The sequence below is a fragment of the Phyllobates terribilis genome, unplaced genomic scaffold (assembly GCF_046119375.1).
Source record: "Phyllobates terribilis strain yellow unplaced genomic scaffold, ASM4611937v1 Scaffold_100__1_contigs__length_5926523, whole genome shotgun sequence".
NCBI lineage: Eukaryota > Metazoa > Chordata > Amphibia > Anura > Dendrobatidae > Phyllobates > Phyllobates terribilis.
Genome location: NW_027362860.1, coordinates 1,802,167 through 1,874,255, shown reverse-complemented (window position 1 = coordinate 1,874,255; position 72,089 = coordinate 1,802,167).

The following is a 72,089-nucleotide window of genomic DNA, read 5'->3' as shown; positions in this document are numbered from 1 at the left end:
GCCAGGACCTCCAAGGCATACAGAGCGAGTTCATTCCAAGTGTCCAGCTTGGATACCCAATAATTAAAAGGCACAGAGGAATCACGGAGGACGCTGGTACGGTTGGCAAGGTACTCCCTCACCATCTTTTGAAACTTTCCACTCCTTGTGAGAGTACCCCGCGCCTCACGGTGTGTCCGAAGGGATGGTCTGAGAAAACTGTCCCAGAAGGTTAACAGTGTTCCCCTGCCTCTGTTGGATTGGAGTTGCGTCTCTCTTGCATGTACGCCTTGGTTGGGCAACGAACTGTGACCTCTGCTGCTAGCGTGTTCAGATGGGAAGTTTTTTAACAGTTCTGCAGCAAGGGCCTTCTGGTACTGCCCCATTTTTGTAGACCTCTCCACCTCAGGAATAAGAAAGTGAAAGTTCTACTTGTAGCGGGGGTCTAAAAGTGTCACCAACCAGTAATGACTGACCATGCTCTCCTCCTCCCCCTCCTCCTCCTCCTCCCCCTCCTCCCCCCTGTCCTCAGGCCACCCAAGCTGAACCGACGGTATGCCAGTCCTACAGGTACTACCGTCTACAGCGCTTGATACAAGCTCCTGTTCTTCCTCCTCCTCCTCCTCCTCTCCCTCATTGTCCCCCAATGTACGTTGGGATGAGATGAGGCCGGGCTGTGTGTAATCGACCGCTACGGCTTCTTGATCCATCTCATCATACTCTGGCTGCAATTCCTCCTCTTTAATTCTCTGTAGAGAGCGTTGCAAAAGACAGACAAGTGGAATGCTGATGCTAATGATGGCGTCATCGTCACTCACCATCTTGGTGGACTCCTCAAAGTTTGTCAAGATGGTGCATATGTCAGACATCCAGGTCCACTCCAGAGGTCTTATGTGTGGAGTCTGACCTGAGTATCGATGGCCTTGTTGCAGCTGGTACTCCACAACTGCTCTCTTCTGCTCACAAATCCTTTCCAACATGTGGGGGGTAGAGTTCCAACGTGTGGGGACGTCACACACCAGTCGGTGTGACGGAAGCTTCAAACGTGGCTGCAACACAGCAAGGGCGGTGGAAGCTGTAGCCGACTTGCGAAAATGAGCTGACAGGCGGCGTACTTTGACGAGCAGATCTGGCAACTCGGGGTACGATTTAAGAAATCGCTGAACTACGAGGTTAAGCACATGAGCCAGGCATGGTACGTGTGTGATCTCGCCTCGCCTCAATGCCGCCACCAGGTTATGGCCATTGTTACACACGACCATGCCTGGATGGAGGTTCAGCGGTCTCAGCCACAGATCTGCCTGCTCTTTCACAGCTGTTCACAACTCACAAGCAGTGTGAGGTTTCTCACCTAAGCTTATGAGTTTCAGCACAGCCTGTTGCCGCTTGGCGGAGGCAGTACTGCAGTGCTTCCAGCTGGTAGCTGATGTGGTGATATCTGAGATGGAGGCTGAACATGAGGAGGAGGAGGATGATGATGCGCAAGAGCTGTACAATATGGGGGCAACTCTGACTGACATAAGGCCCGCAATCCTCGGTGTGGGGATGATGTGTTCCGTCCCATGGTCCGACTGGGTCCCGGCTTCCACTATGTTTACCCAATGTGCCGTCAGGGAGATGTACCGTCCCTGGCCACAAGCACTTGTCCACGTGTCCATTGTCAGGTGGACTCTCCCAGTAACTGCGCTGTTGAGGGCACGGCAGATGCTTTGGGACACGTGCTTGTGTACTGCGGGGATGGCACACCGGGCAAAATAGTGTCGGCTGGGGACCGAGTACCGAGGGACGGCCACCGCCATAAGATTGCGGAAGGATTCCGTCTCCACCAGCCTAAAAGGCAGCATTTCCAACGCAAGCAGTCGTGAAATGTGCAAATTTAGGACTGTGGCCTGTGGGGCGTTAGCTGCGAATTTCCGCTTTCGTTCAAAGGTCTGGGATATGGACAATTGAACGCTGCGGTGGGACGTGGACGTGGACGTTGATGCTGTTTCTTGAGAAACTGCCATAACAAGTGAAGACTGAGAGGAGGGGGAATCTTTACATGCAGTAAGGACAGGGGATTGCCTTGTACATACAACAGGGGGTTCTATTGCACGCACAACAGTGGAAGAAGCAGTGGTGACACCCGCTGACACTGGTCGTGGACCCTGGGTTTCGCCCCACAAAGTCGGGTGCTTTGTTGCCATGTGCCTGATCATGCTGGTGGTGGTCAGGCTGGTAGTTTTGTCTCCATTGCTGATGCTGGCATGGCAGGTGGAACATATGGCCTTTTTGGGGTTATGAGCAGAGTCTTTTAAAAATTCCAGACTCTGGAAGACCTACCGCTTGTACTGGCAACGTCCCTCGTGTTGGTGTTACGGGGAGCGGATGCCTGCCTTCTGTCTGCAGCCACCACACTGCTTCTTCCTGCCTGTTGGGGTACTCTGCCTCCCTCCACCTGTGTGCTGCTGGCCTCACTCTGCATGTCCTCCTTCCACGTTGGGTCAGTTACTAGATCATCCACCACCTCCTCCTCTTCCACTTGCGCAACACGATCCTCCTCCTCACTTCTTGGCAATTGTGTCTCGTCATCGTCCACCTCTTGTGACAGATTGCCAACGTCGACTTCCTGTGGCCGTGGCTGTTCAAATATTTGGGCATCGCAACATGGGATCTCCTCTTCCACCACTTCAAGCGTATCAGGCGAGGGGCCCAAATATGGAAATGGACCAGTGAACAGCTCTTCAGAGTGTCCAAGTGTGGGATCACTTGCTGACGACACTCGGCATGGTGGGAGGAAGGAGCATCAGGGTGAGGAGGAGTATGCGGTCGAGACTCATGGCTACTAAGAGTTAACCGTGTGGAAGACAGACCGGAGGTGGTGGTGCCCAGGTAACTGGAAGTATTATCTGCTATCCAATTAATAACCTGTTCACACTGATCAGTTCTCAATACTGGTGTTGTTCTGTGCTTCCCTAGTAATTCGGTCAAGAAGTGGGAGCGAGAAGATGTGGCTGTTGGTTGTGGCACATTTTCACCTTGGCCACGGCCCTGTCCTCTGCACGAACCATCACCAGAACGTCCACTTCCACGTCCCTTGCCACGCGCCTTGCCCATTGTAAATGAAGTAAAATAGCTTACACTTGCACTATCAATGGAAAAAGGGTAATAAAGAGTAGATTAGAACCGTGGAAGAGGAAAACCACAGTTATTGCTTACTGGGGTATACCACACTTTTTTAAATAGAGATATTTGCGGCTGAACAGTGAGCGACTCACTCAAACTGCTTTTTTTTTAGATACCAAAGGCCCAAAACTGGATAGTACAGCGATTTGACCCGTGGAACTGCAAAACCACACTGGGATGTCGGGCCTACACAAGACTATTTTCAACAGATATATTTTTGTGTCACAACAGTCAGGAGACACTACTGTTTTTCTTTACAGAAAAAACTACCAAAAGCTGAATAATAGAGATTTTTTACCGTGGGATGGCAAAACCACAGTTATTGTTTACTGGGGTATACCACACTTTTTAAAATAGAGATATTTGCGGCTGAACAGTGAGCGACACACTCAAACTGCTTTTTTTTTAGATAACAAAGGCCCAAAACTGGATAGTACAGCGATTTGACCCGTGGAACTGCGAAACCACACTGAGATGTCGGGCCTACACAAGACTATTTTCAACAGATATATTTTTGTGTCACAACAGTCAGGAGACACTACTCTTTTTCTTTACGGAAAAAGCTACCAAAAGCTGAATAATAGAGATTTTTTACCGTGGGATGGCTAAACCACAGTTATTGTTTACTGGGGTATACCACACTTTTTTAAATAGAGATATTTGCGGCTGAACAGTGAGCGACACACTCAAACTGTTTTTTTTTTTTTTTTATACAAATGGCCCAAAATGGATAATACAGAGGTTTGAACCGTGGAAGTGCAAAACAACACTTCTGTTTCTCTAGCCTACACCAGACTATTTTCAACAGTTATATTTGTGTCTGAAAAATCAGAGACACGCTTTTTTTTGGGGGGGGGGGGACACACCAAAAGGTTAATAAGACGGGTATTTGTACAGTGTGAAGGAGGAAAAAAAAGGAGGATTTAGATGAAAAAGAAAGGATTTTTCCTGGCCCCCGACACCTCGTGCTAAGTCCAGCAATTTCAGCAACAGGAGCACACAGGACTGTAATGCAGCGTTTGCTGGTATAACCTCTGTGTCTCCTATACAGCCTGCCTGCCTGGTATCTGGGATGGATATTAGTCCTGAAAAGGACTGTTTGTTTGTTCTGGCAGCCTTTACAGACCCTACACTAACTATTTCGCAGTTTATATCTCTCCCTAAATCAGCAGCGCTGTCCCTACACTGTCTAATCCGGAGTGACTGTGTCCAAGATGGCGGCGCCACTTTTTAAATACTCGAGGTGACGCTGTGCGGCCAGCCAATCACTGTAATGCCCACAACCAACATGGCTGCAGCATTACAGTGACTGGCTGGCAATCCCTGCATGTTCATTGGCTCTGTAAAGAGCGCCAAACATGCAGGGCGGAAACCCGAGCTCCCGCCCGAGTAACCCGGAAATGCTCCGTGCTCGCCGAACATCCCGAGTAGCGTGATGCTCGGGCGAGTACCGAGCAGTGTCGAGCATGTTCGCTCAACACTAGTGATTATGAAAGGTGATGAAAATGTTCTGACGCACCCCCTGGGCCTTGGGACACCCGGAGCCGGACCCTTTTTGGTGGATGCTGGTGGTTGTAGTCTCCGTGGCGGCGACCCGGTTCCGTGGCTCAGGGCGGTCAAGCCAGTGGCGGAACTATTTATGTGGTTTTGATGTTTAAATGTCCGACTACGCCACCCGTAGATTGCGGTCAGAGTGAACCGCCGCTGCAGGGCAGACCGCTGAGACTGGTGTTGTGGGTGCAGCAGAGCGTAGTATAACTCCCCACGGGAGGAGTATAGCCTCAGGGCAGTGTATGCGGAGGATGGGGGTGATGGTGCAGGGCAGAAGCAGTAATGACACGGAGTCAGTAGCTTACCAAACGGTTTTAATGCCCCTCGGAAGAGAGATGGAGGTCCCAGCAGCTTAACAAGACGGATTTAATGCCCCTTGGAAAAGTGGTGGAGGTCACAGTAGCTTAACAAGACTATTTTAATGCCCCTTGTAAAAGTGGTGGAGGTCACAGTAGCTTAACAAGACGGTTTTAATGCCCATCGGAGGAGACGTGGAGATCCCAGTAGCTTAACAAGATGGTTTTAATGCCCCTCGAAAGAGAAGTGGAGGTCACAGTAGCTTAACAAGACGGTTTTAATGCCCCTTGGAAGAGTCGTGGAGGTCATAGTAGCTTAACAAGACGGTTTTAATGCCCCTTGGAAAAGTGGTGGAGGACGCAGTAGCTTAATAAGATGGTTTTAATTCCCCTTGGAAAAGTGGTGGAGGTCACAGTAGCTTAGCAAGACGGTTTTAATTCCCCTCGGTAGAGATGCGGAGGTCACAGTAGCTTAACAAGACGGATTGAATGCCCCTCAGAAGAGACGTGGAGGTCCCAGGAGCTTAACAAGACAGTTTTTGTGCCCCTCGGAAGAGACGTGGAGGTCACAGTAGCTTAACAAGACGGTTTTAATGCCCCTCGGAAGAGATGTGGAAGTCCCAGTAGCTTAAGAATACGGTTTTAATGCCCCTCGGAAGAGACATGGAGGTCCCAGTAGCTTAACAAGACAGTTTTAATGCCCCTCGGAAGAGAGTTGGAGGTCCCAGCAGCTTAACAAGACGGATTTAATGCCCCTTGGAAAAGCGGTTGAGGTCACAGTAGCTTAAGAAGACGATTTTAATGCCACTTGTAAAAGTGGTGGAGGTCACAGTAGCTTAACAAGATGGTTTTAATGCCCCTCGGAGAAGACGTGGAGATCCCAGTAGCTTAACAAGATGGTTTTAATACCCCTCGAAAGAGATGTGGATGTCACAGTAGCTTAACAAGACGGTTTAAATGCCCCTTGGAAAAGTGATGGAGGTCACAGTAGCTCAACAAGACGGTTTTAATTCCCCTTGGAAGAGACGTGGAGGTCACAGTAGCTTAACAAGACGGTTTTAATGCCCCTTGGAAAAGTGGTGGAGGTCGCAGAAGCTTAACAAGACGGTTCTGTTGCCCCTTGGAAAAGTGTTGGAGGTCACAGTAGCTTAACAAGACGGTTTTAATGCCCCTCGGAAGAGACGTGGAGGTCACAGTAGCTTACCAAGACGGTTTTAATGCTCCTTGGAAAAGTGGTGGAGGTCACAGTAGCTTAAGAAGACGGTTTTCATACCCTTTGGAAGAGACGTGGAGGTCACAGTAGCTTAACAAGACTGTTTGACTGCCCCTCGGAAGAGACATGGAGGTCCCAGTAGCTTACCAAACGGTTTTAATGCACCTCGGAAGAGAGTTGGAGGTCGCAGCAGCTTAACAAGATGGATTTAATGCCCCTTGGAAAAGTGGTGGAGGTCACAGTAGCTTAACAAGACGATTTTAATGCCCGTTGTAAAAGTGGTGGTTGTCACAGTAGCTTAACAAGACGGTTTTAATGCCCCTTGGAGGAGACGTGGAGATCCCAGTAGCTTAACAAGATGGTTTTAGTGCCCCTCGAAAGAGACGTGGAGGTCACAGTAGCTTAACAAGACTGTTTTAATGCCCCTTGGAAAGGTGGTGGAGGTCACAGTATCTTAACAAGACGGTTTTAATGCCCCTTGGAAAAGTGGTGGAGGTCGCAGTAGCTTAACAAGACGGTTTTAATTCCCCTTGGAAAAGTCGTGGAGGTCACAGTAGCTTAACAAGACGGTTTTAATGCCCCTCGGAAGAGACGTGGAGGTCACAGTAGCTTACCAAGATGGTTTTAATGCTCCTTGGAAAAGTGGTGGTTGTCACAGTAGCTTAACAAGACGGTTTTAATGCCCCTTGGAGGAGACGTGGAGATCCCAGTAGCTTAACAAGATGGTTTTAGTGCCCCTCGAAAGAGACGTGGAGGTCACAGTAGCTTAACAAGACTGTTTTAATGCCCCTTGGAAAGGTGGTGGAGGTCACAGTATCTTAACAAGACGGTTTTAATGCCCCTTGGAAAAGTGGTGGAGGTCGCAGTAGCTTAACAAGACGGTTTTAATTCCCCTTGGAAAAGTCGTGGAGGTCACAGTAGCTTAACAAGACGGTTTTAATGCCCCTCGGAAGAGACGTGGAGGTCACAGTAGCTTACCAAGACGGTTTTAATGCCCCTTGGAAAAATGGTGGAGGTCGCAGTAGCTTAACAAGACAGTTTTAATTCCCTTTGGTAAAGTGGTGGAGGTCACAGTAGCTTAACATCACAGTTTTAATGCCCCTCGGAAGAAACATGGAGGTCACAGTAGCTTAACAAGACGGTTTTAATACACCTTGGAAAAGTGGTGGAGGTCGCAGTAGCTTAACAAGATGGTTTGACTGCCCCTCGGAAGAGACATGGAGGACCCAGTAGCTTAGCAAACGGTTTTAATGCACCTCGGAAGAGTGGTGGAGGTCCCAGCAGGTTAACAAGATGGATTTAATGCCCCTTGGAAAAGTGGTGGAGGTCACAGTAGCTTAACAAGACGATTTTAATGCCCCTTGTAAAAGTGGTGGTGGTCACAGTAGCTTAACAAGACGGTTTTAATGCCCCTCGGAGGAGACGTGGAGATCCCAGTAGCTTAACAAGACGGTTTTAACCCCCCTCGAAAGAGACGTGGAGGTCACAGTAGCTTAACAAGACGGTTTTAATGCCCCTTGGAAAGGTGGTGGAGGTCACAGTAGCTTAACAAGGCGGTTTTAATTCCCCTTGGAAGAGTCGTGGAGGTCACAGTATCTTAACAAGACGGTTTTAATGCCCCTTGGAAAAGTGGTGGAGGTCACAGTAGCTTAACAAGACGGTTTTAATTCCCCTTGGAAAAGTGGTGGAGGTGACAGTAGCTTAACAAGACGGTTTTAATGCCCCTCGGAAGAGACGTGGAGGTCCCAGTAGCTTAACTAGAACGTTTTAATGCCCCTCGGAAGAGACGTGGAGGTCGCAGAAGCTTAACAAGACGGTTTTAATGCCCCTTGGAAAAGTGGTGGAGTTCGCAGTAGCTTAACAAGACGGTTTTAATGCCCGTTGGAAAAGTGGTGGAGGTCACAGTAGCTTAAGAAGATGATTTTAATTCCCCTCGGAAGAGACGTGGAGGTCACAGGAGCTTAACAAGACGGTTTTAATGTCCCTCGGAAGAGACGTGGAGGTCACAGTAGCTTAACAAGACGGTTTTAATGCACCTCGGAAGAGACGTGGAGTTCACAGTAGCTTAACAAGACGGTATTAATGCCTCTCGGAAGAGATGTGGAGGTCCCAGTAGCTTAACAAGATGGTTTTAATGCCCCTCGGAAGAGACGTGGAGGTCCTATTAGCTTAAGAAGACGGTCTTAATGCCCCTTGGAAGAGAAGTGGAGGTTCCAGTAGATTAACAAGACGGTTTTAATGCCCCTCGGAAGAGACGTGGAGGTCGCAGTAGCTTAACAAGATGGCTTTAATTCCACTTGGAATTGTGGTGGAGGACACAGTAGCTTAACAAGACGATTTTAATTCCCCTCGAAAGAGACGTGGAGGTCACAGTAGCTTAACAAGACGTTTTTAATGCCCCTCGGAAGAGCCGTGGAGTTCACAGTAGCTTAACAAGACGGTTTTAATGCCCCTCGGAAGAGACGTGGAGGTCACAGTAGCTTAAGAAGACAGTTTTAATGCCCCTTGGAATAGTGGTGGAGGTTGCAGAAGCTTAACAAGACTGTTTTAATGCTCCTTGGAAAAGTGGTGGAGTTCACAGTAGCTTAACAAGACGGTTTTATTGCCCCTCGGAAGAGACGTGGAGGTCCCAGTAGCTTAACAAGACGGTATTAATGCCCCTCAGAAAATACGTGGAGGTCACAGTAGCTTAACAAGACAGTTTTAATGCCCTTTGGAAAGGTGGTGGAGGTCACAATAGCTTAACAAGGCGGTTTTAATTCCCCTTGGAAGAGTCGTGGAGGTCACAGTATCTTAACAAGACGGCTTTAATGCCCCTTGGAAAAGTGGTGGAGGTCGCAGTAGCTTAACAAGACGGTTTTAATTCCCCTTGGAAAAGTGGTGGAGGTCGCAGTAGCTTAACAAGACGGTTTTAATGCCCCTCGGAAGAGATGTGGAGGTCACAGTAGCTTACCAAGATGGTTTTAATGCTCCTTGGAAAAGTGGTGGAGGTCACAGTAGCTTAACACGACGGTTTTAATTCCCCCTGGAAGAGACGTGGAGGTCACAGTAGCTTAACAAGACGGTTTTAATGCCCCTTGGAAAATTGGTGGAGGTCGCAGTAGCTTAACAAGACAGTTTTAATTCCCTTTGTTAAAGTGGTGGAGGTCACAGTAGCTTAACATGACAGTTTTAATGCCCCTCGGAAGAAACATGGAGGTCACAGTAGCGGTCTCAGCCACAGATCTACCTGATCTTTCACAGCTGTCCAAATCTCACAAGCAGTGTGAGGTTCCTCACCTAAGCTTATGAGTTTCAGCACAGCCTGTTGCCGCTTGGCGGAGGCAGTACTGCAGTGCTTCCAGCTTGTAGCTGATGTGGTGATATCTGAGATGGAGGCTGAACATGAGGAGGAGGATGATGCGCAGGAGCTGTACACTATGAGGGCATCTCTGGCCCGTTACCAGTCTGGCACGCATGGCTGACTTCATGTTACGCTGCCTTAACCGTGACCCTCGCGTTGTCAAAATGTCGGGTGACAATCATTACTGGTTGGTGACATTTTTAGACCCCCGCTACAAGGAGAACTTTCACTCTCTTATTCCTGAGGTGGAGAGGTCTACAAAAATGGGACAGTACCAGAAGGCCCTTGCTGCAGAACTGTTAAAAAAATTCCCATCGATGCTACTCCACTGACTAACACACACTGCAAGAGGCCACAAATGATTTGCTTAGCTAGATTTAGCCAAATGCTGTGAAAAACAGTAGCACAGCACTGACACAGACCTGCCTGGCAAAAAGTCCCAGGAAAAGCTGTAAAATAGTCCTCAAAAGTACTGCAATTACAATTAGTCCCTACTCCCAACCTATCTATTTAATAGCACAGACCTGCCTGCTAAAAGTCGTAGGGAATGCTGTAACCTAGTCCTCAAAAGGACTGCAATCACAACTATTCCCTACTCCCAAGCTATCTGTATATTTCAGAGAAAATTGGCTTGAAATTAACACTGAAAGTATAGCACACACAGCAACAGCGGTGCCGTCTAACATGCAGCTGCAGCAGTGAGAAAATGGTGGCGACTGGGAAAATGGCTGGGTCTTATAGGGCAAGGACATGTGACATACACAGCCAATGACACATGCCCTTGCTTGTGTGAAAAAAAGCAGTTCGCTCCATGTGTGCGCTGCTGATAGGCTGACAGATTGCACCTCTCCACTGTAAATGCGGGAAAGAGAAAAAAAAATGGAGATCTTCATTATTTCTGCAGAGATCCATCCCCTGCCCCTCCCCCTGCCGCGCTGTAAACTCAAACTGCGTATTAACATTGATTATCAGCATTACTGTGAAAAATTCCAGTTATGAATTTGGTGCACGAACAGTTATCGAACATAACCTCGAACAGCCAGATTTTTTTCCAATCGTTCGTGTTCGCCAAACTGCTTGAACACCGCTCAAAACAGCTCGAATTTGAGATTGGCGAACAGTTCGAGTCGAACACCGGTCATCTCTAGTTTTTATGCCCCTTGGAAAAGAGGTAGAGGTCACAGTAGCTTAACAAGACGGTTTTAATGCCCCTTGGAAAAGTGGTGAAGGTCGCAGTAGCTTAACAAGACAGTTTTAATGCACCTCGGAAGAGACGTGGAAGTCACAGTAGCTTAACAAGACGGTTTTAATGCCCCTTGGAAAAGTGGTGGAGGTCACAGTAGCTTATCAAGACTGTTTTAATGCCCCTCGGAAGAGACGTGGAGGTCACAGTAGCACCATGTACAGCGTGTGCTCGAGTGACATGCTCGAGTCCCTGCTCCGCATGTTTCACGGTTATTAGACACCCAAAAAAAAACATGCGGGGATCGCTCGTGCATGGCAGGCAATCCCTGTAAAGTTTTTTTGGCCGCGAAGCCTATGGGGCAGAGACTCGAGCATGTCACTCAAATACCCACGATACTCAATGCATACCAGAGCACCCGATGCAAACTCAAGTAGCGAGCACTTGCGCTCAACACTAGTCGCCATATCGTCATCTTTTTTTCTTCTGAAAAAAATCCCAACCCCATCACAACCCTAACCCCAACCCTAACCCCAACCCCAGCCCTAACCGTAGCACAACCCTAACCCTAGCACAACCCTAACCCTAGCACAACCCTAACCCCAAACCCAGCCCTAACCCTAGCCCAATCCTCACCCAAGAGTTTATTTTTGCCGCCGTTTCTCGTGTGGTATAAGTGATTAGACGACTTTATTCTTCGGGTCGGTGTGATTACAGCAATACCAGAATCATATGGGGTTTTTATGACTGACAGCTGTCACACACTAAAAGACGCATTTTTTTGTAAAATCTAGTTTTTGCATCGCCATATTTTGAGAGCTATAATTTTTCCAGATTTTGGCACAGTCATGTGACAGCTTGTTTTTTGCGGGATGAGTTGACGTTATTATTGGTGCCATTTTCAGGCACGTGACATTTTTTGATCGCTTTCTATTCCGATTTTTGGGAGGCAGAATAAACAAAACCAACAATTCAGGAATTGTGCTTTTTTTTTTTTTTTTTATTCTGTTCCACGTGTGGTAAAATTGATAAGGTAGCTTTATTCTTCGGGTCAGTACATTTACAGCGGTACCACATTTATATCGGTTTTCTATGTTTTGCACTTTTACATAATAAAAGCAATTTTATAGAAAAAATTATTTTTTCGCATAGCTTTATTCTGAGAGCTATAACTTTTTTATTTTTCGGCTGATGGAGCTGTTTGTTGGCTTGTTTTTTGCAGGACGAGATGTTGTTTTCAGCGGTATCATTTTTATTTATATTTGTCTTTTTGATCGCGTGTTATTCCATTTTTTGTTTGGCGGTATGGTGATAAAGCATTGTTTTTTGCTTCGTTTTTTTTTTTTTTTTTTTACCGTGTTCACTGAAGGGGTTAACTAGTGGGAAAGTTTTATAGGTCAGGTTGTTCCGGACGCGGCGATACCAAATATGTGTACTTTTATTGTTTTTTTTGTTTTTTTTTATAATAATATTTATTGATGGGTACATTATATTTTTATTTTTGGTGGATTATTATTTTTTTTTTTTTGCAATTTTTTTTTTTTTCTCTTTCTGGGTGTTTTTACACTTTTTTACTCTGTCCCACTCTGGGACTTTCACTTTTTTTTCTCTGATCGCCTGCATGGCACAGGAATGCAGCACCATCCCTGTGTCATGCAGGCTGTCAGCGCTGGACGGGGAGAAGATTGTTTGGAGATGCACTGCGCATGTCCAAACAATCTTCCTGCTGCCTGGTGACCCGGATGTTGTCATGACGACATCGGGTCGTCATGGCAACACCCGGGAAGCCTTTGCAGACAGCGCTGGAAGCCGGAAGAGGAGGTGAGTATCTGCGATCACCTCCCCTTGCCCCCGCAATGCTGCGATCGACTTCGATCGCAGCATCAGCTGACAATCAGCTGACACCCGGCGGCGATCGCGCCCGCACAGCCTGTGTGCGCGCGTGATCGCCATGACGTACTAATACGGGTCTGGCTCTTAAGTCCCAGGGCACAGACGCGTATTAGTACGTCCGATGTTGTTAAGGGGTTGATGCCCCTCGGAAGAGACATGGAGGTCACAGTAGCTTAGCAAGATGGTTTTAATGCCCCTTGGAAAAGAGGTGGAGGTCGCAGTAGCTCAACAAGACGGTTTTAATTCCCCATGGAAAAGTGGTGGAGTTCACAGTAGCATAACAAGACGGTTTTAATGCCTCATGGAAAAGTGGTGGAGTTCACAGTAGCATAACAAGACGGTTTTAATGCCCCTCGGAAAAGACGTGGAGGTCCCAGTAGCTTAACAAGACGGTTTAAATGGCCCTTGGAAAAGTGGTGGAGGTCACAGTAGCTTATCAAAACGGTTTTGATGCCCCTCGGAAGAGACGTGGAAGTCACAGTAGCTTAACAAGACAGTTTTAATGCCCCTCAGAAGAGACGTGGAGGTCACAGTAGCTTAACAAGACGGTTTTAATGCTCCTTGGAAAAGTGGTGGAGGTCACAGCAGCTTAACAAGACGGTTTTAATGCCCTTCAGTAGAGACGTAGAGGTCACAGTAGCTTAACAAGATGGTTTGAATGCCCCTCGGAAGAGACGTGGAGGTCCCAGTAGCTTAACAAGACGGTTTTAATGCCCCTCTAAAGAGACGTGGAGGTCACAGTAACTTAACAAGACGGTTTTAATATCCCTCAGAAGAGACGTGGAACTCACAGTAGCTTAACAAGACGGTTTTAATACCCCTCAGGAGAGATCTGGAGGTCCCAGTAGCTTAACAAGACGGTTTTAATGCCCCTCGGTAGAGACGTGGAGGTCACAGTAGCTTAACAAGACGGTTTTAATGCTCCTTGGAAAAGTGGTGGAGGTCACAGTAGCTTAACAAGACGGTTTTAATGCCCCTCAGTAAAGACGTTGAGGTCACAGTAGCTTAACAAGGTGGTTTGAATGGCCCTCAGAAGAGACGTGGAGGTCCCAGTAGCTTAACAAGACGGTTTTAATGCCCCTCGGAAAAGACGTGGAGGTCACAGTAGCTTAACAAGACGGTGTTAATGCCCCTCGGAAGAGACGTGGAAGTCACAGTAGCTTAACAAGACGGTTTTAATGCCCTTCGGAAGAGACGTGGAGGTCCCAGTAGCTTAACAAGACGGTTTTAATGCCCCTTGGAAGAGACGTGGAGGTTCCAGCAGCTTAACAAGACAGTTTTAATGCCCCTTGGAAAAGTGGTGGAGATCACAGTAGCTTAGCAAGACAGTTTTAATGCCCCTCAGAAAAGACGTGGAGGTCCCAATAGCTTAATAAGACGGTTTTAATGCCCCTCGAAAGAGACGTGGAGGTCAAAGTAGCTTAACAAGATGGTTTTAATGCCCCTTGGAAGAGACGTGGAGGTCCCAGTAGCTTAACAAGACGGTTTTAATGCCCCTCGGAATAGACATGGAGGTCACAGTAGCTTAACAAGATAGTTTTATTGCCCCTTGCAAAAGTGGTGGAGGTCGCAGTAGCTTAACAAGACGGTTTTAATGCACCTCGGAAAAGTGGTGGAGGTCGCAGTATCTTAACAAGATGGTTTTAATGCCCCTTGGAAAAGTGTTCGAGGTCGCAGTAGCTTAAGAAGACGATTTTAATGCCCCTTGCAAGAGCCATACAGTACAGCATCTTAAAAATATTATTCCTATTATTGGTGAGTGGGTCTCCCAATCTTTGCTTATGCCTTCCAAGCAAAAGCTGGCAAAAATAAGGACAGAGGAACTTTCAATAATGGCAACACGGACCACAGTCACCCTGGTGGTATAGTTGTGGTGGAGGCTGAGGATAAGGAGAAGAACATAAAACAGCCGAAATGAGGAAGAGTATACCCTTGTGTAGGTGTGAAGCGGCGCATGTGAATACTCCTCCCGAAATAACACAGTAGATTTGACTTTATGTTACTCTGCTGTCATTTGGTGGTGATGAGAATTCTGGCCCAATCCAGCCCTTGTTCATTTTGATAAGCGTCAGCTTGTCAGCATTGTCAGTTGACAGGCGAATGCGCTTATCAGTTATAATTCCCCCAGCGGCAATAAAAACACGCTCCGATAACACGCTAGCGGCAGGGTAGGCCAGGACCTCCAAGGCATACAGAGCGAGTTCATTCCAAGTGTCCAGCTTGGATACCCAATAATTAAAAGGCACAGAGGAATCACGGAGGACGCTGGTACGGTTGGCAAGGTACTCCCTCACCATCTTTTCAAACTTTCCACTTCTTGTGAGAGTACCCCGCGCCTCACGGTCTGTCCGAAGGGATGGTCTGAGAAAACTGTCCCAGAAGGTTAACAGTGTTCCCCTGCCTCTGTTGGATTGGAGTTTCGTCTCTCTTGCATGTACGCCTTGGTTGGGCAACGAACTGTGAACTCTGCCGCTAGCGTGTTAAGATGGGATTTTTTTTAACAGTTCTGCAGCAAGGGCCTTCTGATACTGCCCCATTTTTGTAGACCTCTCCACCTCAGGAATAAGAAAGTGAAAGTTCTCCTTGTAGCGGGGGTCTAAAAGTGTCACCAACCAGTAATGACTGTCACCCAACATTTTGACAACGCAAGGGTCACGGTTAAGGTAGCGTAACATAAAGTCAGCCATGCGTGCCAGACTGGTAACGGGCAAGACTTCCGTGGACTCACCAAGATGATGACTGACCATGCTCTCCTCCTCCCCCTCCTCCTCCTCCTCCCCCTTCTCCCCCCTGTCCTCAGGCCACCCAAGCTGAACCGACGGTATGCCAGTCCTACAGGTACTACCGTCTACAGCGCTTGATACAAGCTCCTGTTCTTCCTCCTCCTCCTCCTGCTCCTCTCCCTCATTGTCCCCCAATGTACGTTGGGATGAGATGAGGCTGGGCTGTGTGTAATCGACCGCTACGGCTTCTTGATCCATCTCATCATACTCTGGCTGCAATGCCTCCTCTTTAATTCTCTGTAGAGAGTGTTGCAAAAGACAGACAAGTGGAATGCTGATGCTAATGATGGCGTCATCGTCACTCACCATCTTGGTGGACTCCTCAAAGTTTGTCATGATGGTGCATATGTCAGACATCCAGGTCCACTCCAGAGGTCTTATGTGTGGAGTCTGACCTGAGTATCGATGGCCTTGTTGCAGCTGGTACTCCACAACTGCTCTCTTCTGCTCACAAATCCTTTGCAACATGTGGGGGGTAGAGTTCCAACGTGTGGGGACGTCACACACCAGTCGGTGTGACGAAAGCTGCAAACGTGGCTGCAACACAGCAAGCGCGGTGGAAGCTGTAGCCGATTTGCGAAAATGAGCTGACAGGCGGCGTACTTTGACGAGCAGATCTGGCAACTCGGGGTACGATTTAAGAAACCGCTGAACTACGAGGTTAAGCACATGAGCCAAGCATGGTACGTGTGTGATCTCGCCTCGCCTCAGTGCCGCCACCAGGTTACGGCCATTGTCACACACGACCATGCCTGGAAGGAGGTTCAGCGGTCTCAGCCACAGATCTGCCTGCTCTTTCACAGCTGTTCACAACTCACAAGCAGTGTGAGGTTTCTCACCTAAGCTTATGAGTTTCAGCACAGCCTGTTGCCGCTTGGAGGAGGCAGTACTGCAGTGCTTCCAGCTTGTAGCTGATGTGGTGATATCTGAGATGGAGGCTGAACATGAGGAGGAGGAGGAGGATGATGATGCGCAGGAGCTGTACAATGTGGGGGCAACTCTGACTGAAATAGGGCCCGCAATCCTCGGTGTGGGGATGATGTGTTCCGTCTCATGGTCCGACTGGGTCCCGGCTTCCACTATGTTTACCCAATGTGCCATCAGGGAGATGTACCGTCCCTGGCCACAAGCACTTGTCCACGTGTCCGTTGTCAGGTGCACTCTCCCAGTAACTGCGTTGTTGAGGGTATGGCAGATGTTTTGGGACATGTGCTTGTGTACTGCGGGGATGGCACACTGGGCAAAATAGTGTCGGCCGGGGACCGAGTACCGAGGGACGGCCACCGCAATAAGGTTGCGGAAGGATTCCGTCTCCACCAGCCTAAAAGGCAGCATTTCCAATGCAAGCAGTCGTAAATTTGCGAATTTAGGACTGTGGCCTGTGGGGCGTTAGCTGCGAATTTCTGCTTTCGTTCAAAGGTCTGGGATATGGACAATTGAACGCTGCGGTGGGACGTGGACGTGGACGTTGATGCTGTTTCTTGAGAAACTACCATAACAAGTGAAGACTGAGAGGAGGGGGCATCTTTGCATGCAGTATGGACAGGGGATTGCTTTGCACACACAACAGGGGGTTCTATTGCACACACAACAGCAGAAGAAGAAGTGGTGACACCTGCTGACACTGGTCGTGGACCCTGGGGTTCGCCCCACAAAGTCAGGTGCTTTGCTGCCATGTGCCTGATCATGCTGGTGGTGGTCAGGCTGGTAGTTTTGTCACCCCTGATGATGCTGGCATGGCAGGTGGTACAAATGGCCTTTTAGGGGTTATCAGCAGAGTCTTTAAAAAATTCCGGACTCTGGAAGACCTACAGGTTGTACTGGCAACGTCCCTCCTGTTGGTGTTACGGGGAACTGTTGCCTGCCTTCTGTGTGCGGCCCCCACACTGCTTCTTCCTGCCTGTTTGGGTACTCTGCCTCCCTCACCCTGTGTGCTGCTGGCCTCGCTCTGCATGTCCTCCTGCCACGTTGGGTCAGTTACTAGATCATCCACCCCATTCTCCTCTTCCACTTGCGCACCACTATCCGCCTCACTTCCTGGCAATTGTGTCTCGTCATCGTCCACCTCTTGTGACAAATTACCAGCGTCAACTTCCTGTGGCCGTGGCTGTACAAATATTTGGGCATCTCTATATGGGATCTCCTCTTCCACCACTTCAAGCGGAGCAGGCGAGGGGCACAAATATGGAAATGGACCAGTGAACAGCTCTTCAGAGTGTCCAAGTGTGGGATCAGTTGCTGTCTGACGACACTCGGCATGGTGGGAGGAAGGAGCATCAGGGTGAGGAGGAGTATGCGGTCGAGACTGACGTCTACTAAGATTTGACCGTGTGGAAGACAGACCGGAGGTGGTGGTGCCCAGGAAACTGGAAGTATTATCTGCTATCCAATTAATAACCTGTTCACACTGATCAGTTCGCAATACTGGTGTTGTTCTGTGCTTCCCTAGTAATTCAGTCAAGAAGTGGGAGCGAGAAGATGTGGCTGTTGGTTGTGACACATTTTCACCTAGGCCACGGCCCCATCTTCTGCATGCACCGTCACCAGAATGTCCAGTTCCACGTCCCTTGCCACGCTCCTTGCCCATTGTAAAAGAAGTAAAATAGCTTACACTCGCACTATCAATGGAAAAAGCGTAATAAAAAGTAGATTAGAACCGTGGAAGAGGAAAACCACAGTTCTATTTCTCTGGCCTACACCCAACTCTTTTAAACAATCTGAACAATCAGGGAGAAACTATTACAGTTTTTCTTTATGGAAAAAATAACAAAAGCTGGATAATAAAGATTTCGTACCGTGGAACTGCAAAACCACAGTTATAATTTACTGCTGTATACCAGACTTTTTTAAATATGTATATTTGCAGCTAAACAGTGAGCGACACACTCAAACTGTTTTTTTTTAGATACAAATGGCCCAAACGTGGATAACACAGAGGTTTGAACCGTGGAACTGCAAAACCACACTTCTGTTTCTCTGGCCTACACCAGACTATTTTCAACAGATATATTTGTGTTTGAAAAATCAGGGAGACACTATTAGTTTTTTTTTTACGGCAAAAAATGCCAAAAGCAGGATAATAGAGATTTTTTACCGTGGAACAGCAAAACCACAGTTATAATTTACTAGTGTATACCAGACTTTTTTAAATATATATATTTGCGACTAAACAGTGAGCAACACACTCAAACTGTTCTCTTTTTAGATACAAATGGCCCAAAAGTGGATAATACAGAGGTTTGAACCGTGGAACTGCAAAACCACACTTCTGTTTCTCTGGCCTACACCAGACTATTTTCAACAGATATATTTGTGTCTGAACTGTCACTTTTTTTCTTTTTTTTTGGGGGGGGGGGGAACACCAAAAGGTTAATAATACGGGCATTTGTACAGGGTGAAGGAGGAAAAAAAATAGAGGATTTAGATGGAAAAAAAAGGATTTTTCCTGGCCCCTGAGACCTGGAGCTAAGTCCAGCAATTTCAGCAACAGGAGCACACAGGACTGTAATGCAGCATTTGCTGGTATAACCACTGCGTCTCCTATACAGCCTACCTGCCTGATATCTGGGATGGATATTAGTCCTGAGAAGGACTGTTTATTTGATCTGGCAGCCTTTACAGACCCTACACTAACTATTTCGCAGTATATATCTCTCCCTAAATCAGCAGCGCTTTCCCTACACTGTCTGATCCCAGCCGTCTGTGTCGAAAATGGCGGCACCCGGTTTTAAATACTCGAGGTGACGCTGTGCGGCCAGTCAATCAATGTAATGCCCACAAACAACATGGCTGCCGCATTATAATGACAGGCTGGCAATCCCTGCATGTTCATTGGCTCTGTAAAGAGCGCCAAACACGCAGGGCGGAGACCCGAGCTCCCGCCCAAGTAACCTGGAAATGCTCGGTGCTCGCCGAACATCCCGAGTAGCGTGATGCTCGGGCGAGTACCGAGCATGTTCGCTCAACACTAATCATGTTACATTTGGAGAGCCACTGATGTGCCTAAACAGTGGAAACCCCTCACAAAGGACCTCATTTTCAAGAAATTTATCCAGATATGTGGTGAGTACCTTGAACTCTTAGGTGCTTCACAGAATTTTATAACGCTGAACCAAGAAAATAAAAAATGATATTTTTCCCACAAAAATTTTGTTTTAGCCCAAGATATTGCATTTTCACAAGGATAAGAAGAGAAAATTCCCCATACAGTTTGTTGTACAATTTCTCCTGAGTACGCTGATACCCCATATGTAGTGGAAAACTACTGTTTGGGCGCACAGCAGGGCTTGTAAGGGAAGGAAGGAGCACCATTCGACTAGGAACACAAAATTGGTTGGAATCGGATATCAGACATCATAACGCGTTTGAAGAGCCCCTGATGTACCTAAACAGTGGAAACCCCCACAAGTGACTCCATTTTGCAAACTACACCTAGCAAAGATTTTATCCAGGGGTATAGTGAGCATTTTGAACACACAGATACTGCGCAAAATTTGTTAACATTAGATCGTCATATAGTAATATATACATTTTTCACAATAATTTTTTTTTAGCCCCAATATGTTCACTTTTGCAAGCGGTAACTTGAAAAAACTGACTACTCAGTTTGCTACCTTCTTTCTTCTTAGTGTGGCGATGCCTCACATGTCATTAGAAACCTCTGTTTGGACAAACAGCAGGGCATGGAATAGAAGACGCATTATTTGAATTTTGAAGCACAAATTTGGCTGAAATAGAGTTCTTGACATGCCAAAACAACGGAAACTCCACAACTAACCCATTTTCTAAACTGCACCCCCTAAAGAATTAATTTATTGGTTTAATGAGTCTTTTGAGCCCACATTTTATTAAAGGATTTAATTCAAAATTAGTGTGAAAAAATAAACTTTAATTTTTTTATCACACAAGTGTCATTTTTAGGACAAATTTTTCATACATAGTAGAGAGAGGTAAGGAAATGGACCCCAAAATTTATAGTGCAATTCCTCCTGTGCTCAAACATAACCCCATTAGTATAGTTTGACTGAACAGTCAGGCCCAAAAGGGATGGGCACTCTGGGGCTTTTTAGGTCATAAATCCATATATATACAGTTATATGAAAAAGTTTGGGCACCCCTATTAATCTTAAGCTTAATGTTTTATAAAAATTGGTGTTTTTGCAACAGCTATTTCAGTTTGATATATGTAATAACTGTTGGACACAGTAATGTTTCTGCCTTGAAATGAGGTTTATTGTACTAACAGAAAATGTGCACTCTGCATTCAAACAAAATTTGACAGGTGCATAAGTATGGGCACCCTTATCATTTTCTTGTTTTAAATACTCCTACCTACTTTTTACTGACTTACTAAAGCACTTTTTTGGTTTTGTAATCTCATTGAGCTTTGAACTTCATAGCCAGGTGTATGCAATCATGAGAAAAGCTACTTAAAGTGGCCACTTGCAAGTTGTTCTCCTGTTTGAATCTCCTCTGAAGAGTGGCATCATGGGCTCCTCAAAACAACTGTCAAATGATCTGAGAACAAAGATTATTCAACATAGTTGTTCAGGGGAAGGATACAAAAAGGTGTCTCAGAGATTCAACCTGTCAGTTTCCACTGTGAGGAACATAGTAAGGAAATGGAAGAACACAGGGACAGTTCTTGTTAAGGCCAGAAGTGGCAGGCCAAGAAAAACATCAGAAAGGCAGAGAAGAAGAATGGTGAGATCAGTCAAGGACAATCCTCAGACCACCTCCAGAGAACTGCAGCATCAACTTGCTGCAGATGGTGTCACTGTGCATCGGTCAACTATACAACGCATTTTGCACAAGGAGAAGCTGTATGGGAGAGTGATGCGAAAGAATCCGTTTCTGCAAGCACGCCACAAACAGAGTCGGCTGAGGTATGCAAAAGCACATTTGGAGAAGCCAATTTCTTTTTGGAAGAAGGTCCTGTGGACTGATGAAACCAAGATTGAGTTGTTTGGTCATACAAAAAGGCATTATGCATGGTGGCAAAAAAACACAGCATTCCAAGAAAAACACTTGCTACCCACAGTAAAATTTGGTGGAGGTTCCATCATGCTTTGGGGCTGTGTGGCCAATGCCGGCACCGGGAATCTTGTTAAAGTTGAGGGATGCATGGATTCCACTCAGTATCAGCAGATTCTTGACAATAATGTTCAAGAATCAGTGATAAAGTTGAAGTTACGCAGGGGATGGATCTTTCAGCAAGACAATGATCCAAAACACCGCTCCAAATCTACTCAGGCATTCTTGCAGAGGAACAATTACAATGTTCTGGAATGGCCATCCCAGTCCCCAGACCTGAATATCATTGAACATCTGTGGGATCATTTGAAGAGGGCTGTCCATGCTCGGCGACCATCAAACTTAACTGAACTGGAATTGTTTGTAAAGAGGAATGGTCAAAAATACCTTCATCCAGGATTCTGGAACTCATTAAAAGCTACAGGAAGCGAATAGAGGCTGTTATTTTTGCAAAAGGAGGATCTACTAAATATTAATGTCACTTTTCTGGTGAGGTGCCCATACTTATGCACCTGTCAAATTTTGTTTGAATGCAGATTGCACATTTTCTGTTAGTACAATAAACCTCATTTCAAGGCAGAAACATTACTGTGTCCAACAGTTATTACATATATCAAACTGAAATAGCTGTTGCAAAAACACCAATTTTTATAAAACATTAAGCTTAAGATTAATAGGGGTGCCCAAACTTTTTCATATAACTGTATATATATATATATATATATATATATATATATATATATATATGGGGTACAATGTCCCCAGCATCCCATTTGCCAGTAAATATGACTATGCTGTGCTGACAAAGCCGCATACCACTGTTATTTCATAGGAGCTGAAAAAATTGCATTGAAATGAAAGGCAACATGTTTCAAACTGGAGGAGTGTAACAATGTTGCAAAGGTGAGCAAGTTCACATGATAAAAGAACATCCAGGGCTGCTGCCACTCTTTCTTTTTATTCATTCTCCTTCTTTTTAAAAGGGACTAGTTGTACAACGTCTCTGTAGCCCAATTAATCCCTCTATGAGGGACTGATGTGCCATGTAACGCTGGCGCACTATAACAGGTCCCTGCCCGGTAAGGTAGGAACCACCATGTGCGCAGAACAACCCATTCTTTTACAGAGTATATAAAGAGGCAGTATGCCATGGTACATGTGGATAGTTTTAGCAGGTATAACGGGATTTGCAATACCCAAATAAAATAATAAGAAAGCCCATTCTTTATATACCAGGAACAGCTCGTGTACTAGGTGTCCTCCGTGAAAAACAGCCATATCTATGTCACCAAATAGTACAAACATTCAGAATGCTTTAGATGGCACGGCATAGTCATAAACTGGCGGAAAAAAGGATGCCATTTCAGAAAATTCCCCTCACAGTATGTAAGGGTATAGTGAGCATTAACTTTTTCAGCTTGTTTTTTTTGTATACCAGTATATAAATGGGCAATGAATAAATAAAAAGTGAATCAAGAGAAAATGGCAGAAGGTGACAAGGGTAAAAACAAAAAAAATCAACACTGTTATCCTCGGGATATGTGGTAGCGACAGAAACATTCCCTAATGAAGTGGCCAGGTTTATTAGGACGAGTGTCACACTGGTAGCTGATTTCCCTTCTAACTCCATCTTTGTAACACACCCTGTAGCTCTTTTGGGGTCTGTCTTTTTTGATTGTAGGTGGAACTTGTGAGGGAAAATGCTGATTGGGGACAATTCTGCTAGACTTACTAGATAATTCTCACCTCAGCCTCCCTTGGTCACCAAATATGAAATGTTCTATCACTTTTTCTTGGAACTCAAGGTAAGATCCTCGTTTCCCAGTTTTTTGGTACAGCACAAATGCGTTATACATGGCCATCAGATCGTAAGATTTTTGTACCGTATGCAAGACTTGTAAACAGCAATGTATAGCTGTAGCATCTGGTCCGCAAGATCCACACTAGTGTTGAGCCACCCCCGTAGTGTTCGAGTTCGGTTTGGTTCGTCGAACACCCTTGTGTTCGCCGAACTGTTCGTCGAACTGTTCGTCGAACACCTTTGAACACCGTTAAAACCAATGGCAGGCAAACAAAAACACATAGAAACACATAGAAAACACCTTCAAAGGAGTCCAAAAGCTGACAAACTGCTCAGAAGACATAACTAACACATGGAAAAGTGACAAGTACATATAGTCATGCGAAAAGAAAAGAGGTGAAGGAGTAAAAGGAGGGGGAGACACAGATATAGGGATGTCATGCCCTTCTAAAATCCAAAAAGTGAGAAGCCGACACGGCCAGTCCGTTCCTGCCCGTGCCACCTCCGTGTCGCCGGGTTTGTGCCAGAGCCGCGGTGGACCCTGACGGCCAGCCCCTCTCTCCCAATACTGGTGCCTGTCCGCTGGTGGGTCGAGTGAACCCCCCTGTGGTGGAGGCAGCTCTAAGCTTTTTAATTTAAATTGTCTCTCTAATTTGAATGAGTACACTTTAAATTCTTTTACAAGGATCTATTGGAGGGCAAGTCTCATGCCAGCAGCCGCGTAATTCCAGCTCCAGTAGCGTCCACTAAAGCTGCTGCAGTTAAAAAGCTTTTATAAGGATCGAGCTCAGCGGTCCACCGCAAGGCGTCCTACCGCCAGTCCCAGCCCCTATGCCTTGGGGTGCCTCCTGATGCTCTTCACTGAGTGTCCCGGGGTCCCGAAGCATTTCCTTTGAAAAAATTAAGTGTCCAAACTACAGGTGGTGTAGATTGCTTAACAGCTGGGGTAATCCGCTGACTAGCAGACACTGCTACTAGGCACAAAGTGTTTCCTGGGCTAGATGCAGTTAAAAATTTGTAATTAGATACTCTCGTTGGATGCTGAAAAAGCATTCCATAGAGTCTCCTGGCACGCCATATATTATTCTCTTAAAAAGCTTGGGGTAGGGGTCTAGGGGACCCTTTTATAGCCAAAATCACGGCCCTGTATCGCAATACGTCACCTAGGCTGAAGATAAATGGAACTGTAGCACCCCGAGGGCTCGGTTGCTACAGAGGTATTGCACCTCACCCAGAGGTGTGATATCTCACTCTCAGGTAAGGATGGAGTGTGGATCAGGACCCCGACACCTGCATGCATTACACCACATTGCCGTGGGGCAGGGCGACCAATATGCCCCTGAGATGGGCACGACAGTCCCTGTCCCTGGCTGGAGTGGGGGGAGGGAACACCGAGGAAGGGGAACCCTGTAGTGCAGGAGCAGGGAGGAAGCAGTTCCTGGGTGCATTGAGAAGGGAGTATAAAAGGTGGGCACCATCTTAGTTCAGTGCAGAGAAGTTTGAGCAGAAGTGACAGGGAGCAGGGGCTCTGCATGAGCTCTGCTCCGGAGGTGGGCCTAGTAACAGAGGCCCAGGCCTGGAAGAGGGAGAAGGAAGGAAGAGGAGCGGAGAAGGCTCCAGGAGCGAGGAACAAAGGGATCCCAGGGGTGTGGACGGGCGAGTCGCCACCGCACGCCCGAATCCACCTGCGTGGAGGGGTCAGACCAAAGGGGGAGACCGGTCCCCGAAACTAGTGGAGGCGGGAAACGACCCTCAGCTAGAAACCGGAGGCTGTGACATTTTATGTGGCGCAGCCCCTCGCTACACCCGCTAGGAAGGCACCACATAGGGTCAGGGAAACTGGCGCCAAGTTTACCAAGAGGAGGCCCGAGGCAGCCGGACAGAAGCGTTGGTAAGAATGGCCAGACAAAGGACACACAAAGGGGGTCCTGTGAAGCGCTCCAAAGTTATCTGGGAGTTGTCTGAGCCCCTCACCTGGTGAGCACAGTATGACGTGGGCAGCGGTTACCTGCAGAAGTGGTCTGGATAATAAGAACTGTGAGTAAAGGCCCTGGACTGCATCACTGACTCCGTGTCGTTACTGCTGCTGCCCTGCACCATCACCCCCATCCTCCGCATAAACTGCCCTGAGGCTATACTCCTCCCGTGGGGAGTTATACTACGCTCTGCTGCACCCACAACACCAGCCTCAGCGGTCTGCCCTGCAGCGGCGGTTCACTCTGACCGCAATCTACGGGTGGCGTAGTCGGACATTTGAACATCAAAACCACATAAATAGTTCCGCCACTGGTTTGACCGCCCTGAGTCACGGAACCGGGTCGCCGCCACGGAGACTACAACCACCAGCATCCACCAAAAAGGGTCCGGCTCCGGGTGTCCCAAGGCCCAGGGGGTGCGTCAGAACATTTTCATCACCTTTCATAATCACTAGTGTTGAGCGAACATGCTCGACACTGATCGGTACTCGCCCGAGCATCACGCTACTTGGGATGTTCGGCGAGCACGGAGCATTTCCGGGTTACTCGGGTGGGAGCTCGGGTTTCCGCCCTGCATGTTTGGCGCTCTTTACAGAGCCAATGAACATGCAGGGATTGCCAGCCAGTCACTGTAATGCTGCAGCCATGTTGGTTGTGGGCATTACAGTGATTGGCTGGCCGCACAGCGTCACCTCGAGTATTTAAAACGGGGCGCCGCCATCTTGGACACAGTCGCTCCGGATTAGACAGTGTAGGGACAGCGCTGCTGATTTAGGGAGAGATATAAACTGCGAAATAGTTAGTGTAGGGTCTGTAAAGGCTGCCAGAACAAACAAACAGTCCTTTTCAGGACTAATATCCATCCCAGATACCAGGCAGGCAGGCTGTATAAGAGACACAGTGGTTATACCAGCAAACGCTGGATTACAGTCCTGTGTGCTCCTGTTGCTGAAATTGCTGGACTTAGCACCAGGTGTCGGGGGCCAGGAAAAATCCTTTTTTTTCCATCTAAATCCTCCTTTTTTTTCCTCCTTCACACTGTACAAATACCCGTCTTATTAACCTTTAGGTGTGTCCCCCCACCCCCAAAAAAAAGCGTGTCTCTGATTTTTCAGACACAAATATAACTGTTGAAAATAGTCTGGTGTAGGCTAGAGAAACAGAAGTGTTGTTTTGCACTTCCACGGTTCAAACCTCTGTATTATCCATTTTGGGCCATTTGTATAAAAAAAAAAAACAGTTTGAGTGTGTCGCTCACTGTTCAGCCGCAAATATCTCTATTTAAAAAAGTGTGGTATACCCCAGTAAACAATAACTGTGGTTTAGCCATCCTACGGTAAAAAATCTCTATTATTCAGCTTTTGGTAGTTTTTTCCGTAAAGAAAAACAGTAGTGTCTCCTGACTGTTGTGACACAAAAATATATCTGTTGAAAATAGTCTTGTGTAGGCCCGACATCTCAGTGTGGTTTCGCAGTTCCACGGGTCAAATCGCTGTACTATCCAGTTTTGGGCCTTTGGTATCTAAAAAAAAAAGCAGTTTGAGTGTGTCGCTCACTGTTCAGCCACAAATATCTCTATTTAAAAAAGTGTGGTATACCCCAGTAAACAATAACTGTGGTTTTGCCATCCCACGGTAAAAAATCTCTATTATTCAGCTTTTGGTAGTTTTTTCCGTAAAGAAAAACAGTAGTGTCTCCTGACTGTTGTGACACAAAAATATATCTGTTGAAAATAGTCTTGTGTAGGCCCGACATCCCAGTGTGGTTTCGCAGTTCCACGGGTCAAATCGCTGAACTATCCAGTTTTGGGCCTTTGGTATCTAAAAAAAAAGCAGTTTCAGTGTGTCGCTCACTGTTCAGCCGCAAATATCTCTATTTAAAAAAGTGTGGTATACCCCAGTAAACAATAACTGTGGTTTTGCCATCCCACGGTAAAAAATCTCTATTATTCAGCTTTTGGTAGTTTTTTCCGTAAAGAAAAACAGTAGTGTCTCCTGACTGTTGTGACACAAAAATATATCTGTTGAAAATAGTCTTGTGTAGGCCCGACATCCCAGTGTGGTTTCGCAGTTCCACGGGTCAAATCGCTGAACTATCCAGTTTTGGGCCATTGGCATCTAAAAAAAAAGCAGTTTCAGTGTGTCGCTCACTGTTCAGCCGCAAATATCTCTATTTAAAAAAGTGTGGTATACCCCAGTAAACAATAACTGTGGTTTTGCCATCCCACGGTAAAAAATCTCTATTATTCAGCTTTTGGTAGTTTTTTCCGTAAAGAAAAACAGTAGTGTCTCCTGACTGTTGTGACACAAAAATATATCTGTTGAAAATAGTCTTGTGTAGGCTCGACATCCCAGTGTGGTTTCGCAGTTCCACGGGTCAAATCGCTGAACTATCCAGTTTTGGGCCTTTGGTATCTTAAAAAAAAGCAGTTTGAGTGTGTCGCTCACTGCTCAGCCGCAAATATCTCTATTTAAAAAAGTGTGGTATACCCCAGTAAACAATAACTGTGGTTTTGCCATCCCACGGTAAAAAATCTCTATTATTCAGCTTTTGGTAGTTTTTTCCATAAAGAAAAACAGTAGTGTCTCCTGACTGTTGTGACACAAAAATATATCTGTTGAAAATAGTCTTGTGTAGGCCCGACATCCCAGTGTGGTTTCTCAGTTCCACGGGTCAAATCGCTGTACTATCCAGTTTTGGGCCTTTGGTATCTAAAAAAAAAGCAGTTTGAGTGAGTCGCTCACTGTTCAGCCGCAAATATCTCTATTTAAAAAAGTGTGGTATACCCCAGTAAACAATAACTGTGGTTTTCCTCTTCCACGGTTCTAATCTACTCTTTATTACCCTTTTTCCATTGATAGTGCAAGTGTAAGCTATTTTACTTCATTTACAATGGGCAAGGCGCGTGGCAAGGGACGTGGAAGTGGAAGTTCTGGTGATGGTTCGTGCAGAGGACGGGGCCGTGGCCAAGGTGAAAATGTGCCACAACCAACAGCCACATCTTCTCGCTCCCACTTCTTGACCGAATTACTAGGGAAGCACAGAACAACACCAGTATTGAGAACTGATCAGTGTGAACAGGTTATTAATTGGATAGCAGATAATACTTCCAGTTACCTGGGCACCACCACCTCCGGTCTGTCTTCCACACGGTCAAGTCTTAGTAGCCGTGAGTCTCGACCGCATACTCCTCCTCACCCTGATGCTCCTTCCTCCCACCATGCCGAGTGTCGTCAGACAGCAAGTGATCCCACACTTGGACACTCTGAAGAGCTGTTCACTGGTCCATTTCCATATTTGGGCCCCTCGCCTGATACGCTTGAAGTGGTGGAAGAGGAGATCCCATGTTGCGATGCCCAAATATTTGAATAGCCACGGCCACAGGAAGTCGACGTTGGCAATCTGTCACAAGAGGTGGACGATGGCGAGACACAATTGCCAGGAAGTGAGGAGGAGGATCGTGTTGCGCAAGTGGAAGAGGAGGAGGTGGTGGATGATCTAGTAACAGACCCAACGTGGAAGGAGGACATGCAGAGTGAGGCCAGCAGCACACAGGGGGAGGGAGGCAGAGTACCCCAACAGGCAGGAAGAAGCAGTGTGGTGGCCGCAGACAGAAGGCAGGCAACCGTTCCCCTTAACACCAACACGAGGGACGTTGCCAGTACAAGCGGTAGGTCTTCCAGAGTCTGGAATTTTTTAAAGACTCTGCTCATAACCCCAAAAAGGCCATATGTTCCACCTGCCATGCCAGCATCAGCAGGGGAGACAAAACTACCAGCCTGACCACCACCAGCATGATCAGGCACATGGTAGCAAAGCACCCGACTTTGTGGGGCGAAACCCAGGGTCCACGACCAGTGTCAGCGGGTGTCACCACTGCTTCTTCCACTGTTGTGCGTGCAATAGAACCCTATGTTGTATGTGCACGGCAATCCCCTGTCCATACTGCATGTAAAGATGCCCCCTCCTCTCAGTCTTCACTTGTTATGGCAGTTTCTCAAGAAACAGCATCAACGTCCACGTCCACGTCCCACCGCAGCGTTCAATTGTCCATATCCCAGACCTTTGAACGAAAGCGGAAATTCGCAGCTAACGCCCCACAGGCCACAGTCCTAAATTCGCATATTTCACGACTGCTTGCGTTGGAAATGCTGCCTTTTAGGCTGGTGGAGACGGAATCCTTCCGCAATCTTATGGCGGTGGCCGTCCCTCGGTACTCGGTCCCCAGCCGACACTATTTTGCCCGGCGTGCCATCCCCGCAGTACACAAGCATGTGTCCCAAAGCATCTGCCGTGCCCTCAACAACGCAGTTACTGGGAGAGTCCACCTGACAACGGACACGTGGACAAGTGCTTGTGGCCAGGGACGGTACATCTCTCTGACGGCACACTGGGTAAACATAGTGGAAGCCGGGACCCAGTCGGACCTTGGGACGGAACACATCCTCCCCACACCGAGGATTGCGGGCCCTATGTCAGTCAGAGTTGCCCCCACAGTGTACAGCTCCTGCGCATCCTCCTCCTCCTCCTCATGTTCAGCCTCCATCTCAGATATCACCACATCAGTTACAAGCTGGAAGCATTGCAGTACTGCCTCCGCCTAGCGGCAACAGGCTGTGCTGAAACTCATAAGCTTAGGTGATAAACCTCACACTGCTTGTGAGTTGTGGACAGCTGTGAAAGAGCAGGCAGATCTGTGGCTGAGACCGCTGAACCTACATCCCGGCATGGTAATGTGTGACAATGGCCGTAACCTGGTGGCGGCTCTGAGGCGAGGTGAGATCACACACGTACCATGCCTGGCTCATATGCTTAACCTCGTGGTTCAGCGGTTTCTTAAATCATACCCCGAGTTGCCAGATCTGCTCGTGAAAGTACGCCGCCTGTCAGCTCATTTTCGCAAGTCGGCTACAGCTTCTGCCGCCCTTGCTGTGTTGCAGCAGCGTTTGCAGCTTCCGGCACACCGACTGGTGTGTGATGTCCCCACACGTTGGAATTCTACCCTCCACATGTTGCAAATGATTAGTGAGCAGAAGAGAGCAGTTGTGGAGTACCAGCTGCAACAAGGCCGTCAATATTCAGGTCAGACTCCACACATAAGACCTCAGGAGTGGACCTGGATGTCTGACATATGTACCATCCTGACAAACTTTGAGGAGGCCACCAAGATGGTGAGTGGCAATGACGCCATCATTAGTGTCCCCATCCCACTTGTCTGTCTTTTGCAACGCTCTCTGCAGAGAATTAAAGAGGAGGCATTGCAGCCAGAGTATGATGAGATGGATCAAGAAGCCGTAGCGGGCGATTACATACAGCCCAGCCTCATCTCATCCCAACGTGCATTGGGGGACAATGAGGGAGAGAAGGAGGAGGAGGAGGAAGAACAGGAGCTTCTATCATGCGTTGTAGACGGTAGTACCTGTACAAGTGTCATACCGTCGGTTCAGCGTGGGTGGCCTGAGGACAGGGGGGAGGAGGAAGAGGAGGAGGAGGAGGAGAGCATGGTCAGTCGTCATCTTGGCGAGGACACGGAAATCTTGCCCGTTACCAGTCTGGCACGCATGGCTGACTTTATGTTACGCTGCCTTAACCGTGACCCTCGCGTTGTCAAAATGTTGGGTGACAGTCATTATTGGTTGGTGACACTTGTAGACACCCGCTACAAGGAGAACTTTCACTCTCTTATTCCTGAGGTGGAGAGGTCTACAAAAATGGGGCAGTACCAGAAGGCCCTTGCTGCAGAACTCTTAAATAAATTCCCATCTTAACACGCTAGCGGCAGAGGTCACAGTTCATTGCCCGACCAAGGCGTACAGGCGAGAGAGATGCAACTCCAATCCAGCAGAGGCAGGGGAACACTGTCAACGTTCTGGGACAGTTTTCTGACACCCGCCCAGCTTACAAGCCCTGAGGCGCGGGGTACTCTCACAAGGAGTGGAAAGTTTCAAAAGATGGTGAGGGAGTACCTTGCCGACCGTACCAGCATCCTCCGTGAGTCCTCTGTGCCTTTTAATTATTGGGTATCCAAGCTGGACACTTGGAATGAACTCGCTCTGTACGCCTTGGAGGTCCTGGCCTGCCCTGCCGCTAGTGTGTTATCGGAGCGTGTTTTTAGTGCCGCTGGGGGAATTATAACTGATAAGCGCACTCGCCTGTCAACTGACAATGCTGACAAGCTGACCCTTATCAAAATGAACAAGGGCTGGATTGGGCCAGACTTCTCATCACCACCAAATGACAGCAGAGTAACATAAAGTCAAATCCACTGTGTTATTTCAGGAGGTGTATTCACATGCACCGCTTCACACCCACACATGGGTATACGCTTCCTCGTTTCGGCTGTTTTATCTTCTTCTCCTTATCCTCAGCCTCCACCACCACTATACCACCAGGGTGCCAGCATTGCAAGTTCCTCCGTCATAATTTTTGGCAGCTTTTGCTTGCAAGGCATAAGCAAATACTATGGGACACCCACTCCCCAATAATGGGACTTATGTTTGTAATATGCTGTACTGCATGGCTCTTGTAAGGGGCATTGCAAATTGCTCCGTCCTAATTTTTGGCAGCTTTTGCTTGCAAGGCATAAGCAAATACTAAGGGACACCCACTCCCCAATAATGGGACTTATGTTTGTAATATGCTGTACTGCATGGCTCTTGTAAGGGACATTGCAAGTTCCTCCGTCCTTATTTTTGGCAGCTTTTGCTTGCAAGGCATAAGCAAATACTATGGGAGACCCACTCCCCAATAATGGGACTTATGTTTGTAATATGCTGTACTGCATGGCTCTTGTAAGGGGCATTGCAAGTTGCTCCGTCCTAATTTTTGGCAGCTTTTGCTTGCAAGGCAAAAGCAAATACTATGGGACACCCACTCCCCAATAATGGGACTTATGTTTGTAATATGCTGTACTGCATGTAATGGTCCCCCTGGGCCGTGTGTACACGTGTGTGGGATACCCGGTGCCGGGTCTCTGGGGTCTTTAGTCTCCGTGGCGGGGACCCGGTCCCGTGGCTCAGGCTGGTCAAACCAGTGGCAGTCTTTCTTAGGTTTTGAGGTTAATTGTCCGACTGCGCCACCCGTGGATTGCGGTCAGGGAGTACCACCGCTGCGAGGCAGACCACTGAGGCTGGTGTTGTGTGCGCAGCAGAGAATTGGATAACTCCCCACGGGAGGAGTATAGCCTCAGGGCAGTGAGTGTGGATGATGGGGGTGATGGTGCACGAGCGCAGCAGGAACGACTCAGAGTCTTTGCAGTGCAGTTCAGGGTCTTTACTGATGATTATAAGGTAGACTCTCCCGGGAGAACTGGCTAGCATAAGAGGCCTGGTCAGTCTGTGAGCAAGCAGGAGTTCCCCTGGCCAGGTGGAGTTGTAGGCCTACCCGTCTGTCTGCACTCTTCCTGGCTACCTTGCTGTAAGCGGGTAGAAGTAGCCCACGTCCCTGAGTGTACCGTGTAGTGCTTACCCGTATGGCTGGTGACTTGGGGCCTTCTGTTAGCCTCCGCTCCACGACGGCGGTGCTGGTCCCTTGCTTGTGACTGAGCCTCCGGGCTTCTATGGCCAGAGGACCTGAAATCCCGTGCCGGCTGGTTTCTGCTGCTGGATATATAAGTCCTCGCAGCCTCGGACTCCTGTGTCCGGTTCCTATTGTCTTTTGCCAGGGTGAGCTCTGCTCAGCTTCCAGCCCCTGGTCTTTAGCTCCTAGCTCCTACAGAGCTCCTTGCTGTTACTTTCCCTTGCTCTCACTCTGACTCTGACTGTTCTCTGTTCTCTGACTCACTCAACCCCACCCCAGATCCAGTTTATAAGGACAGAATTCTCCCCTCCCAGGACTGGGGCAGGAGGATGTTGCATGTTTAAGGGATCCTGACCAGGAAACCTCCCACTTGCTCTCCGACGTAATATCTCTATTACTGTGGTGACCAGACCCTTGGGGTGCCACACATGGCTCTTGTAAGGGGCATTGCAGTTCCTCATAATTTTTGGAAAGCCTTCCATTCACTGCTTAGGCCAACAGTGCACAGGAGACCCAGTTGCTATAAATGGAAAAAAAGGTTTAGTTAACGCCCTCTGACCTCCATGTAATTTCCAAGGGGCATTGGAGTGCCTCGAAATATTTGGTAGGCATTGCACTCACTGTATGCCCTATAACTGTGTAGCCGAACCGCTCCTTTTGTTACAGAAACATATCCTACAAGACATATCTGGTTGACTGGCCAGATATTGATGTGAATGGTCCCTGTTCCTCCTGCTCTTTCTCCTTTGCCACTACCTCATCCATCATTTATCACCTGAAGCTTTGTTTTAACGGGAGTCATAGAACTTGGATAGTAGCAGGAAAACATCCAGCAATCCTCGGAGGAGGTAGGATATGCGCCAAAATGTTGACCACCTCAGGCCTAGCCGCTACTACATACATGCGCTTGCATTACAACAAAACAAAGCAGATGCTAACTTCTATCATCCTCATCATGCTCCTCACCTTGGCACTCTCAACTCCCCTGATGGAGAAGCCAGGGCCCACCGGAGGAGTCTGATAGTCCGGTGGGCTCGGCCAATGCTGCCCTAAAGCAGGTCAGGCTAAGAAAAGTGTGGGAAAGGTTACCGGGACAAATAGGGGTGGCTGGGGACCGAGTATGGACACCCGGCCACCCCCTGGAGGCTGGGGAGCAAGCGGGGACACCCGGCCACCAGGCGGCTGGGGACTGAGTATGGATACCAGGCCGCCGACACAGCCTTGGCGTGGTGGCCAGATTCCGCCTCCACGTGCCTAAAAGGCCCAATTTAAAGTGCAAGCAAGCAGTATGGTATTGCAGCCTGGGGGTGGGTGGGTGGCAGGCTGCATACTTGCGCTTGCATAGCAAGGAATGGGAGAGGTACAATTGGGACAAGGACTTGAATGGGGATAGTTGCAAGTCTGCAACGACAGGTGCAAGGTGGGAGGCATCTTCGCATGTACCATGAACAGGGGTTTGGCATGCACACACTACAGCGGAATAGGCTCTCGTTCCCACTAAATGCACTGGGGAGGGCACAGGTAATGTTTTGGTATACGCGCTTAATCTTATGCATAAGGCACACCAGGACAAATAGGGGCGGCTGGGGACTGAGTATGGATACCTCGCTGCCGAAGCAGCCATGAGGTAGTGGCCAGCTTCGGCCTCCTCCAAACTAAAAGGCCCCATTTCAAGTGCAAGCTAGCAGTATGGAATTGCAGTCTGGGGGTGGGTGGGTGGCAGGCTGCACACTTACACTTGCATTAAAAGAAAACATAGCAGATGCTAACTTCTGTCATCATCATCATGCTCCTCACCTTGGCACTCTCAACTCCACCGATGGAGAAGTCAGGGCCCACCGGAGGAGTCTGGTTCTCTGGTGGGCTCGTCCAATGCTGCCTAAAGCAGGAAGGGATAAGAAAAGTGTGTGGGGGGATGTTCCAAGGAGAAATAGGGGCGGCTGGGGACCGTTTATGGACACCCGGCTGCCCCCAGGCGGCTGGGGACCGTGTGTGGACACCCGGCCGCGGGGCGGCTGGGGACCGAGTATGGACACCCAGCCGCTGGGCGGCTGGGGACTGAGTATGGATTCCAGGCCGCCAACACAGCCATGACGTGGTGGCCAGATTCCGCCTCCACATGCCTAAAAGGCCCAATTTCAAGTTCAAGCAAGCAAGCAGTATGGTATTGCAGCCTGGGGGTGGGTGGGTGGCAGGCTGCATACTTGCGCTTGTATTGCAAGGAATGGGGGAGGTACAATTGAACACTGCCCTGGGACTAGAACTTGCATGGGGATAGTTGCAAGTCTGCATCTTCTGATGCGGCAAGGATCACTTATGATGGGCACACTTTTAGACAGTGACCTGGGAGTCAGAGATGCTTCCAGGGGTCTTCCCCATGCTGTTCCCATGTCTTTTCAGCACTTTATGCATGTGTCACACAGCACATGGCCAGATAAGGTTGTAAAATGTTAAAATGACATTTCCCGGTGAATGCATTTGTCATAGTTGAAAGCAATACAAAAGTGCAAAAACGCATAAAAAATGCTACCTGTGAACATAGCCGAAGGTGTGGAGGAGTATTTTTGTTTTTGGTCATTTATTTTAACTTATACACAAGTCTTTTCCCTGGAAAGGATGTTCCTTAACATATTTCACAGGAAAAAAGTTTCACTTTCGTTTTTGAACGTTTTATTGTGAGCCCGTAAAAGTGGCTTAATACCTCTGACCACGTTGTTGACAGCAGTGACCTGGGGGTCAGAAATGCTTCCTGGGGCGATCCCCATGCTGTCCCCATGTCATTTGAGCACTGTCACTATCGTTTTGGGCACTTGTTAGGCTTTTAAAAGACTGCCGGGTGTGCCACCGCAAAAATGCTCGAGTCTCCCATAGACTAACATTGGGCTCGTTGCTCGGGTCAAGCACCCGAGTATCACGGCAAGCTCGGCCCGAGCTTCGAGCACCCGAGCATTTTAGTGCTCGCTCAACACTACTTATTACTATTACTTTATTCCCGCTGCCCCCCTGATTATTCTGTTTTTTGCTTTGTTAAAACCCCCCATATGATTCTAGAGTTATGGGCCTTTTTTATTTAGTGCTAACCTTTATGGTCTTTACCAATGGGGCGTGGCTCACAGAATTCTTTGGGCGCGTATCTTCAGGCTGCTCTGCAATATTAAACTGTGAGCCATGCCCCCATGGTACAGATGATTACAATTAGCACTAAATAAAAAGGCCCATATCTCTGGAACTGTATGGCAGATTTTAACAAATCCAAAAGCAGAATACTCTGGGTATCAGCAGGAATAAAGTAAGAGTGGATCCTGGACTCTTTTGATCTGGTGACGGCTCCTCTTTAAAGTTAGACTGAAGTTTTATGTAACTGGTTATATAATAAAACTGCGGCTTGCTGAATGTAACGTCATGTTAATAGGGGAACATATTCCCTTTGGGAGACCCCACATGACGGCACATAGAAACCCTACAGGTGCATAATAATCAGTTTACATAACTCTATAAAGACACAAAGCTAATCTTTTAGAAGTTTATAATCCGCATCTGTTTCTGACTTTTTCATTAGAATCTCCTGTTCAGAAGAGAAGAAAATGTTTTCTGAATCTGAGAAAACAAGATAAAACTGAGAAAGTAGAAGAGGGGGAACGTAGGCGAGGTAAGTGTGACAATAAGCTCCATGTTGTATGATGTCAGTGAGAAGGATTCATGTGGAGCAGATGTTATCTGTCAGTGGTGGGATTGTCACATGTATGATGGCTGACACTGATCCCGTACCTCTGTATGGAGAAGATTCCTCTCCCGTCCTCCCACAGTGACACCACAGTAGTATCCTGTAATATGGACTTCCATTACTTACATTAGTTTTACATCTTTTCTCATAGGTTCTCTCTTTCGCCGGATGATATCATCCTGCCGGCGTGGATTGTCCAGGGCTGCTCGCGCTGTCAGAGAGAGCTGTATTTTTGCCTGCTGTCAACAGGGCACCATAGACATCCCAAGGACAGAAAACCCCGACATCTAGCTCCATGAAGAACGTGCAGCACATCCTCCATCAATGCTGTACCTGTATGGAAAGACTTGTACATTTATCAGTGGCCTTCTGACCTGCAAGAAACATCTGCAAAAGCTGAAGACCCCTTTAATAACATCTCTTCATTCTTTCCTGCAATTCTTATTTTAAAAAAATATAAATAGATACAAATTTAAAATTGATTAATCCCTTAAGCCATTTTGTATGTTAATGACCGAGCCTAATTTTTTAAAGCGTCACGTTATGAGGTAATAACTGTGGAATGCTTCAACTTATCCCATTGATTCTAAGAATGCTTTATTTGTGACATGTTTTACTTAATATTAGTGGTACATTTTGGTCTATATTATTTGGGTTTATTTATGAAAATAATGAAAAATTTTGTAAAAAAATGTAAAATGTCACTATTTTAAAACTTTGAATTTTTATGGCCATAAACCAGATAGTTATGCCACACAAAATAGTTAATAAATAACATTTCCCTCATGTCTACTTTACAACAGCACAATTTTTGAAACTTAGTTGTTTTTGAGCCTTGTCACATGACTTAGGATTGACGAGGGGCAGTACCCTGAAACAGTATCTGCAAATTGAGATTTTTGTTTTGGCTTTTATCCTAAGTCATGTGACAAGGCTCGTTAGAGAGTCGATATTGACTTTTAGGATTGCTACTTCCTATAGGTAGCACTAGAGTTCAAGTCCTCTTCCTTACTGAAGAGATAATTTGCTTATTTCTCAGAGGAGCATTGCGTCCTAAAAGTCTTCTAACCTTGGCATGTCAGGCTTGACATGTCACTCTCTGAAAGAGAAACGTTACCCCTTGGATTCTGATAAAAATGAAAAAGTAACTTTTTACTTTTTCCAACAAAAATGTTTTGCATTTTCACAGGGGTAACAGGAGAAAATGAACCATATAATTTATTGTGTGATTTCTCCTGAGTACACCGATACCCCATCTGTGGTAGAAACCTTTTGTTTGGGTCCACTGCAAGGCTCAGAAGGGAAGGAGCACCATTCCACTTTTGAAACTCAAAATTGACTGGAATCAATAGCAGACATCATGTCACAATTGGAGAGCCACTGATGTGCCTAAACAGTGGAAACCCCTCACAAAGGACCTCATTTTCAAGAAATGTATCCAGATATGTGGTGAGTACCTTGAACTCTTAGGTGCTTCATAGAATTTTCTAACGCTGAGCCAAGAAAATAAAAAATCATATTTTTCCCACAAAAATTTTGTTTTAGCCCAAGATATTGCATTTTCACAAGGATAAAAATAGAAAATTCCCCATACAGTTTGTTGTTCAATTTCTCCTGAGTACGCTAATACCCCATATGTGGTGGAAAACTTCTGTTTGGGTGCACAGCAGGGCTTGTAAGGGAAGGAAGGAGCACCATTCGACTAGGAACACAAAATTGGTTGGAATCGGATAACAGACATCATAACGCGTTTGAAGAGCCCCTGATGTACCTAAACAGTGGAAACCCCCACAAGTGACTCCATTTTGGAAACTACACCTAGCAAAGATTTTATCCAGGGGTATAGTGAGCATTTTGAACACACAGATACTATGCAAAATTTGTTAATATTAAATCGTCATATAGTAATATATACATTTTTTCACAAAAACTTTTTTTAGCCCCAATATGTTCACTTTTGCAAGCGGTAAAAATTTACTACTCTGTTTGTTGCCTTCTTTCTTCTGAGCGTGGCGATGCCTCACATGTAGTGTTGAGCGAGCATGCTCGACACTGCTCGGTACTCGCCTGAGCATCACGCTTCTCGGCATGTTCGGCGAGCACCGAGCATTTCCAGGTTACTTGGGCGGGAGCTCGGGTCTCCGCCCTGCATGTTTGGCGCTCTTTACAGAGCCAATGAACATGCAGGGATTGCCAGCCAGTCATTGTAATGCCGCAGCCATGTTGTTTGTGGGCATTACAGTGATTGGCTGGTCGCAGTATTTAAAACCGGGCGCCGCCATCTTGGACACAGTCGCTCCAGATCAGACAGTGTAGGGACAGCGCTGCTGATTTAGGGAGAGATATATCCTGCAAAATAGTTAGTGTAGGGTCTGTAAAGGCTGCCAAAACAAACAGACCTTCTCAGGACTAATATCCATCCCAGATATCAGGCAGGCAGGCAGGCAGGCTGTAGAGGAGACGCAGTGGTTATACCAGCAAACGCTGCATTACAGTCCGGTGTGCTCCTGTTGCTGAAATTGCTGGACTTAGCTCCAGGTCTCGGGGGCCAGGAAAAATCTTTTTTTTTTCATCTAAATCCTCTTTTTTTTTTTCCTCCTTCACACTGTACAAATACCCCCGTCTTATTAACCTTTTGGTGTCCCCCCCCCCCCACCAAAAAAAAAAGTGTGTCTCTGATTTTTCAGACACAAATATATCTGTTGAAAATAGTCTGGTATAGGCTAGAAAAATAGAAGTGTGGTTTTCCAGTTCCACGGTTCAAACCTCTGTATTATCCAGTTTTGGGCCATTTGTATCTAAAAAAAACAAATTGAGTGTGTCGCTCACTGTGCAGCCGCAAATATATATATTTAAAAAAGTCTGGTATACACCAGTAAATTATAACTGTGGTTTTGCTGTTCCATGGTAAAAAATCTCTATTGTCCTGCTTTTGGCATTTTTTGCCGTAAAAAAAAACTAATAGTGTCTCCCTGATTTTTCAGACACAAGTATATCTGTTAAAAGTAGTCTGGTGTAGGCCCAAGAAATAGAAGTGTGGTTTTGCAGTTCCAAGGGTCAAATCTTTGTATTATCCTGCTGTTTTGCATTTTTTGCCATAAAGAAAAACAGTAGTGTCTCCTGATTGTTCAGACACAAATATATCTGTTGAAAATAGTCTGGTGTAGGCCTGAGAAATACAAGTGTGGTTTTGCAGTTCCATGGGTCAAATCTCTGTATTATCTTGCTTTTGGCATTTTTTGCCATAAAGAAAAACAGTAGTATTGTCTCCTGATTGTTCAGACACAAATATATCTGTTGAAAATAGTCTGCTATACTGCAGCAAACTATAACTGTGGTTTAGCTGTTCCATGGTAAAAAATCTCTATTATCCAGCTTTTGGCATTTTTTGCCGTAAAAAAAAAATATTAGTGTACACCAGAAAATTATAACTGTGGTTTTGCTGTTCCACTGTAAAAAATCTCTATTATCCAGCTTTTTAAATTTTTTGTCGTAAAAAAAATCTAATGGTGTCTCCCTGATTTTTCAAACACAAATATATCTGTTGAAAATAGTCTGGTGTAGGCCCGAGAAATAGAAGTGTGGTTTTGCAGTTCCATGGTTCAAACCTCTGTATTATCCACTTTTGGGCGATTTGTATCTAAAAAAAAAAACAGTTTGAGTGTGTCGCTCACTGTTCAGTCGCAAATATATATATTTAAAAAAGTCTGGTATACACCAGTAAATTATAACTGTGGTTTTGCTTTTCCATGGTAAAAAATCTCTATTATCCTGCTTTTGGCATTTTTTGCCGTAAAAAAACTATTAGTGTCTCCCTGATTTTTCAGACACAAATATATATGTTGAAAATAGTCTGGTATACACCAGTAAATTATAACTGTGGTTTTGCTGTTCCACGGTAAAAAATCTCTATTATCCTGCTTTTGGCATTTTTTTGCCGTAAAAAACAGCTAATAGTGTCTCCCTGATTTTTCAGACACAAATATATATGTTGAAAATAGTCTGGTGTAGGCCCAAGAAATAGAAGTGTGGTTTTGCAGTTCCACGTTTCAAATTTCTGTATTATACTGCTTTTGCCATTTTTTGCCGTAAAGAAAAACAATAGTAGTGTCTCCTGATTGTTCAGACACAAATATATCTGTTGAAAATAGTCTGGTGTATGCCCAAGAAATAGAAGTGTGGTTTTGCAGTCCCATGGTTCAAAACTCTGTATTATCCTCCTTTGGGCCATTTGTATCTAAAAAAAAAACAGTTTGAGTGTGTCGCACACTGTTCAGCCGCAAATATATATATTTAAAAAAGTCTGGTATACACCAGTAAATTATAACTGTGGTTTTGCTTTTCCACGGTAAAAAATCTCTATTATCCTGCTTTTGGCATTTTTTGCCATAAAAAAAAACTAATAGTGTCTCCCTGATTTTTCAGACACAAATATATCTGTTGAAAATAGTCTAGTATACACCAGTAAATTATAACTGTGGTTTTGCTGTTCCACGGTAAAAAATCTCTATTATCCTGCTTTTGGCATTTTTTGCCGTAAAAAAAAAAACAATAGTGTCTCCTGATTGTTCAGACACAAGTATATCTGTTGAAAATAGTCTGGTATACACCAGTAAATTATAATTGTGGTTTTGCTGTTCCACGATAAAAAATCTCTATTATCCAGCTTTTGAAATTTTTTGCCGTAAAAAAAATCTAATAGTGTCTCCCTGATTTTTCAGACACAAATATATCTGTTGAAAATAGTCTGGTGTAGGCCCGCGAAATAGAAGTGTGGTTTTGCAGTTCCACGTGTCAAATCTCTGTATTATCCTGTTTTTGCCATTTTTTGCCGTAAAGAAAAACAGTAGTAGTGTCTCCTGATTGTTCAAACACAAATATATCTGTTGAAAATAATCTGGTATACACCAGTAAATTATAACTGTGGTTTTGCTGTTCCACGGTAACAAATCTCTGTATTATCCTGATTTTTTCCATTTTTGCTGTAAAGAAAAACAGTAGTAGCGTCTCCTGATTGTGCAGACACAAATATATCTGTTGAAAATAGTCTGGTGTGGGCCCGAGAAATACAAGTGTGGTTTTGCAGTTCCACGGGTCAAATCTCTGTATTATCCTGCTTTTTTGCATTTTTTGCCATAAAGAAAAACAGTAGTGTCTCCAGATTGTTCAGACACAAGTATATCTGTTGAAAATAGTGTGGTGTAGGCACGAGAAATATAAGTGTGGTTTTGCAGTTCATCGGTCAAAGCTCTGTATTATCCTGCTTTTTTGCATTTTTTGTCATAAAGAAAAACAGTAGTGTCTCCTGATTGTTCAGACACAAATATATCTGTTGAAAATAGTCTGGTGTAGGCCCGAGAAATACAAGTGTGGTTTTGCCGTTCCACGGGTCAAATCTCTGTATTATCCTGCTTTTTTGCATTTTTTGCCATAAAGAAAAACAGCAGTGTCTTCTGATTGTTCAGACACAAATATATCTGTTGAAAATAGTCTGGTGTAGTCCTGAGAAATGCAAGTGTGGTTTTGCCGTTCCACGGGTCAAATCTCTGTATTATCCTGCTTTTTTGCATTTTTTGCCATAAAGAAAAACCGTAGTGTCTCCTGATTGTTCAGACACAAATATATCTGTTGAAAATAGTCTGGTGTAGGCCCGAGAAATACAAGTGTGGTTTTGCAGTTCCATGGGTCAAATCTCTGTATTATCCTGCTTTTGGCATTTTTTGCCGTAAAGAAAAACAGTAGTAGTGTCTCCTGATTGTTCAGACACAAATATATCTGTTGAAAATAGTCTGGTATACACCAGTAAATTATAACTGTGGTTTTGCTGTTCTACGGTAGAAAATCTCTATTATCCTGCTTTTGGCATTTTTTGCCATAAAAAAAAATAATAGTGTCTCCTTATTGTTCAGACACAAATATATCTGTTGAAAATAGTCTGGTATACACCAGTAAATTATAACTGTGTTTTTGCTGTTCCATGGTAACAAATCTCTGTATTATCCTGATTTTTCCATTTTTGCTGTAAAGAAAAACAGTAGTAGTGTCTCCTGATTGTTCAGACACAAATATTTGTTGAAAATAGTCTGGTGTAGGCCCGAGAAATACAAGTGTGGTTTTGCAGTTCCACGGGTCAAATCTCTGTATTATCCTGCTTTTTGCATTTTTTGCAATAAAGAAAAACAGTAGTGTCTCCTGATTGTTCAGACACAAATATATCTGTTGAAAATAGTCTGGTGTAGGCCCGAGAAATACAAGTGTGGTTTTGCAGTTCCAGGGGTCAAATCTCTGTATTATCCTGCTTTTTTGCATTTTTTGCCATAAAGAAAAACAGTAGTGTCTCCTGATTGTTCAGACACAAATATATCTGTTGAAAATAGTCTGGTGTAGGCCCGAGAAATACAAGTGTGGTTTTGCCGTTCCACGGGTCAAATCTCTGTATTATCCTGCTTTTTTGCATTTTTTGCCATAAAGAAAAACAGCAGTGTCTTCTGATTGTTCAGACACAAATATATCTGTTGAAAATAGTCTGGTGTAGGCCTGAGAAATGCAAGTGTGGTTTTGCCGTTCCACGGGTCAAATCTCTGTATTATCCTGCTTTTTTGCATTTTTTGCCATAAAGAAAAACCGTAGTGTCTCCTGATTGTTCAGACACAAATATATCTGTTGAAAATAGTCTGGTGTAGGCCCGAGAAATACAAGTGTGGTTTTGCAGTTCCATGGGTCAAATCTCTGTATTATCCTGCTTTTGGCATTTTTTGCCGTAAAGAAAAACAGTAGTAGTGTCTCCTGATTGTTCAGACACAAATATATCTGTTGAAAATAGTCTGGTATACACCAGTAAATTATAACTGTGGTTTTGCTGTTCTACAGTAAAAAATCGCTATTATCCTGCTTTTGGCATTTTTTGCCATAAAAAAAAATAATAGTGTCTCCTGATTGTTCAGACACAAATATATCTGTTGAAAATAGTCTGGTATACACCAGTAAATTATAACTGTGTTTTTGCTGTTCCATGGTAACAAATCTCTGTATTATCCTGATTTTTCCATTTTTGCTGTAAAGAAAAACAGTAGTAGTGTCTCCTGATTGTTCAGACACAAATATATCTGTTGAAAATAGTCTGGTGTAGGCCCGAGAAATACAAGTGTGGTTTTGCAGTTCCACGGGTCAAATCTCTGTATTATCCTGCTTTTTGCATTTTTTGCAATAAAGAAAAACAGTAGTGTCTCCTGATTGTTCAGACACAAATATATCTGTTGAAAATAGTCTGGTGTAGGCCCGAGAAATACAAGTGTGGTTTTGCAGTTCCACGGGTCAAATCTCTGTATTATCCTGCTTTTTTGCATTTTTTGCCATAAAGAAAAACAGTAGTGTCTCCTGATTGTTCAGACACAAATATATCTGTTGAAAATAGTCTGGTGTAGGCCCGAGAAATACAAGTGTGGTTTTGCCGTTCCACGGGTCAAATCTCTGTATTATCCTGCTTTTTTGCATTTTTTGCCATAAAGAAAAACAGCAGTGTCTTCTGATTGTTCAGACACAAATATATCTGTTGAAAATAGTCTGGTGTAGGCCTGAGAAATGCAAGTGTGGTTTTGCCGTTCCACGGGTCAAATCTCTGTATTATCCTGCTTTTTTGCATTTTTTGCCATAAAGAAAAACCGTAGTGTCTCCTGATTGTTCAGACACAAATATATCTGTTGAAAATGGTCTGGTGTAGGCCCGAGAAATACAAGTGTGGTTTTGCAGTTCCATGGGTCAAATCTCTGTATTATCCTGCTTTTGGCATTTTTTGCCGTAAAGAAAAACAGTAGTAGTGTCTCCTGATTGTTCAGACACAAATATATCTGTTGAAAATAGTCTGGTATACACCAGTAAATTATAACTGTGGTTTTGCTGTTCTACAGTAAAAAATCTCTATTATCCTGCTTTTGGCATTTTTTGCCATAAAAAAAAATAATAGTGTCTCCTGATTGTTCAGACACAAATATATCTGTTGAAAATAGTCTGGTATACACCAGTAAATTATAACTGTGTTTTTGCTGTTCCATGGTAACAAATCTCTGTATTATCCTGATTTTTCCATTTTTGCTGTAAAGAAAAACAGTAGTAGTGTCTCCTGATTGTTCAGACACAAATATATCTGTTGAAAATAGTCTGGTGTAGGCCCGAGAAATACAAGTGTGGTTTTGCAGTTCCACGGGTCAAATCTCTGTATTATCCTGCTTTTTGCATTTTTTGTAATAAAGAAAAACAGTAGTGTCTCCTGATTGTTCAGACACAAATATATCTGCTGAAAATAGTCTGGTGTAGGCCCGAGAAATACAAGTGTGGTTTTGCAGTTCCACGGGTCAAATCTCTGTATTATCCTGCTTTTTTGCATTTTTTGCCATAAAGAAAAACAGTAGTGTCTCCTGATTGTTCAGACACAAATATATCTGTTGAAAATAGTCTGGTATACACCAGTAAATTATAACTGTGGTTTTGCTGCTCCACGGTAAAAAATCTCTAATATCCTGCTTTTGGCATTTTTTGCCGTAAAAAAAAAACATTAGTTTCTCCTGATTGTTCAGACACAAATATATCTGTTGAAAATAGTGTGGTATACACCAGTAAATAATAACTGTGGTTTTGCTGTTCCACTGTAAAAAATCTCTATTATCCAGCTTTTGGCATTTTTTGCTGTAAAAAAAAACTAATAGTGTCTCCCTGATTTTTCAGACACAAATGTATCTGTTGAAAATAGTCTGGTGTAGGCCCGACAAATAGAAGTGTGGTTTTGCAGTTCCATGGTTCAAACCTCTGTATTATCCACTTTTGGGCCATTTGTATCTAAAAAAAAAACAGTTTGAGTGTGTCGTTCACTGTTCAGCCGCAAATATATATATTTAAAAAAGTCTGGTATACACCAGTAAATTATAACTGTGGTTTTGCTTTTCCACCGTAAAAAATCTCTATTATCCTGCTTTTGGCATTTTTTGTCGTAAAAAAAAAACTAATAGTGTCTCCCTGATTTTTCAGACACAAATATATCTGTTGAAAATAGTCTGGTGTAAGCCCAAGAAATAGAAGTGTGGTTTTGCAGTTCCACGTGTCAAATCTCTGTATTATCCTGCTTTTGCCATTTTTTGCCATAAAAAAAAACAGTAGGAGTGTCTCCTGATTGTTCAGACACAAATATATCTGTTGAAAATAGTCTGGTATACACCAGTAAATTATAACTGTGGTTGTGCTGTTCCACGGTAACAAATCTCTGCATTATCCTGATTTTTTCCATTTTTGCTGTAAAGAAAAACAGTAGTGTCTCCTGATTGTTCAGACACAAATATATCTGTTGAAAATAGTCTGGTGTATCCCCGAGAAATACAAGTGTGGTTTTGCCGTTCCACGGGTTAAATCTCTGTATTATGCTGCTTTTTTGCATTTTTGCCGTAAAGAAAAACAGTAGTGTCTCCTGATTGTTCAGACACAAATATATCTGTTGAAAATAGTCTGGTGTAGGCCTGAGAAATACAAGTGTGGTTTTGAAGTTCCACGGGTCAAATCTCTGTATTATCCACTTTCAGGCCATTTTTACCTAAAAAAAAACAGTTTGAGTGTGTCGCTCACTGTTCAGCTGCAAATATATCTAGTTAAAATTTTCTGGCATACCTCAGTAAACAATAACTGTGGTTTTGCCATTCCACGGTAAAAAAAATCTCTATTATTCAGCTTTTGGTATTTTTTCCGTAAAGAAAAACAGTAATAGTTTCTCCCTGATTGTTCAGATTGTTTAAAAGAGTCGGGTGTAGGCCAGAGAAATAGAACTGTGGTTTTCCTCTTCCACGGTTCTAATCTACTTTTTATTACCCTTTTTCCATTGCTAGTGCGAGTGTAAGCTATTTTACTTCCTTTACGATGGGCAAGGCGCGTGGCAATTGGACGTTCTGGTGATGGTGCGTGCTGAGGACTGGGCCATGGCCAAGGTGAAAATGTGCCACAAACAACAGCCACATCTTCTCGCTCCCACTTCTTGACCGAATTACGAGGGAATCACAGAACAACACCAGTATTGTGAACTGATCAGTGTGAACAGGTTATTAATTGGATAGCAGATAATACTTCCAGTTACCTGGGCACCACCACCTCCGGTCTGTCTTCCACACGGTCAACTCTTAGTAGCCGTGAGTCTCGACCGCATACTCCTCCTCACCCTGATGCTCCTTCCTCCCACCATGCCGAGTGTCGTCAGACAGCAACTGATCCCACACTTGGACACTCTGAAGAGCTGTTCACTGGTCCATTTCCAGATTTGTACCCCTCGCCTGTTCCGCTTGAAGTGGTGGAAGAGGAGATCCCATGTAGCGATGCCCAAATATTTGAACAGCCACGGCCACAGGAAGTCGACGTTGGCAATTTGTCACAAGAGGTGGACGATGACGAGACACAATTACTAGGAAGTGAGGAGGAGGATTGTGGTGCGCAAGTGGAAGAGGAGGAGGTGGTGGATGATCTAGTAACTGACCCAACGTGGCAGGAGAACATGCAGAGCGAGGCCAGAAGCACACAGTGTGAGGAAGGCAGAGTACCCCAACAGACAAAGCAATGTGAACTGAGGTCTAAGATGGTACACATGCAAGAAATAGGAGCATGTTCACACTAGCAAAAAGATGCAAAACCTACAAAAGACAAAAAATATATCTCATACCCTGCCATCAGTATATATAAATGTAAAGCAAAGTTGCATATGAAATATAGGGTACTTAGTGAACTATTTTTGATCAAAAAAAGTATACAAGCCGTCCCACCAGCGACAATGTGACCCTAAATTGGGACGGTCTTACACTGTCTATATTAAAAACCTTACTGTATATCAAAGTTGAAGTAATGCATATAAAAGGGTAGACAAATAGAACCGGGTCCCAATATCAGACCACCTAATCCCTTGGTAAGCTACGTATATACTAACCAGCTCAACAAGGGGGATGCCACACCCCTAATTTGCACAGAATGCAAACAAGACAAAAAAACAAGCAATGTGAACTGAGGTCTAAGATGGTACACATGCAAGAAATAGGAGCATGTTCACACTAGCAAAAAGATGCAAAACCTACAAAAGACAAAAAATATATCTCATACCCCACCATCATTATATATAAATGTAAAGCAAAGTTGCATATGAAATATAGGGTACTTAGTGAACTATTTTTGATCAAAAAAAGTATTTAAGCCGTCCCACCAGCGACAAGGTGACCCTAAATTGGGATGGTCCTACACTGTCTATATTAAAAACCTTACTGTATATCAAAGTTGAAGTAATGCATATAAAAGGGTAGACAAATAGAACCGGGTCCCAATATCTGACCACCTAAGCCCATAGTAAGCTACATATATACTAACCAGCTCAACAAGGGGGATGCCACACCCCTAATTTGCACAGAATGCAAACAAGACAAAAACCAAGCAATGTGAACTGAGGTCTAAGATGGTACACATGCAAGAAATAGGAGCATGTTCACACTAGCAAAAAGATGAAAAACCTACAAAAGACAAAAAATATATCTCATACCCTACCATCATTATATATAAATGTAAAGCAAAGTTGCATATGAAATATAGGGTACTTAGTGAACTATTTTTGATCAAAAAAAGTATACAAGCAGTCCCACCAGCGACAAGGTGACCCTAAATTGGGACGGTCCTACACTGTCTATATTAAACCCTTACTGTATATCAAAGTTGAAGTAATGCATATAAAAGGGTAGACAAATAGAACCGGGTCCCAATATCAGACCACCTAAGCCCGTGGTAAGCTACATATATACTAACCAGCTCAACAAGGGTGATGCCACACCCCTAATTTGCACAGAATGCAAACAAGACAAAAAACAAGCAATGTGAACTGAGGTCTAAGATGGTACACATGCAAGAAATAGGAGCATTTTCACACTAGCAAAAAGATGAAAAACCTACAAAAGACAAAAAATATATCTCATACCCTACCATCATTATATATAAATGTAAAGCAAAGTTGCATATGAAATATAGGGTACTTAGTGAACTATTTTTGATCAAAAAAAGTATACAAGCCGTCCCACCAGCGACAAGGTGACCCTAAATTGGGACGGTCCTACACTGTCTATATTAAAAACCTTAGTGTATATCAAAGTTGAAGTAATGCATATAAAAGGGTAGACAAATAGAACCGGGTCCCAATATCAGACCACCTAAGCCCGTGGTAAGCTACATATATACTAACCAGCTCAACAAGGGGGATGCCACACCCCTAATTTGCACAGAATGCAAACAAGACAAAAAACCAAGCAATGTGAACTGATGTCTAAGATGGTACACATGCAAGAAATAGGAGCATGTTCACACTAGCAAAAAGATGCAAAACCTACAAAAGACAAAAAATATATCTCATACCCTACCATCATTATATATAAATGTAAAGCAAAGTTGCATATGAAATATAGGGTACTTAGTGAACTGTTTTTGATCAAAAAAAGTATACAAGCCGTCCCACCAGCGACAAGGTGACCCTAAATTGGGACGGTCTTACACTGTCTATATTAAAAACCTTACTGTATATCAAAGTTGAAGTAATGCATATAAAAGGGTAGACAAATAGAACCGGGTCCCAATATCAGACCACCAATGCCCGTGGTAAGCTACATATATACTAATCAGCTCAACAAGGGGGATGCCACACCCCTAATTTGCACAGAATGCAAACAAGACAAAAAACCAAGCAATGTGAACTGAGGTCTAACATGGTACACATGCATGAAATAGGAGCATGTTCACACTAGCAAAAAGATGCAAAACCTACAAAAGACAAAAAATATATCTCATACCCTACCATCATTATATATAAATGTAAAGCAAAGTTGCATATGAAATATAGGGTACTTAGTGAACTGTTTTTGATCAAAAAAAGTATACAAGCCGTCCCACCAGCGACAAGGTGACCCTAAATTGGGACGGTCCTACACTGTCTATGTTAAAAAAATAACTGTATATCAAAGTTGAAGTAATGCATATAAAAGGGTAGACAAATAGAACCGGGTCCCAATATCAGACCACCTAAGCCCGTGGTAAGCTACATATATACTAACCAGCTCAACAAGGGGGATGCCACACCCCTAATTTGCACAGAATGTAAACAAGACAAAAACCAAGCAATGTGAACTGAGGTCTAAGATGGTACACATGCAAGAAATAGGAGCATGTTCACACTAGCAAAAAGATGAAAAACCTACAAAAGACAAAAAATATATCTCATACCCTACCATCATTATATATAAATGTAAAGCAAAGTTGCATATGAAATATAGGGTACTTAGTGAACTATTTTTGATCAAAAAAAGTATACAAGCCGTCCCACCAGCGACAAGGTGACCCTAAATTGGGACGGTCCTACACTGTCTATATTAAAAACCTTAGTGTATATCAAAGTTGAAGTAATGCATATAAAAGGGTAGACAAATAGAACCGGGTCCCAATATCAGACCACCTAAGCCCGTGGTAAGCTACATATATACTAACCAGCTCAACAAGGGGGATGCCACACCCCTAATTTGCACAGAATGCAAACAAGACAAAAAACCAAGCAATGTGAACTGATGTCTAAGATGGTACACATGCAAGAAATAGGAGCATGTTCACACTAGCAAAAAGATGCAAAACCTACAAAAGACAAAAAATATATCTCATACCCTACCATCATTATATATAAATGTAAAGCAAAGTTGCATATGAAATATAGGGTACTTAGTGAACTGTTTTTGATCAAAAAAAGTATACAAGCCGTCCCACCAGCGACAAGGTGACCCTAAATTGGGACGGTCTTACACTGTCTATATTAAAAACCTTACTGTATATCAAAGTTGAAGTAATGCATATAAAAGGGTAGACAAATAGAACCGGGTCCCAATATCAGACCACCAATGCCCGTGGTAAGCTACATATACACTAATCAGCTCAACAAGGGGGATGCCACACCCCTAATTTGCACAGAATGCAAACAAGACAAAAAACCAAGCAATGTGAACTGAGGTCTAACATGGTACACATGCATGAAATAGGAGCATGTTCACACTAGCAAAAAGATGCAAAACCTACAAAAGACAAAAAATATATCTCATACCCTACCATCATTATATATAAATGTAAAGCAAAGTTGCATATGAAATATAGGGTACTTAGTGAACTGTTTTTGATCAAAAAAAGTATACAAGCTGTCCCACCAGCGACAAGGTGACCCTAAATTGGGACGGTCCTACACTGTCTATGTTAAAAAAATAACTGTATATCAAAGTTGAAGTAATGCATATAAAAGGGTAGACAAATAGAACCGGGTCCCAATATCAGACCACCTAAGCCCGTGGTAAGCTACATATATACTAACCAGCTCAACAAGGGGGATGCCACACCCCTAATTTGCACAGAATGTAAACAAGACAAAAACCAAGCAATGTGAACTGAGGTCTAAGATGGTACACATGCAAGAAATAGGAGCATGTTCACACTAGCAAAAAGATGAAAAACCTACAAAAGACAAAAAATATATCTCATACCCTACCATCATTATATATAAATGTAAAGCAAAGTTGCATATGAAATATAGGGTACTTAGTGAACTATTTTTGATTAAAAAAAGTATACAAGCCGTCCCACCAGCGACAAGGTGACCCTAAATTGGGACGCTCCTACACTGTCTATATTAAAAACCTTACTGTATATCAAAGTTGAAGTAATGCATATAAAAGGGTAGACAAATAGAACGGGTCCCAATATCAGACCACCTAAGCCCGTGGTAAGCTACATATATACTAACCAGCTCAACAAGGGGGATGCCACACCCCTAATTTGCACAGAATGCAAACAAGACAAAAAACCAAGCAATGTGAACTGAGGTCTAACATGGTACACATGCATGAAATAGGGGCATGTTCACACTAGCAAAAAGATGCAAAACCTACAAAAGACAAAAAATATATCTCATACCCTACCATCATTATATATAAATGTAAAGCAAAGTTGCATATGAAATATAGGGTACTTAGTGAACTGTTTTTGATCAAAAAAAGTATACAAGCCGTCCCACCAGCGACAAGGTGACCCTAAATTGGGATGGTCTTACACTGTCTATATTAAAAACCTTACTGTATATCAAAGTTGAAGTAATGCATATAAAAGGGTAGACAAATAGAACCGGGTCCCAATATCAGACCACCTAAGCCCGTGGTAAGCTACATATATACTAACCAGCTCAACAAGGGGGATGCCACACCCCTAATTTGCACAGAATGCAAACAAGACAAAAACCAAGCAATGTGAACTGAGGTCTAAGATGGTACACATGCAAGAAATAGGAGCATGTTCACACTAGCAAAAAGATGCAAAACCTACAAAAGACAAAAAATATATCTCATACCCTACCATCATTATATATAAATGTAAAGCAAAGTTGCATATGAAATATAGGGTACTTAGTGAACTGTTTTTGATCAAAAAAAGTATACAAGCCGCCCCACCAGCGACAAGGTGACCCTAAATTGGGACGGTCTTACACTGCCTATATTAAAAACCTTACTGTATATCAAAGTTGAAGTAAAGCATATAAAATGGTAGACAAATAGAACCGGGTCCCAATATCAGACCACCTAAGCCCGTGGTAAGCTACATATATACTAACCAGCTCAACAAGGGGGATGCCACACCCCTAATTTGCACAGAATGCAAACAAGGCAAAAAACCAAGCAATGTGAACTGAGGTCTAAGATGATACACATGCAAGAAATAGGAGCATGTTCACACTAGCAAAAAGATGAAAAACCTACAAAAGACAAAAAATATATCTCATACCCTACCATCATTATATATAAATGTAAAGCAAAGTTGTATATGAAATATAGGGTACTTAGTGAACTATTTTTGATCAAAAAAAGTATACAAGCCGTCCCACCAGCGACAAGGTGACCCTAAATTGGGACGGTCCTACACTGTCTATGTTAAAAAAATAACTGTATATCAAAGTTGAAGTAATGCATATAAAAGGGTAGACAAATAGAACCGGGTCCCAATATCAGACCACCTAAGCCCGTGGTAAGCTACATATATACTAACCAGCTCAACAAGGGGGATGCCACACCCCTAATTTGCACAGAATGCAAACAAGACAAAAACCAAGCAATGTGAACTGAGGTCTAAGATGGTACACATGCAAGAAATAGGAGCATGTTCACACTAGCAAAAAGATGAAAAACCTACAAAAGACAAAAAATATATCTCATACCCTACCATCATTATATATAAATGTAAAGCAAAGTTGCATATGAAATATAGGGCACTTAGTGAACTATTTGAGTACCCCAATAGGCAGGAAGAAGCATTGTGGTGGCCGCACACAGAAGGCGGGCAAAAGTTCCCCGTAACACCAACACGAGGGACGTTGCCAGTACAACCTGTAGGTCTTCCAGAGTCTTGAATTTTTTTAAAGACTCTACTGATAACCCCAAAAAGGCAATTTGTACCACCTGCCATGCCAGCATCAGCAGGGGTGACAAAACTACCAGCCTGACCACCACCAGCATGATCAGGCAAATGGCAGCAAAACACTCGACTTTGTGGGGCGAACCCCAGGGTCCACACCAGTGTCAGCGGGTGTCACCACTGCTACTTCCGCTGTTGTGCGTGCAATAGAACCCCCTGTTGTGTGTGCAAGGCAATCCCCTGTCCATACTGCATGCAAATATGCCCCCTCCTCTCAGTCTTCACTTGTTATGGCAGTTTCTCAAGAAACAGCATCAACGTCCATGTCCACATCCCACCGCAGTGTTCAATTGTCCATATCCCAGACCTTTGAACGAAGGCGGAAATTCGCAGCTAGCGCTCACAGGCCACAGTCCTAAATTCACACATTTCACGACTACTTGCTTTGGAAATGCTGCCTTTTAGGCTGGTGAAGACAGAATCCTTCTGCAACCTTATGGCGGTGGCCGTCCCTCGGTACTCGGTCCCCAGCCGACACTATTTTGCCCGGTGTGCCATTCCCGCACTACACAAGCACGTGTCCCAAAACATCTGCCATGCCCTCAACAACGCAGTTACTGGGAAAGTCCAACTGACAACGGACACGTGGACAAGTGCTTGTGGCCAGAGATGGTACATCTCCCTGACTGCGCACTGGGTAAACATAGTGGAAGCCGGGACCCAGTCGGACCTTGGGACAGAGCACATCCTCCCCACACCAATGATTGCGGGCCCTAGGTCTGTCAGAGTTGCCCCCACAGCGTACAGCTCCTGCGCATCATCCTCCTCCTCATGTTCAGCCTCCATCTCAGATATCACCACATCAGTTACAAGATGGAAGCACTGCAGTACTGCCTCCGCCAAGCAGCAACAGGCTGTGCTGAAACTCATAAGCTTAGGTGAGAAACCTCACACTGCTTGCTAGTTGAGGACAGCTGTGAAAGAGCAGGCAGATCTGTGGCTGAGATCGCTGAACCTACATCCAGGCATGGTCCTGTGTGACAATGGCCGTAACCTGGTGGCGGCTCTGAGGCGAGGCAAGATCACACACGGACCATGCCTGGCTCATGTGCTTAACCTCGTGGTTCAGCGGTTTCTTAAATCGTACCCCGAGTTGCCAGATCTGCTCGTCAAAGTACGCTGCCTGTCAGCTCATTTTCGCAAGTCGGCTACAGCTTCCGCCGCCCTTGCTGTGTTGCAGCAGCGTTTGCAGCTTCCGTCACACCGACTGGTGTGTGATGTCCCCACTTGTTGGAACTCTACCCTCCACATGTTGCAAAGGATTTGTGAGCTGAAGAGAGCAGTTGTGGAGTACCAGCTGCAACAAGGCCGTCAATATTTAGGTCAGACTCTACACATAAGACCTCAGAAGTGGACCTGGATGTCTGACATTTGTACCATCTTGACAAACTTTGAGGAGTCCACCAAGATGGTGAGTGGCGATGTCGCCATCATTGGCGTCAGCATTCCAATTGTCTGTCGTTTGCAACGCTCTCTGCAGAGAATTAAAGAGGAGGTATTGCAGCCAGATTATGATGAGATGAATCAAGAAGCCGTAGCGGTTGATTACACACAGCCCAGCCTCATCTCATCCCAACGTGCATTGGGGGACAATGAGGGAGAGGAGGAGGAGGAGGAATAACAGGAGCTTGTATCATGCGCTGTAGACGGTAGTACCTGTACAACTGTCATACCGTCGGTTCAGCGTGGGTGGCCTGAAGACAGGGGGGAGGAGGAGGAGGAGGAGGAGGAGAGCATGGTCAGTCGACATCTTGGTGAGGACACGGAAGTCTTGCCCGTTACCAGTCTGGCACGCATGGCTGACTTTATGTTACGCTGCCTTAACCGTGACCCTCGCGTTGTCAAAATGTTGGGTGACAGTCATTACTGGTTGGTGACACTTTTAGACCCCCGCTACAAGGAGAACTATCACTCTCTTATTCCTGAGGTGGAGAGGTCTACAAAAATGGGGCAGTACCAGAAGGCCCTTGCTGCAGAACTGTTTAAAAAATTCCCATCTGAACACGCTAGCGGCAGAGGTCACGGTTCGTTGACCAACCAAGGCATACAAGCGAGTGACAGGCAACTCCAATCCAGCAGAGGCAGAGGAACACTGTCAACGTTCTGGGACAGTTTTCTCAGACCCTCCCTTCGGACAGACCCTGAGGCGCGGGGTACTCTCACAAGGAGTGGAAAGTTTCAAAAGATGGTGAGGGAGTACCTTGCCGACCGTACCAGCGTCCTCCGTGATTCCACTGTGCCTTTTAATTATTGGGTATCCAAGCTGGACACTTGGAATGAACTCGCTCTGTACGCCTTGGAGGTCCTGGCCTGCCCTGCCGCTACCGTGTTATCGGAGCGTGTTTTTAGTGCCGCTGGGGGAATTATAACTGATAAGCGCACTCGCCTGTCAACTGACAATGCTGACAAGCTGACCCTTATCAAAATGAACAAGGGCTGGATTGGGCCAGACTTCTCATCACCACCAAATGACAGCAGAGTAACATAAAGTCAAATCCACTGTGTTATTTCGGGAGGTGTATTCACATGCACCGCTTCACACCCACACATGGGTATATGCTTCCTCATTTCGGCTGTTTTATGTTCTTCTCCTTATCCTCAGCCTCCACCACCACTATACCACCAGGGTGACCATGGTCCGTGTTGCCATTATTGAAAGTTCCTCCGTCCTTATTTTTGTCAGCTTTTGCTTGAAAGGCATAAGCAAAGACTGTGGGAGAACCACTCCCCAATAATGGGAATAATATTTTTAAGATGCTGTACTGTATGGCTCTTGTAAGGGGCATTAAAAGCGTCTTGTTAAGCTACTGCGACCTCCACCACTTTTCCGAGGGGCATTCAAACCATCTTGTTAAGCTACTGCGACCTCCACCACTTTTCCAAGGGGGCATTAAAAGCGTCTTGTTAAACCACTCTGAACTCAACAGCTCTTCCAAGGGGCATTGAAATGTTGTTTTTAATTAACTCTAACCTCCACGACTCTTCGAACGGGCATTGCATTTCCTCCTAATTTTTGGCAGCTTTTGCTTGGAAGGCATAAGCAAAGTCTATGGGAGACACACTCCCCAATAATGGGAATAATGTTTTTAATATGCTGTACTGTATGACTCTTGTAAGGGGCATTAAAACCGTCTTGTTAAGCTACTGTGACCTCCATGTCTCTTCCAAGGGGCATTCAAACCGTCTTGTTAAGCTTCTGGGACCTCCACGTCTTTTCCTAGGGGCATTAAAACCGTCTTGTTAAGCTACTGTGACCTCCACGTCTCTTCAAAGGGGCATTTAATGCGTCTTCTTAAGCCGCTATGAACTCCACAACTCTTCCAAGGGGCATTGAAATGTTGTTTTTAATTACCTCCAACCTCCACTACTCTTCCAACGGGCATTGCATTTCCTCCTAATTTTAGTCAGCTTTTGCTTTTCAATGCAAAGGTGAAAACTAAGGGAGACCCACTCCCCAATAGTGGGTAGAAGGTTTTTAGTACGCTGTAATCCACATCTGTTTCAAGGGGCATTGCAGTTCTTCATAAAAGCCTTCCATTCACTGCTTAGGCCAACAGTGTACAGGAGACCCAGTTGCTATAAATGGAAAAAACGGTTTAATTAAGGCCCTCTGACCTCCATGTCATTTCCAAGGGGCATTGGAGTGCCTCAAAATTTTTAGTAGGCATTTCACTCACTGTATGCCCTATAACTGTGTAGCCGAACCGCTCCTTTTGTTACAGAAACATATCCTACAATACATATGTGGTTGACTGGCCTGATATTGATGTGAATGGTCCATGTTACTCCTGCTCTTTCTCCTTTGCCACTACCTCATCCATCATTTATCACCTGAAGCTTTGTTTTAACGGGAGTCATAGAACTGGGATAGTAGCAGGAAAACATCCAGCAATCCTCGGAGGAGGTAGGATATGCGCCAAAACGCTGACCACCTCAGGCCTTGCCGCGACTACATACATGCGCTTGCATTCCAAGAAAACAAAGCAGATGCTAACTTCTATCATCATCATCATCATGCTCCTCACCTTGGCACTCTCAACTCCCCTGATGGAGAAGCCAGGGCCCACCGGAGGAGTCTGGATCTCTGGTGGGCTCATCCAATGCTGCCCTAAAGCAGGCCGGGCTAAGAAAAGTGTGTGGGGGGAAGCTGACAGGAGAAATAGGGGCGACTGGGAACTGTTTATGGACACCCGGCTGCCCCCAGGCGGCTGGGGACCGTGTGTAGACACCGGGCCACGGGGCGGCTGGGGACCGAGTATGGACACCCCTCCGCCCCGTGGCGGTTGGGGACCGAGTGTGGACACCCGGCCGCTGGGCAGCTAGGGACTGAGTATGGATACCAGGCCGCCAACGCAGCTATGACGTGGTGGCCAGATTCCACCTCCACATGCCTAAAAGGCCCAATTTCAAGTGCAAGCAAGCAGTATGGTATTGCAGCCTGGGGGTGGGTGGGTGGTTGGCTGCATATTTGCGCTTGCATTGCAAGGAATGGGGGAGGTACAATTGAACACTGCCCTGGGACAAGAACTTGCACGGGGATAGTTGCAAGTCTGCATCTTCTGATGCGGCAAGTATGACTTCTGATGGGCACACTTTTAGGCAGTAACCTGGGTGTCAGAGATGCTTCCAGGGGTCTTCCCCATGCTGTTCCCATGTCTTTTCAGCACTGTATGCATGTTTCACACAACACATGGCCAGATAAGATTGTAAAATGTTAAAATGACATTTCCCGGTGAATGCATTTGTCACGGTTGAAAGCAATACAAAAGTGCAAAAACGTATAAAAAATGCTATTTGTGAACATAGCCCAAGGTGTGGAGGAGTATTTTTTGGGGGGGTTATTTATTTTACCTTATACACAAGTCTTTACCCTGGAAAGAAAATTCCTTAACATATTTCACAGGAAAGCAGTTTCAGTTTCGTTTTTGAACGTTTTATTGTGAGCCCTTAAAAGTGGCTTAATACGTCTGACCACGTTGTTGACAGCAGTGACCTGGGGGTCAGAAATGCTTCTTGGGGTGATCCCCATGCTGTCCTCATGTCATTTGAGCACTGTCACTATCGTTTTGGGCACTTGTTAGCCTTTTAAAAGACTGCGGGGGTGCCGCCGCAAAAATGCTCGGGTCTCCCATAGACTAACATTGGGCTCGTTGCTCGGGTCGAGCACCCGAGTATCACAGCGAGCTCGGCCCGAGCTTCGAGCACCCGAGCATTTTAGTGCTCGCTCAACACTACTCACATGTCATTAGAAACTTCTATTTGGACAAGCGGCAGGGCATGGAATAGAAGGAGCATTATTTGAATTTTGAAGCACAAATTTGGCTGAAATAGAGTTCTTGACATGCCAAAACAACGGAAACTCCACAACTAACCCATTTTCTAAACTGCACCCCCTAAAGAATTAATTTATTGGTTTAATGAGTCTTTTGAGCCCACATTTTATTAAAGGATTTACTTCAAAATTAGTGTGAAAAAATAAACTTTAATTTTTTTATCACACAAGTGTCATTTTTAGGACAAATTTTTCATACATAGTAGAGAGAGGTAAGGAAATGGACCCCAAAATTTATAGCGCAATTCCTCCTGTGCTCAAACATAACCCCATTAGTATAGTTTGACTGAACAGTCAGGCCCAAAAGGGATGGGCACCCTGAGGCTTTTTAGGTCATAAATGCATATATATCTATGGGGTACAATGTCCCCAGCATCACATTTGCTAGTAAATATGACTATGCTGTGCTGACAAAGCCACATACCACTGTTATTTCATCGGAGCTGAAAAAAGTTGCATTGAAATGAAAGGCAACATGTTTCAAACTGGAGGAGTGTAACAATGTTGCAAAGGTGAGCAAGTTCACATGATAAAAGAACATCCAGGGCTGCTGCCACTCTTTCTTTTTATTCATTCTCCTTCTTTTTAAAAGGGACTAGTTGTACATATCTCTCTGATTCAGGGGCATTAAAATTAAAAGTTTGAAAATCGCTAAATATTCAAAATTGGCGTTAAATTTCACAAATTTTTTCACAAATAAACACAAGTCATATTGAAGAAATGTTACCGCTTTCACAAAGTACAATATGTCACGAAAAAATATTCTCAGAATCAGTGGGATCCGTTTAAGCGTTCCAGAGTAATTACCTCATAAATGGACAGTGGTCCGAATTGTAAACTTTGGCCTGATCATGAAGGTGAAAACAGGCTTGGAGGCTGAAGGGGTTAAGTACAATTTTACAAAAATACTCACCATTCCATCATTTTGGCCTTTCCTGTCCTTTCTGAATGCAGTTTGTCTACATTTGTAACCCAGTCATGGCTTTTGTCCAGCCAGGTTTCCGTAATGCCCAATTTTTATTATCTATAACACATATGAATAATTTTTCTTGCAGCAGAACAAAACCCTAACTGATCAAAAAATAATAGCACCCATGGCTCTTTTCTCCATATCTGCATCCTGTACTGATGCTCAGCCTATATTGTTGCCTCCTTAAGGGTTGCTAGGCAACTTCCTTATAAGGTCATATGCCCCTTTAAGGTAAGAACACAAGATTCCATTCTGACATCATTATGACATCACAATTAAACATCAGAACTTATACAAGTGTTTACACTCCCATCATCACTTTGATACCCTGGTGTCATTGTTGTCAGTGATCAGCTGCATAGCTATTCACATATTGACTGCGCTTGGATTTATTTTGGATTGTTGAAATGTCTGGAATTCCTCCAGACAGACTTCAGGTGTTAGCACTACTCCAGGGCATTCTTACCACCTATGACCCTGACTTTGTGCTACCACTACCCGATGGCGTCCTCAGCTTCACTTACCGGCTGGTTATGGAGCTAGTGAGAGATTGCCTGACCAAATACCACCAAGGTCGAATAAGCTCAGAATATCTTGAGCATTTACAGCAGAACATCTGGACATTAGTACAGCAGGTAAGTAGCAGACAATCTGCACAAATCATAGAAAACTAATAATAATAGGCAATACTAATGGAATACAAGTTTAAGATTAACCTGTACCATATACCCAGATAAGAATACCCGGGGAGCGGTAATAGGGTGTACAGGCTACATTAGTTGCTGTGCAGATACTTACTAGTATTTGCTGTACAGATGGCAGGAGTAACATGTTTGGTGATATAAATGGCCTCCTCCATTCTGCCCGTTCTCGAATGATTTTCCTTTCTTGTTTATTCTCATCTCTATAGGCCAAAGAAAAATCCCAAAGTGGAGAATTGGCCTTTATTAAACAACTGGCCCAAAATGTCCTGCTTGTACTGGAGTATCCGGCCTACTCACTGGAGCGTCTGGTAAGGATCCACCATCTTCTATATCTCATGTCCTTATTGTCTGATCTTCTCCAGATTACAGTCATATATCAGAAGGTCAGATATGTGATGTTAGAGGCCTCCCTGTCCGCTCCAGGCAGACGCAGGACATTTTCTGGCCGCCTGTCTCTGCGGCTTCATCACCTGTGATGACAGTCTGTACTCAGCGGTGCAGAGTTTGTATTTCCACCTCTGTCTCACTCGATCATCACATTCTTCCTTCTGTTAAATGCTTCAGTTCTGATAAAAGATATTAGAGAACAGTGGTAGATACAAGTCCCTTATATATGAATTTGGATTTACTGGAGGGAGCGGCTGCGTATAGTCCGTCCTATACTGAAATTATCATGTAAATCCATCCAGTATTAGTCCATCCTGCCTTGTGGTAATTTAGTGATTATGAAATGTTATATTAATTGTATATATTATATCGATCAGAGAACATCAGAAGGCGACTCCAAAGAGGGGAAAAACCTAAATATTGCTGACCCCGAGACCAGTCAGCCGGGGCTAAACCCTGATCTGATGGAAGGTAAGCCGATCATCTAATATTCTACATTCTAATATCAAGTTATAGAGAACGGCAGAGAATATGGAGATTTACTCTTCATTCTCTGTATGAGGCTGCTGACGGCTCATGAGCCCCCTATAAACTATAATGGAGGGGCTCATGTAATTCTGCTCCTCTCCTCTGGGCTCTTCTCATGTCATTGTTGTGACTTGATCAGATCCTGAACAATCACACATTTATAGTACAGTATATATGGATATGCCATAATTATATACAGTGTGTAAAATATCCATATACCCAGTATTATTCCATGTACAGGGGTCTCGTCATTTCCTTCATTACATGGATGTGTTATATAGTAAGTGCTGATATAGACTAATATATGACGTCTCTTCATTATTTTATCATTATTTTAGGAATAACTGAGCCGGAAGATTCTGATGGTGGAATATGTGAGACACCAGAGATCATCCAGGAATCTGCCAGTGTAAGTATCAGAGGGACGTCTATAGATCATCAGATGACGGGTGTGAGTTACACATCCCATATTATATCCCATATGATAATGGGATAGCTCAGTTCTTCATGTAGATCAGACCTATTGCATGTGATGATGCATTATTATTATTCTGCCTCCTCTGTGTGATGTCCATTATCCTCCCCTGCAGTACAGTGATATATGTGTATGGGGGATATCCCCCTATAATATAATAGTTTCTGCGGAGAGTCCGGCTTGTATCATGTCCTCTACATCTGCTGAAGTGTAATCAGTGAGGACATCATATAGAAGTGAGACCTTCCTAGATCTGGGGCTTTTATTCTCCTGAAGATTCAATGTCTTATTGTCATTTCTTTTTCCTTTTTAGACATTGATCGGATCATTAAACCCTTTGAGACTTCCTTGTAAGAACGACTATAAACTGATCAAACTGATCAGCTTTGGATCTTTTGGGTGAGCATTATTTTAGTATAATATGTATTTCCCAGGGCTCCTTATGATGATGTCTATGTCTCTGTGACCTGCCCATGTAATGTTCCCATAGACAAATTATATGAGTCCACATCACTGTCCACATCTATCACTATTCATGTCAGGTGAGATGTGACGTGGATGAGGTGATCATTTGAGGAGTGTTATTTTATGTAATTTTAGACCTGGATTTCTAGTGACGCCCAACATGTTATATCGACCATTAGTACAGGAGATCACTTGATGAGGTCTATAGACTCATTGTTAGTAAGAATTCATAATAAATCTTGGATTTTCCTCCTCTCAGGGCCGTCCACTTAGTGCGTCATAAAGACACAAATCAAGTATGTGCTATGAAGAAAATGGACAAGCAGAACCTGAAAGACCCAGAGGAACTGGAACGAGCCTTTTTGGAGAGGGACATCTCAATCTTTGCTGATTGTCCCTTTGTGGCCTCCATGTTCTGCTCCTTTCCTACTAAGCTTCATCTGTGTATGGTCATGGAGTATTTACCAGGTAGGACACATCCATCGCATCTATATCCAGCCCACGTCAGCTTAATCCTAGCACCTTATATACCCAGAATGTGCCCACATGGACGGATACATGTCCTCACTGCATTTACTATGAGCTATTTGTTGCAAAGATGCCTGAAAAGTCAGTGATCTCTGTGAACATCTTCCCTGTATGTCCTCACTGAGCATGGAAGCCATATCCACTATGGAAAAAAAGCTTGTAGATGAGGCCCGGCTGTGTCTCTTTGTATAGGGTCACTCTGCAGTATACAGTATATCTTTATGTAACAGATCCTGTCCCAATGTCTCTGCTTATTTCTCATTCACCCTCATCATGTGTAATTTACATTGTAACAAACCCTCACATGTCATATTTGCTTTGTCCTGTAGGAGGAGACTGTGGCAAGCTTTTAAATTACAGAGGTGCTTTACCTGTCCCCCTGGCCCGTATGTATATTGCGGAAACTATTCTTGCTGTGGAATACCTGCACAACTATGGTGTGGTGCACAGAGACCTGAAGCCTGAGAAGTAAGTGACCCCTGTAATATAATACAGGGGAAGAAAGTTTAAGTTCGTTATATAGCCTGTGGGTTATTACTTGGGGCTGACACCATCTTTTCTTTCACAGCCTCCTGATTACATCAACAGGACATATTAAAGTCACAGATTTTGGGCTTTCAAAACTCGGCCTCATGAGACCAACATCTGACATCTACCAGGCTCCATTTGAGGACATCACCAGCGAGTTCCTTGATAATGAGGTTGGATTTACTTACAGGATCTTCTACTTCAGCTCATCTCTTTCTCCTCTGATAATTTCTCATCTAGAAAATATTTCCTCTGATGTTACTGTATTTGTTGCAATTATATTTATTGATCATCATCTCATTGTTCTGTTGGTTTCCAGGCTGTTGGCACCCCTAAATACGTAGCTCCAGAAGTCATCTTAATGAAAGGATATGGAAGGCCTGTTGACTGGTGGTCAGTAGGGATCATCCTATATGAATTTCTTTATGGATTTACACCATTTAATGGAGCTTCCAAAAAGGAGATTTATCACAGTATCCTTAGGGGTAAGTAAAATAATTTGAATGCTATGTGATCTCACAGTTATTTAGCTTTCTTGATTCTGTGGTTTAGTTCTAGCTCTGATAAGGAAATAGATTTTTAAGAAAATGAATGAAGACGGTTTCTGTAATATTTGTTTTTTATATAACAGATGACATAACTTGGACATATGATAAATACTCTCCTCCCCGCGATGCTCGGGGCATCATAACTGAGCTGCTCAGAAAAAATCCAACACATAGACTTGGGACAGGTAATATTATAATAGTATTCTTTATGACTTATTACACCTCTGTGACCAGAAAAATTATCTAGTCCATTGGGATCAGCACTGAGATTCCCTACTCTACCTAATTTCAGTACATTTCCGTTACATCTTCAGTTTAGATTAGCATAAATTATAAAGATATGGAGGAGTTTGTCTTACAATCCCTTTATCACTTTCTTTCTTATCTTCCTTTTCCAGAAGGAGCAAATGAGGTCAAATTTCATCAATTTCTGCGTTACTTAGACTTTGACAACCTTCTAACTCAGAAGCCCCTGTTTGTTCCTGATCTAAAGTCAGATGAGGACACTCGCTACTTTACCAGTAAGTAAAATGAGACGTCATCTACAGGAAACTGCCGTGTGTCTTGTCTTTCATTTTATGTGAAAATGATTATCCATCATTATTAGTGATAACATGGTGACTGTCTGACCTTGGTCTTATACTAATAATCTCTGATAACAATTGTATTTTGCAGCTCGCTCCAGAACATACAAACATACTGATTCAGATGAGGGCGACACAAGTGGAGAGAATGACTGGACAGATGTCCAGAATTATGTATCATCTTCTGAAAAGTTTTCTAAAGTAAGTATGTAATGAATAAAATGTATAATGCCATGTGAACACAATGAGTGTTTCATGACATTTTACCTCAGTATTTGTAAGCCAAAATCAGGAGTGGGACAGTCAGAGGAATAGTATAATAGAAACACGTCACCACTTCTGCATTTTTCACCCACTCCTGGTTTTGGCTTACAAATGCTGAGGTAAAAAACTCACCAAATACTCAACGTGTGCATGTGGCCTAAAACCTGTAATTAGAAAAAAGTTATAAAATATACCTATTTTATATTTCTCTGCTTCTTTTAGCTAATTACCGCCAATACCGTAATGATGAACAATGAAGAGAAGCCTATGTCATCTTCATTGTGTTCCCCAGAGAAAAGCGAAAAATGCTCAGACATGTGAGTAGATTATTATCATTATTATGAGATTCAGTTCTGATATATGTCAGATCCAAATACAAGACACGAGTAACACAAATCTAAATCCAGGATCCACCACCCCATGATTGCTGATCTCTGTGGATCTGGCTTGTGATAACACTTCAGTAACAACTGATCAATGTGACCAGCCATTCATTTCCAGTTCACTACGGCCAATATTACTAGTTATACTGTATTCTTGATGGTAGAATGGGGTCCTGAGCAGGGTGCCCCCTTCATTGTGTCCTAATTGGCCTTACAGACAGATGTTCTTCCATTTTTCTATTGTTTTTCCTTGTAATTTATTTGTCTTTCTTCTACAAAACAGGCAGAGAGAGTCTTCATCTTCCAAAACTGATGATGACAATCAGTGTTTTCCTGCTAAAACCAGCGAGTCATCCTCGTCCTCAGTGTCAGGTATGTACAGGTTTATAGGCCATCCTATTATAGCCTATAATGCAAAAGTGTAATGTGAATCTGCACATGAAGACTCAGGAAATTACTTATTACTATTACTTTATTCCCGCTGCCCCCCTGATTATTCAGTTTTTTGCTTTGCTAATACCCCCCATATGATTCTAGAGTTATGGGCCTCTTTTATTTAGTGCTAACCTTTATGGTCTTTACCAATGGGGCGTGGCTCACAGAATTCTCTGGGCACGTATCTTCGGGCTGCTCTGCAATATTAAACTGTGAGCCATGCCCCCATGGTACAGATGATTACAATTAGCACTGAATAAAAAGGCCCGTATCTCTGGAACTTTATAATCAGCATCTGTTTCTGACTTTTTCATTAGAATCTCCTGTTCAGAAGAGAAGAAAATGTTTTCTGAATCTGAGAAAACAAGACAAAACTGAGAAAGTAGAAGAGGGGGAACGTAGGCGAGGTAAGTGTGACAATAAGCTCCATGTTGTATGATGTCAGTGAGAAGGATTCATGTGGAGCAGATGTTATCTGTCAGTGGTGGGATTGTCACATGTATGATGGCTGACACTGATCCCGTACCTCTGTATGGAGAAGATTCCTCTCCCGTCCTCCCACAGTGACACCACAGTAGTATCCTGTAATATGGACTTCCATTACTTACATTAGTTTTACATCTTTTCTCATAGGTTCTCTCTTTCGCCGGATGATATCATCCTGCCGGCGTGGATTGTCCAGGGCTGCTCGCGCTGTCAGAGAGAGCTGTATTTTTGCCTGCTGTCAACAGGGCACCATAGACATCCCAAGGACAGAAAACCCCGACATCTAGCTCCCTGAAGAACGTGCAGCACATCCTCCATCAATGCTGTACCTGTATGGAAAGACTTGTACATTTATCTGTGGCCTTCTGACCTGCAAGAAACATCTGCAAAAGCTGAAGACCCCTTTAATAACATCTCTTCATTCTTTCCTGCAATTCTTATTTTAAATAAATATAAATAGATACAAATTTAAAATTGATTAATCCCTTAAGCCATTTTGTATGTTAATGACCGAGCCTAATTTTTTAAAGCGTCACGTTATGAGGTAATAACTGTGGAATGCTTCAACTTATCCCATTGATTCTAGGAATGCTTTATTTGTGACATGTTTTACTTAATATTAGTGGTACATTTTGGTCTATATTATTTGGGTTTATTTATGAAAATAATGAAAAATTTTGCAAAAAAATTTAAAATGTCACTATTTTAAAACTTTGAATTTTTATGGCCATAAACCAGATAGTTATGCCACACAAAATAGTTAATAAATAACATTTCCCTCATGTCTACTTTACATCATCACAATTTTTGAAACTTAGTTATTTTTGAGCCTTGTCACATGACTTAGGATTGACGAGGGGCAGTACCCTGAAACAGTATCTGCAAATTGAGATTTTTGTTTTGGCTTTTATATTAAGTCATGTGAAAAGGCTGGTTAGAGAGTCGATATTGACTTTTAGGATTGCTACTTCCTATAGGTAGCACTAGAGTTCTAGTCCTCTTCCTTACTGAAGAGATAATTTGCTTATTTCTCAGAGGAGCATTGTGGCCTAAAAGTCTTCTCACCTTGGCATGTCAGGCTTGACATGTCACTCTCCGAAAGAGAAACGTTACTCCTTGGATTCTGATAAAAATGAAAACGTAACTTTTTACTTTTTCCAACAAAAATGTTACTTTAGCCCCAAATTTTGCATTTTCACAGGGGTAACAGGAGAAAGTGGACCATATAATTTGTTGTGCGATTTCTCCTGAGTGCACTGATACCCCATTTGTGGTAGAAACCTATTGTTTGTGTCCACGGCAAGGCTCAGAAGGGAAGGAGCACCATTCCACTTTTGAAACTCAAAATTGACTGGAATCAATAGCAGACATCATGTCACAATTGGAGAGCCACTGATGTGCCTAAACAGTGGAAACCTCTCACAAAGGACCTAATTTTCAAGAAATGTATCCAGATATGTGGTGAGCACCTTGAACTCTTAGGTGCTTCACAGAATTTTATAACGCTGAGCCAAGAAAATAAAAAATCATATTTTTCCCACAAAAATTTTGTTTTAGCCCAAGATATTGCATTTTCACAGGGATAAAAAGAGAAAATTCCCCATACAGTTTGTTGTACAATTTCTCCTGAGTATGCTGATACCCCATATGTGGTGGAAAACTACTGTTTGGGTGCACAGCAGGGCTTGTAAGGGAAGGAAGGAGCACCATTCGACTAGGAACACAAAATTGGTTGGAATCGGATAACAGACTTCATAACTAGTGTTGAGCGATACCTTCCGATATCAGGAAATATCGGATCGGATTGGATCGGGCCGATACCCAAAAAGTATCGGATATCGCCGATTCCTATACCGGAAACCAATGCAAGTCAATGGGACACAAATATCGGAATGAAAATAAACCCTTTCTTTCCTTGTAGGTTAATTCTACATGAAGGAAAACAACTAACAATAATGTAGAAAGTATTGGGGGAGGTGGTTGCCCAAATCGATGGGAACAGTGCTCACAGTGAAACATGAAAAGCCGGCAATTCAGCAGCGGCATACACCGGTACCCGACAATTTAGAACAGAAAGAATAGAGCTTCACACATAGATTAGATAGATAGAAACATGTCAGTCACATATATATGAAGTACAGTGACAGTGTTGCTTACTGTACTTGTCATTTAGTGTAAAGGATTTATTAAAAAAAATATTAGTGTTTTCATGCACTGTCTCTTTAAAAAAGCCGACCGGCAATTCAGCATCTGTACCCGACAATTTAGAATAGAAAGAATAGAGAATCACACATAGATTAGATAGATAGAAACATGTCAGTCACATATATATGAAGTACAGTGACAGTGTTGCTTACTGTACTTGTCATTTAGTGTATAGGATTTATTAAAAAAAATATTAGTGTTTTCATGCACCGTCTCTTTAAAAAAGCCGGCCGGCAATTCAGCATCTGTACCCGACAATTTAGAATAGAAAGAATAGAGAATCACACATAGATTAGATAGATAGAAACATGTCAGTCACATATATATGAAGTACAGTGACAGTGTTGCATACTGTACTTGTCATTTAGTGTAAAGGATTTATTTAAAAAAATATTAGTGTTTTCATGCACCGTCTCTTTAAAAAAGCCGGCCGGCAATTCAGCATCTGTACCCGACAATTTAGAATAGAAAGAATAGAGAATCACACATAGATTAGATAGATAGAAACATGTCAGTCACATATATATGAAGTACAGTGACAGTGTTGCATACTGTACTTGTCATTTAGTGTAAAGGATTTATTTAAAAAAATATTAGTGTTTTCATGCACCGTCTCTTTAAAAAAGCCAGCCGGCAATTCAGCATCTGTACCCGACAATTTAGAATAGAAAGAATAGAGAATCACACATAGATTAGATAGATAGAAACATGTCAGTCACATATATAATAAGTTCAGTGATAGTGTTGATTACTGTACTTGTCATTTAGTGTTAAAATAAAGGATTTATGTAAAAAAATTGGCGTGGGGTTCCCCCTAATTTTAGTCTCTAGCGGAGGTTAAGCAGAAGGCTGGGGCAGATGTTTGAAGCCTGGGAAGGGGGTAATACCCACGGAGCTTCCCAGGCTACTAATATCAGCCCCCAGCTGAATACCTAGCCTTTACTAGCTATTAAAATGGGGGACCCCCAAAAAATGACGTGGGGTTCCCCCCCCTCCTCAGTGTCACAGCCTGACACTGAGGAGCGCAAGCATGCCTGCGCTTCTCAGTGTCCGCGGGATGACAGGCTGGATGGCAGCGTTCTGCAGGTCCAGCCTGTCATCTCGATGTAGCAGAGCTGAAGCTGTCCTGGGAACCATGGAAAGGTAAGGATGATGTTGCTTTATTATTTTTCTTTTATTTCAGGAGATCGTTGGCTTCAGCTGGAATGGGCATGATGGTAAGTATGGTTTAATTTAGAACAATAAAGAATTGTGTGTTTATTTCAATTAAAGGACTTTAATCTGTGTTGTGTTTTTTTTAAAATACTTTACTAGAAATTCATGGTGGTCATGTCTAATATTGGCGCGACCCCATGAATTTCGGGCTTAGGGCCAGCTGATAATGCCAAGCTGAACCTAACCCCTTTATTACCCAGTGAGCCACTGCACCAGGGCCCTGGATGAGTTGGGTACAGCGCCAGAAGATGGCGCTTCTATGAACGCGCCATTTTCCAACGTGGCTGCGGACTGCAATTTGCAGCGGGTGGGGCCCAGAAAGCTTGGGCCTCCCTGCGCTGCGGATTCCAGCCCCCAGCTGCCTAGTTGTACCTGGCTGGACACAAAAATAGGGCGAAGCCCCACGTATTTTTTTTTTTAAATTATTTCATGAAATTCATGAAATAATTAAGAAAAAAAGGGCTTCCCTATATTGTTGTGTCCGGCCAGGTACAAATAGGCAGCTGTTGGTTGGGGGCAGCCCGGTCCTGCCTGCTGTACCTGGCTGGACACAAATATAGTGCGAAGCCCCACGTCAATTTTTTTTTAATTATTTCATGAAATAATTTAAAAAAAAAAGGGCTTCCCTATATTGTTGTGTCCGGCCAGGTACAAATAGGCAGCTGGTGGTTGGGGGCAGCCCGTTCCTGCCTGCTGTACCTGGCTGGACACAAATATAGTGCGAAGCCCCACGTCAATTTTTTTTAAATTATTTCATGAAATAATTAAAAAAAAAAAGGCTTCCCTATATTGTTGTGTCCGGCCAGGTACAAATAGGCAGCTGGTGGTTGGGGGCAGCCCGTTCCTGCCTGCTGTACCAGGCTGGAAACAAATATAGGGCGAAGCCCCACATCAATTTTTTTTAATTATTTCATGAATTTCCTGAAATAATTTAAAAAAAATTGACGTGGGGCTTCGCACTATATTTGTGTCCAGCCAGGAACAGCAGGCAGGAACGGGCTGCCCCCAACCACCAGCTGCCTATTTGTACCTGGTTGGACACAACAATATAGGGAAGCCCTTTTTTTCTTTATTATTTCATGAATTTCATGAAATAATTAAAAAAAAAATACTTGGGGCTTCTCCCTATTTTTGTGTCCAGCCAGGTACAACTAGGCATCTGGGGGATGGAATCTGCAGCGCAGGGAGGCCCAAGCTTTCTGGCCCCCCCCCACCCCCCCGCTGCAAATTGCAGTCCGCAGCCATTAAAAATTAATTAAAAAATAAATAATAATTTAGGGACTGCATCTTTATTAACTTCTCAAATGTCATTTAGTGCTAAAATAAAGGATTTATTTTAAAAAAAATTGGCGTGGGGTTCCCCGTAATTTTAGTCTCTAGCGGAGGTTAAGCAGACGGCTGGGGCAGATGTTTGAAGCCTAGGAAGGGGGTAATACCCACGGAGCTTCCCAGACTACTAATATCAGCCCCCAGCTGAATACCTAGCCTTTACTAGCTATTAAAATGGGGGATCCCCCCAAAAAAATGATGTGGGGTCCCCCCTATTTTAATAGCTAGCAAAGGCTAGGCAGACAGCTGGGGGCTGATATTAATAGCCCAGGAAGGGTGCCATGAATATTGGCCCCCTCCCAGGCTAGAAACACCAGCCGTCAGCCGCCCCAGAAATGGCGCATCCACAGGATGCGCCAATTCTGGCACTTAGCCTCGCTCTTCCACGCTGCCCTGGTGCAGTGGCAGGGGGTAATAGTGGTGGGGTTCATGTCAGCGCCAGCTGCCATGAAGCCCAGGTTAGTAATGATGGGCGTCTATAATACACCCCCATTACTAACCTACAAAGTGTTAAAAAGAAAAAACACACACTACACCCAGAAAAAAATAATTTATTTGAAATAAAACACACCATTTTATTTAATTCTTAGTTTACTAAAAAAAAATAGTTACCTGTCCACGTTCCTGCGCTGATCTCCCATGCACAGCTGTCACATCTGGAGATGGTGACAGCTGTGCAAGGCTGCTGTAAGCTCACACTGCCGGGAACACGTCCGCTCCCGGCAGCGGGAGCCACTGACTGAGGTCACCGGAGTGCATTCAGTCAGCGCAGCTCCGGAGACCTCCTTTACGGCACTGCTGTACCGTGGGAATTTCTCACGATACAGCGGGGCCGTAAAGCAGCTAACCGGAGCAGCGCTGCCTGAACTCCGGCGAACCCGCTTATGCAATGACGGAGCTGCTTTACGGCCCCGTCATTCTAGCGGCGGCAGCGGTTCAGAGCGGTCACATTCTATGTGGCTGCTCTAAACTGGAGATCTTCGTGGGACACTTGTGGACTACTACGGAGGGGTAAGGATAAGGTTGTGGTTTATTATTTTATATTTTATTACAGGAGATCGATGGCTTTGGGGAATTAGGTGTCTAGGTGAGTATAGGTGTAGTTTTTTATTTTTTACTTTATTTTAGGTGGCGATCGGCGGGGACAGGTAATGTATAAACTAATTTATTGTAGGTAACCACTGGCCACCAATGACATGTATTTAAAATTTATTGGGGACACAGTAGGGCAATTTAAATAGCAGGATCAGGGTGATGGGAACTACTGCTCCCATCGAGCTGATCCTGCTGACACGAGTGGACGGGGGACAGACATAGGCCGATGGGAGCAGTAGTGTCACATCGGCCTATGTCTGCCTGCACGCACACACCCGCAGACATCGCACAGACACCGCACACTTGCACACACTCGCACACACTCGCAGACATCGCACAGACACCGCGCACACCCGCACACACCCGCAGACATCGCACAGACACCGCACACTCGCACACACTCGCAGACATCGCACAGACACCGCGCACACCCGCACACACCCGCAGACATCGCACAGACACCGCGCACACACACGCACACACTCGCACACACTCGCAGACATCGCACAGACACCGCGCACACCCGCACACACTCACACACTCGCAGACATCGCACAGACACCGCACACACCCGCAGACATCGCACAGACACCGCGCACACACTAATCATGACGGGCTGATGGTCTGGGAG